The following is a 72089-nucleotide window of genomic DNA, read 5'->3' as shown; positions in this document are numbered from 1 at the left end:
GCTAAGAGTATTACTTTTTATTGTAAATATGGGTAGGGTTGACCCGTCTTACAGATTAGGATCCATGAGACGGTCTCACATGAGACCCACTCTAATTATGGATTGAGAATCCATAATATTGATTGAGAATCAATATTCACAAAATTCCTTCCCTTTCCTTAAAGCAAACCCACGGCCATGTTGAGTTAAAGCAAATCAAAATCATGCAATTAATTTTGGTTAATGATTTGATTAGACTAAATAATAATTGATTGAGAATCAATTAAGATTGAAAAAAATAAAAACATTCTTTCCAATTCTCCAATAAAAACTCTCGGCCAACACAAGGTTTATAAGAAAAACATTCGGACATTTTGCAAAGGTCGTGAAGAAAAATTTGGTTGCGCTACACCGTCTCTGGATTTTGGAAATTTGGAGGCTACAGTCTCAACGCAAAATTGCTTGTGATTTCTAGTGCAATCCACACGAGGAACATAGCTTTTGAAGGGAAATAATATTGTCGAGTTTGAATTATAGAATTAAATTATTTTCCCAACTATATCCTTCCGAATCGATTTAAATTAAGTGTGATGATATCATATGATTTTTCCTTTCTTAAGATTATGAAATAATTGTGCAAATATATTGATGACTATTGAGATATTATATTTATGATTTGATAAGATATTATATCAATGTTTAAATAGAGTTTATTTCTAATTAAACTCTTACTTTCTTTGCTTAATAGGTTTCCTTATGAGATAAGACTCTCATCTATAAAAAGAAAAACCTAAGACTTTGATGGCGGCCGTTTTCTACTCGAAGTAATACGCACACTTTGCACGTTCTGAATCTTAGAGTAAATTGCTGTTAATGTTGCTGCTTTGAAGACTGCCGATAACAAGTGTTGCCTTGAATGTTGGGAACATCTGAAGACAACATCTGTGCAGAAGTTGGCTGAAGACTGTTTTTTTGGATTCCCTTTTGGCATCACTTTTTAGCTTTCTTGATTAAGTTTTTATTCTGGTTATTTGTTTTCTCAACTTGTTGAGGAAATTGATTTTAGTTTTGATCACTAGTGATAGGTTTTTGTGTAAACGGTTACGTTTTCTATTGATTAATTTTTGCCATAAGACACCGCACAAGTATTTATACTTGTGCATATTTAATCTTGTCCATTTATTTATGTCAAGTCAATTTGTGTTATAAATGTTAATTTTCCACTGCATTAAGATGTTGTCCGAGATGTTTTAACATCTGGCACAATATCTAATTCTGATAAAACACGAATTTACTATTTTACATCATATTCTGATTTTTTTTATTTTCGATATATGTCGGACAAAATAATCCTTACAAGTGGTATCAGAGCCAACTCTTGATATACTAAGTGCTGATTCTGGTTTTTGTTTTGTTTGACATAAAAATAACTACAATGCATCTCTAAGCGATGAGGAATCAGATCTTGAGGAGAAGTCCACTGATGAAGACAATCAAACCTCCCTGACTGCACTACTGACAGAAACCCGCTGGTTACAAGTGAATCCTTTAGGTGTTGCCCTAGGTGTTGCTACACCTGGCCGCAACATTTGTGAAAAATCAGTCTGCTTCAACTCTACAGTTTCTGGAAACTTGAGTGAAGAAGATCTGGAGGTTGATGGTGAAGAACTTACTCTTGAAAGTGTCCAGGAGCTTTATGAAGAACTGTTTGAAGATTGGACCAAAAGAAACAAGCTTAATGCAAATCTCATGAAAGAAAATGCTGAACAGAAATCGATGATGAAAGAAAATGCTGATCTAAAAGCAGTGTTGCTAAACTCGAGGTAATTTTGATCAAAAAGGATTTAGAACTTGGTCATATCAAAGAAGAACTTCAAAAGGCAACTGAAACCTTGTCCAAGTTTAATTCGAGCACATCAAAGCTTGAAACCATTCTTTCAATGGGAAGAGATGACAAGAAGGGTCTGGGATTCAAAGGCAGTGTGTTTGAAATAGGTGAATCTTCCAAGTCTACTGTTTTTGTGAAAGAAAAAGCTTATACATCTCCATCTCCACAACCACAAATCAACTCTCCAAGCAAAAGATCTTCACCAAGAAGACAACCTGCTGCTCCAATTGCTAAGAAACGAAAACGCAGGTATGTGTGTCACTTCTGCTTTAAGCCTGGTCATATCAAGCCCTAATGTTTTAAACTCAAGGATGATCGCGTGAATCAAAAATCAAGTCGGATGTTGCCCAGAATGTTGTCGAACACTTTCCGCAAAACCTCCTACCATAGACCTACAGTAAGACAAATTTGGGTCCCAAAGGTAAAAACTCACTGTAAAGTTGTATATACTTCGTTGAAAACTAATACTGCAGGTCATTGGTACTTTGATAGTGGAAGCTCACGCCACATGACGGGTTCTAAAGAACATCTAATCGAATATGTTGAACAAAAGTGTGTTAGAGTGACCTATGGAGGGGGAGCAAAAGGAAGATTTGTAGGAAAGGGTACACTGAATGTTGAAGGACTGCCAAGGCTTCACAATGTGTTTTATGTTGAAGGATTGAATTCAAATTTGATAAGCATAAGCCAATTATGTGATGATAATCTGTTCGTTAAATTTGATAAACATAACTGTGAAGTTTTTGATGAATCGAATGTGTGTATTATGACAAGTACAAGGTCCTCAGACAATTGCTACCAAATAGGAGAAGACCTTTCATGCAAACATGTGCAAATCACCGAACTTGACCTTTGGCATCAAAAACTCGGACATGCAAATTTCAAAACCCTGAGAAACTTGAGTAAGTACGATGCAGTAAGAGGTATGCCTAATCTCTCTTCTGGTGTACCATATGTGTGCGGTGACTGTCAAAAGGGTAAACAGACTCACGTGTCGCATCCAGTGTTGCCAACACCTGGGACAACACGGTGTCTGGAATTACTACACATGGATCTTATGGGTCCTATGGAAGTTTAAAGCCTCGGAGGTAAGAAATACTCCTTCGTGTGTGTTGATGACTTCTCCCGTTTTTCATGGGTTAATTTTATTAAAGAGAAGTCAGATACGTTCGATGTATTCAAAAATTTGATCACAATAATCACTAACCTCCACAGTCTGAAGATGAGAAGGATTAGAACTGATCACGGTAAAGAATTTGAAAATCGCTCATTCTCATCCTTTTGTGACAGGAAAGGTATTTCTCATGAATTTTCAGCAAAAAAAACACCACAACAAAATGGCATTGCCGAACGTAAGAATAGGACTTTGCAAGAAATGACAAGAGTAATGCTAACTTCAAAGAACCTTGCAAAGCGTTTTTGGGCAGAAGCCCTTAACACAGCATGTCATATTTCAAATAGGGTGTATCTAAGGAGTAGATCAACCATGACCTCTTATGAAATAATTATGGGAAAGAAGCCTAACCTTAGATATTTTCATGTTTTTGGCTGTGTATGTTACACTTTGAATGACATGGATCAACTGGCTAAGTTTGATTCCAAGAGTGATAAGTGTTTGTTTCTCGGTTATGCCACTAATAGTCGTGCTTATCGTATGTTTAATCTTAGAACAAGAACTATTATGGAATCAATTAATGTTGTTTTTGATGACTGTGCAGATCTTAAGAAGAAAACTGCAGAAGATGATGTTGAAGAACTTTTGGAGACTCAAATACCGCTGGAAAAGACAGATGTTGCTCCAGACGTTGCAACATCCGGCACAACATGTGACATTGATGTCAACGGATCACAGGAAAATGCTCACAACGATAATGAGGTAGTCGATGATGGACCGTGTATTCCAAGCAAAATCCAAAAGAACCACCCGTCATCTCAAATCATCGGAGGAATGAGTGAAGATTTCCAGACCAGGAAAAAGGATAAAATTGACTACAAAAAAATAGTCGGACTTGTGTGCATGAGTACCATGTACTCGTAGGTTAGATTCTCATGCTTTGTGTCTCAAATTGAGCCTAAAAATGTTATGGAAGCATTAAAAGATGAATTTTGGACTAATGCTATGCATGATGAGCTTGAAGAGTTTGTTCGAAATGATGTGTGGACTCTAGTTCCACCCCCTGACCATGGCAATGTTATTGGATCAAGATGGGTTTTTAAAAATAAAACTGATGAGTCAGGAAACATCATTCGAAATAAAGCACGGCTGGTTGCTCAGGGGTACACACAGGTTGAAGGGGTTGATTTCGATGAGACCTTTGCTCCTGTTGCCCGCATTGAGTCAATTCGGCTCTTGCTTGCCATTGCATGCTACATGAAAATAAAACTGTTTCAAATGGACGTCAAAAGTGCCTTCTTGAACGGGTTCTTGAGGGAAGAAGTACATGTGAGACAGCCTAAAGGATTCGAGTATCCACATAATCCAAATCATGTGTACAAACTGAAAAAGGCTCTCTATGGCTTGAAGCAAGCACCCTGTGCATGGTATGGGAGGTTGACTGACTATCTTCTTGACATTGGATTTACACGAGGTGAGGTAGATAAAACGCTTTTCATTCAAACGACCCATGGTGAGATTCTTATCTGTCAGATCTATGTCGATGATATGATATTTGGTTCTTCATCACAAAATCATGCCAATGACTTTGTTGAGTGCATGTCATCTACGTTTGAAATGAGCATGGTTGGTGAGCTAAATTTCTTTCTGGGTTTGCAAATAAAACAAATTCATGACGGCATCTTTTTATGCCAAAGCAAGTACGCTAAAAATTTGATTAAGAAATTTGCAAATGAAAACACTAAGCACATGAAAACTCCTATGGGATCAAATGAGAAATTATCCAAAGATGTTGCGGGCAACGATGTTGACAACACCCTTTACCGTAGTATCATAGGAAGCCTCCTATACTTGACGGCTAGCCGCCCTGACATCATGTTTAGTGTGTGCTTATGTGCTAGGTATCAATCCAATCCTAAAACTTCTCATTTGAAAGCTGTTAAACGTATTTTACGTTACATAGCAGCAACAATTGAATTAGGATTATGGTATTCACACGAAACCAACTCAAACCTGGTAGGATTTTCCGATGCTGATTGGGCTGGGGATCTAGATGATAGAAAAAGTACTTCTGGGGGGTGTTTCTATCTTGGCGATAACTTGATTTCCTGGCATAGTCGAAAACAGAATTGTGTATCTTTATCCACTGCTGAATCCGAATATGTGGCAGTTGGAAATGCTTGTACCCAACTTTTGTGGATGAATCAAATGATAGAAGATTATGGACTTAAAAGTGAATCTTTAGTGGTGTACTGTGATAACTCTAGTGCAATTAACATTTCAAAAAATCCAGTACAACACTCTCGAACAAAGCACATTGACATAAGGCATCATTTTATTCGAGACTTAGTAGAAAAAAGATTGATTAGAATTGATTTTGTTGATACAAATAACCAATTTGGACTTTGAGAGATTCTCCAATCTTAGGAAATCTCTCAGCATGTGTTCTGTTTGATCATTGATAGATGTTGTCTCAGATGTTACAACATCTCGGACAACACTTAACTTGCATGTGCATTTTTAGGACTTAGGCATACCACATTGCATTCATACTGTGATATGTTGTCTTGGAACTATGTAGCATAGTTTTCTGATGCACTTACAATTCCTTGTTATCTTTTAAACCTTCACACCTATACATTTGAACTTAGTCACAAAGAACTTGACGATTGATCACTTGACTCTAACCAATGTGACAAGTCACCTTAGAAAAAATTGAAAAGTAAAGAGATAGGTCTGTGGTTAGAAGGAAAGATGGAAAAAGCTACCTAAAAGAGCCCCATGAAGGCTGTGCTTTTAGTGTGGGAGCTACCCCTTCTAAAATTACCACAGAAATAAGAGAAAATGGAAAAGGCTACCTAGGGGAGTCCAATGAAGACCGTTATCCTAGTGTGGGAGCTACCACTCCTATGTTCAGAAAATTGTTAAGTCACCAAGTGTGAAGATAATCAAATTTTTTCGGGAATTGTGCGTGTTGTCAGAAGATGTTGCCAAAATTTGTGACAACACCTCATCTGTAAGCATATCTCATATATGCCCTCATGTTTCTATTTCTGTTACATTCTGTTTTAGGCATAATTAGTTCATGCATAAACATATTTCCGTGAATATTGGTGTGCCACAAGGATATTGATAATTCGATAAAAGAAAATTCGATGAAAATCCAGATTGTGCGAAAATCTCGAATTTACGTGATGCTCGATGTGTAATGGAGCGAAAATCGATGTGGGTTACTGCTGGTAATGTTGAATCCGTTGTGTGCGAAATTTAACTGAGTAATTAATCGATGGGGTTAACGGCTAATTTTTGTTGGGTTTCATTTTTGTTACCGTTAGACTTAAGGGGAGTTACGCTGCGCCTATTTGTGATGATTATTTTCTTCACTTCCCACTTATTTCACACGCATTCTAACTGTTCTAGAAACCCTAAGCAATTGCACCAACATTTTCTCATTTCTCTCTGAAATTTTCCCCTTTCTCGACCTAACTAGCAATTTCCCATCAATGGCAGGCAAAGGTTTTGATCCCCTTGATATTCGGAGTGAAATGGGGCACACAGAAAATGTTGCCCCTAGTGAGACAACATCTGCTACGACACCCGCTGTCGAATCGTCTCTACCATTGGTGCTTACGACTGAAGAACCAGTCCCTTTGGAGGTAATTGCACCAGGCGAACCCGGAAATGCTTTCGATGTTGAGAATCCACCAATTATCCAAGTATTCAATCCTCCTCGTCAACCTGTTCGTCGATCCAAGATACAGGCTGGGTATAATCCTGACCTCACACCAGGGAAACGGTTTCGGTACAATGGGCAATCATCCACTCGCCCATCGTTGATTGACCCTGCAGAGACTTCGGGAGATGATTCTTCTGATGGGGACTACGAATTGGTTGCTCGCAAAAAGCCTGCACCTCGGGTTACTGTTGTCTCGTCATCCTCTTCCTCCGGCCAGGATGATGATGATGCTCTTTCTGAGCCTGCACCTTCTCCAACACAACCCTCTCAGAATCCTGTTGACAAAAGTGAGGATGAAGTTTCGTTGGCCCAATTTATGGCCAACTTGAAAAATCAGAAGGGTAAGGCTCCATCTACCTCTACTGCTCCCCAAATCTCTACAATTCCAACTCCATCAAATCAGTCTAATGGTGAATCTGCTGACGAAGCGGTTGTTGGTGGTGCCGGACAAGCCAATAACCCTGAACCTATGGATGTCGCCCCAGATGTTGAGGACACTGAGGACAACACTGATATATCTACCTATGATCTGGCCAATAGCTAAAACAACATGTTTTACTCTGAGACGGCATTTTCCAACTGGCATCTCTATGAAAATCGAGAGTTTGTTGCGGAGCGCAATGTGGATTTGACAGCATTTTCTCGGTACAATTTAATCGAGTTTCTGAAGTCTCGGGGTCTGTTTTCCACATTCTCATCTGCTCTCCCCTAATGTCGTAAGGCTGTCCTCGAATTTTATGGAAATCTTTCTTTGAGTGTTGGCGATCTGAGATCAGAAAAATTTGGACAAGTGTTTGTCCGCAACAGGGTGTACAACTTCACAGCCGATGTAATCAATGCACACTATGGTACACCTGCTGTTGCCCACGGGCCTCCTCCGGATTTAAGCGAGGTAATTTTTGTCCTAATTGGTGGTATGTTCAGCAAGTTTTCTCTCCATCCCACAAGGTCTCAGCTGCTACAATTACATCACTCTATTCGGTACTGCACAAGATTGCCATCCACAATTAGACTTCGACTACTAATACCACGGTTGTCACCAAGGCTCAGGCACTGACTCTCTTTGCGGTTGGGAACTCAACCTTAAATTTTGGACGCCTGGTGTTCAACACAGTTTTGCAGTATGCCAATGGCGGTTTGAAGTCATCCAAGCTCCCATTTCCATCTCTCATTTATGGAATCTTGGAGTCACAAGGGTTTATTAAGGACATCGCAGAACCTTTATCCTTGGTCAGTGACTCCCTCAAGATTGCTCCTGTTCTTCTGCAAGGCAAGAGGAAGGTTGATCTTCCTTGGAATGCCTCTGCCTCAGTACCCATGCTACTGGTCCTTCTCAGCCTACCGCCTCTACCACGTCACCTCCTGCTACTGGTCCTTCTCCACATACCACCTTTTCTACATCCAACTCTGGGTATTTGAAGATTCCAGTCGCCGCTGCTCATGCTCATCTTGATCACCCCCGTAAAAAGATTGCTCAGGCCAAGGCTGATTTGGCTTACTATGAAATTTTAGCCTCTACTATCGAGGCTTTGTTGATCGTAGGTGTCTTTCATGGACAAAAAGGGGGAGATGATGCTGGTCCCTCCGACACTAAGGATGATGATAGTGATGATAGTGATGATGATGAGGATGATGAATGAGGGTTATTCTGTTACTGTGACAGCTCTTACCTTGTTACTGTTTCTGTAATTATAGTGCTACTGCCAGTGTTGTGTATGCTCTTATAGTGTGTATGCTTTTACTATGGTTGTAAGTTTGTTTCTCATGCATTACTGAACAATCAAAGAGTTTGTGCAGGTGTTGCTCTGAATGTTACCATCAATATTAACAACACCTCTGCTAACAGTATCGTATTCAGAGGGAGACAAACGTTCTTGAATTCAGAGGGAGATGATTTGATCTAACAAGGATAAATGGGGTTGATCTCATTTTGTCCAAGAAAGACAAAAAGGGGGAGATTGAAGGTAAATAATATTGTCGAGTTTGAATTATAGAATTAAATTATTTTCCCAACTATATCCTTCCGAATCGATTTAAATTAAGTGTGATGATATTATATGATTTTGCCTTTCTTAAGATTATGAGATAATTGTGCAAATATATTGTTGACTATTGAGATATTATATTTATGATTTGATAAGATATGATATCAATGTTTAAATAGAGTTTATTTCTAATTAAACTCTTACTTTCCTTGCTTAATAGGTTTCCTTATGAGATAAGACTCTCATCTATAAAAAGGAAAACCTAGGACTTTGATGGCGGCCGTTTTCTACTCGAAGTAATACGCACACTTTGCACGTTCTGAATCTCAGAGTAAATTGTTGTCAACGTTGCTGCTTTGAAGACTGCCGATAACAAGTGTTGCCTTGAATGTTGGGAACATCTGAAGACAACATCTGTGCAGAAGTTGGCTGAAGACTGTTTTCTTGGATTCCCTTTTGGCATCAATTTTTAGCTTTCTTGATTAAGTTTTTATTCTGGTTATTTGTTTTAGAAAGCATTTGTTTTTTCAACTTGTTGAGGAAATTAATTTTAGTTTTGATCACTAGTGATAGGTTTCTGTGTAAATGGTTACGTTTTCTAGTGATTAATTTTTGCCATAAGGCACCGCACAAGTATTTATACTTGTGCATATTTAATCTTGTCCATTTATTTATGTCAAGTCAATTTGTTTTATAAAAGTTAATTTTTCGCTGCATTAAGATGTTGTCCGAGATGTTGTAACATCTGGCACAACATTTAATTCTGATAAAACACGAATTTACTATTTTACATCATATTCTGATTTTTTTTTATTTTCTATATCTGTCGGACAAAATAATCCTTACAGCTTTCAATCGTGGACCTAATTAGGCGATCAAGGTTGAAGAGCCGTCCGTAGGGATTTACAAGAAGGACTATCTCCGAGTAAAAATCGGAATAGTTTGGAGTCCAGCGTTAAGAACGAAAATGTATAATTCTAAACGTCCGATGAATGTTTCTAAACACACGACGCCCAAGAAAAAAAATTTTAAACTTTCGTTGCCTCTTGGGTGCGAGAATACAATGTCCCAACAGTGGTATCAAAGCTGGTTATTTTAAATCGTGTGTTTTAAATTAAATTGTGTTGAGTTTATTATTTCTAACTGCGTAAGAATTTTTAAGAAAAATGTCACTCAAATTTTTTTTTTTCAAAAACCAAAGTTAAAAAAAAAATTTGGGGTCTGCCCGTAACTGTTCCGGGTAGACGCGCGCAATGCCGCGCGGCGTGCTCACAGCGCGCGCACGGCCTACGCGCACAGCCGCGCCCGCCAGAGCCCGATCGGATCAAGCACCAGACAGGGCAATTTTCTGATTTTTCAAAATTTTGAGTTAAATTGATATTTTATGAAAATATAGACGGTTTTATCCCTACAACAATTTTGATAAAAATGTATTTCTTAAAAAATAAATAATTAAAATATGATTTTAATTATTTATAGTAAAAAATGTTTTACAAGAAATTTAATTATTTGAAATTAAATAAAAGTGTTTATTTAATTTGATAATTATGGCAGTTAGTGATAATTTACGAGATACACGATTTATTGATAATATGTGATATTATCGGATTTATATAATATATGATATTATATGTTAAAAGAATGATCGAGAGCCATGACCAATGTGCTAGGTGTATGTTAGGATATTTTACGTGTTGTAATTTTTGATTATTTGATAATTAATCATTTATCTAATGTTTGGTTGAGTGGATTAAAAAAAGATAGATGAATAGTCAAACAGTTATATAATGTTTGGTTAAAATTTTAAGATATTTTAATAATAATCTTGACCCGATTTAAGACTCAATTTTGTGAATAACTATTTGATTATTAATCTAACAAATCAAATGTGATAAGCTATCAAAATTCAACAAATTACATTTATCTACTCTTATTGCTTTCAAAACTCTACTCACTTTGCGACGTCAAGCGGTAGCTGAATCTCAATTGCAGGTACTCTTGCTCTCACCTCAATCGATTCTCCATCTTGGTTCACCTCAAACGATTCTTCAATTAATGGTAATAATCATAAGTTTGTTGACAAAAACTGAGGTTTGTTCTTGTTTCCCACCTGTTACTGAAATCTTGTGTTTTATGGAAACCATTGATAATAGTGTGGGTTCATATATAGTGTTGTCTTCATTTTCGGCATTGCTTGATTTTGCTTTTGCTTTTGTTTTTGTTTTTTTTCTTCAGTTTCATCTGTAAAATCTAACATGATTCATGACAAATTATAATTCAAACACATATAATTTGACATATATATATATATATATATATGTATATATATATATATATATATATATATATATATATAGATCTTAAAACTTCGTAATAATCACATTCCATTAGTTACAAAAATAATTAATTACTAACCTTTGTTTATCATAGATTCTTCTGCTGCGCAATTGAAGAAAACGATTTCCCTCTCTTTCCTAATTCTCGAGTTACAGAGCTTTCTCTTGAGTGATAGATTATGATATATGTGCTCCTCTCTTATAGGGAGATAGAGGACCGTTTCACATAAATCGGATAAAATGACACGTTCTATCAATGTGTGTTAGTAGTATAAAACCACTCTGACCAATTCAACTTCCAGTGAGTTGAAAGGAAGGTCCTAGAATATCATTCTTATTCGTTTAATAATAAGAATTATCTATTAAATCATAAATTAGATATTAAAATATTAATTAAATATCTAATAATAATGTGGCACATGGGCCACAAAACTAACATTCTCTCACTTGGCCCATGTGATAGAACTAATTATTATGGTTTAAATAAATAACAACTTAATGCTTAGAGCATAAACTTAAAGATATTTATTTATTGGTCACATCATAACATCATAAAATAAGTATACATTAATATGAGTCATGGTGGTTCTACATCATTAATTCGACATAGTTTATTCCATGTGCCACAATATTAATGTTTACATAATATGACTCATAAACGAAAAATTAGTGTCTTTGTTAAGACTAAAACAGTCAACTTCATACACATAATAATAACAAACATAATGTTGTTAGATATCAGAAACAATATATTAATAAGCTCACATTGATATGTCAAATCAATGAAATTCATCAGAATCTTTTTATAATGCTCATTCGTTCAACATGTTCAATAAATGTCTTGGGAGGTAACCCTTTTGTCAACGGATCCGCAATCATGAGGTTTGTACTAATATGCTCAGTTGACACCTTTTGTTTTTGAACTTCTTCTTTAACGACAATATATTTTAATTCCATGTGCTTTTCACCTTTAGAATACTTGTTGTTTCTTGAAAAGAAGACTGCTACAGAATTATCACAATAAATTTTCAGTGGCCTGGAAATACTGTCGACTATTCCAAGTCCTGAAATAAAGTTTCGCAGCCAATTCCCTTGAATTGTGGTTTCAAAACATGCCATAAATTCATCTTCCATACTGGATGTTGCAATTACAGACTGTTTCACACTTTTCCATGAGATTGCTCCTCCAGCTAAAAGAAACAAATAGCCAGATGTAGACTTTCTTGTATCAACACATCCGGAAAAATTTGAATCTGAATATCCAATCACTTCTAGATGATCGGATCTTCGATAAGTAAGCATATGATCTTTTGTTCCTTGAAAGTACCTCAATACTTTCTTTGCTGCTTTACAGTGTTTTAAACTTGGATTACTCTTAAAACGACCAAGCATTCCAACAGCAAAACTGATGTCTGGCCTCGTACAAGTTTGTGCATACATCAAGCTCCCAATAATGGATGCATAAGGAATGTCATTCATTTGTTTTTGTTCCAATTCATTCTTTGGACATGATCGAGCAAAACTTGCACTGTGAATTCCCCAATAAAATATGATTTTGTATGCTCAAAAAGTAATCGCAAGTGCACGATGTCAAGTAATAATATAGTGTATGTGAATACGAGTATCGTTCCGCTGAAGACTGTATTTAACAATTATTATTTTAGTTATTAAACTTTAGCTACGAAAAGTGATTGGTTGTGTTATAACTAATAAAATGCAAGAAAATTAACTAAACAAGTTCAAAGATTAAATGATAAAATATGATTGCTAAATCGATTGATTAAATTTCAAATGATAAAAGAATTTGTTGGGAATTCTGGTTCACCTACCCCTTATTAATTAATTAATTCGTTCGATTGTGTTCTACGCTTCCGACAGGATTTCCTATTCAATTGAACACACTCTCTCGAGCTATGCCAAACTAATTCACTCAATGAAGTAATTAAATGTCTTTAATTATTTATCAAGAATGAATCGCATTTCGATTGATGAAATCCCCTAGTTTTCGACCCTAAGGACTATGACTATCGGCACGTATCCAATTTCATATATCTATGCAAATTGTATATCCGCGAATTATACTACTAGTTCTTATCACAAGTTATTCTCTCGAACTCACTCGCGATATAAAAACGGTGTTAAAGTTAGCTACGCTCTAACAACACAATAAAACAATAGTATAACCAAGAACAAATCACAAATCGAAATATGAATTAACTAGATCAAAGTTTTGGGGTAGGATCCCCTTTAATCCCAACAAATATGAAAGTTTAGCTACTAGAATTCATAATTAAAATAAGCAAAACAATATTTAAATAAAGGAAAATAAACTAGAAATACGAGACGTGACGAAATCTGCGAAGAACGATGCCCGGAAACCGTCGAATCTTCAGTCCAAGTGCCCAAGCTCTCTCCAAACTCGATCACCGCTGCCAAAATCCCTGAATGATCCTCAAAAGTCGACCAATAATCTTTCCATAGCAGCCACACTCCCAAATTAAGGTAAGAAATCGCGCACAATAATCTTCCAAAAATAGGCGGCGCTCGGGCGGTAGAAAACCTCGAGCGCCACACTCTCTGTAACTTCCCTCGGCTGGTGCGGCATTCGCGCTCGGGCGGTAGAAAAGCACCGCCCGAGCGCCAACTTCCTGTCTTGGCACTTCAACTTCTCGCGCTTGAGCGGTATAAAAGTACCGCTCGGGCGCCAACTTTCTGTAAGGATGACTTCGGAGGCATTTTCTCGCGCTCGGGCGGTAGAAAAGCACCGCCCGAGCGCCAACTTTCTTTTCTTGGTCCTTCAGTTATTCACTTCTCGCGCCCGGGCGGTAGAAATGTACCGCTCGGGCGCCGCTTGTTCTGTCCAAATTCTTGAGTCTTCCACCTTTCGCTCTGATTTTCGTTCTCCGACCATTTTTCCTGCAGATTCATCACACACAAGTGAGACATGATAAAATGCAAATAATTACTATAAAATGAACAAAATGTATATGAAATGCTTGCATGCACAATGTAAACACAACTAAAACTAATGCAATAAACACGTAAAAACACCACCTATCAACCCCCTCATACTAACCTTTTGCTTGCCCTAAAGCAAAATAGGTTACAAACCATAACCAATCATTACGAAACAGACTCAAAACGAAGGTATGAAGATAACGAAAGTGATGGTGAAGTAGCAAACTGACATCCAGCCTCAGCTGGTTTGTGAACCACATACAATTAGTCAAATCACAACATTCATCAACGCCCCTTTCAAAGCACCTTATAGCAATTTGATTTTGACCAGAAAGTGTGGTCGTGTATGTGCTGTGGGTCTCACTAGCTCGTGCTTCAGACAGTTTCATTTGCAAATCATGCGAGCCACCAAATCAACAGTTCAATGCAAGTTTCCCTATCCCGAGTTCTGTTTCTAGTCCTGACCAACAAGTGAACACAAAGCGGCTGATTTTCAAGGTTGTGCATCAGGAATTGGGAAGTCAATTTCATGAGGTTTCGAATGGCTAAAGAAGATGGGACGTACACTGATCATTTTCATTATGCACTTGTCAGAATTTTTATCTGACATTCCTCAACGCCTTACTTCTCCATCTATTTAGCCTTGGGATAGGATTTCATCCCTTTTTGGCTCCCCCACACCTTACATCCCATTTTTTCATTTACAACACTCTTGTTGTAATATTTCTCAATTTTTTTTTTTTGTTTTTGTTTTTTTTTTTTTGGTGCATAATTTTCTCAAGTGTGCTCCCTAACTTTTGAGTATATGGAATGCTTGTTTAGTTGGCTTAGGGATAACTCTTGAGGTAGTATGAACAATTGGGACGGAAGTTATTCCGGTGGGTTCAAATGATCTACGCTATTTCATGTTACTGGTCGGTCGCTACTGTCAACACAATTCATTCAAGTTCGACTTGCATCTCATGTTATTTCAGTTCCTCCCACAGATTCTTAAACTCGACTATCGTGTATACTACTAATAATACCCACAATGTACGCATATAAAATAAACATTTCATTTCACTGGGTATTCATAACGTGTGATACGACTAAGTAACATGCAGTTCATTCATCCCACAATCATCATCGGCTACCAATTTACTAATGTCACCATCACTGCTACTCATGCAAGACACAGACGAATGCAAACAACGAAGAAGACGTATAACGACCCCCTCATACTAGTCGTGTGCAATGTCCCCATTGCACAAAAGACTAAAACATAGACATGCAAACACAAATGCAGACTAATAAACATGAAAGCGAATAAACATGCTAGACGGAAACAACGAAAAAGAAAGAAAAAACAGGAAACAGCTAAAAGGAAAAAAATAAATGTGCAAAAGAGGGGATACAGTAAACTTCCCTGATCAAGTGTCATCCTCATCGTGCTCCGGCGGTGGCACTCCTGCGGCCTCCCCATGTTGAGAATAATCATACTGGAACTAGAATTGGGGGGGAGGTAGCAGAGTCGGTGGAATGGTGGACGGGTCAACGCCCCCGTGCACAAGCATCGAGCGCATCATGTAGTCCAGGTGAGACAAATGGTCTGCGACGTACGAATTGAACTGGCCCTGATGAGCTTGGAAGGCTAGATTTTCATCCATTTTATCATTCGTCGTTCGCCTGCGGGGTTGTGGTGGGCGGCGGCGTGGAGCGGCGGCGCTAGAGCCACCTAAATTTTCCTCCTCAGTGGGGAAGTCAATCTGTCGCTTGGCATGCTTTCGCTTATCGTCTTCGATGGAAATCGGCTTCATGGGTTGAATCCACTCCTCGTCGTCCCGGAATAGAACTCCCGCACGAGCACAAAACTCGGATATAATTGTCGGGAAGAACAGACCGACGTGACTGTTGTGAGCACACAACATGATTTGAGAGTGGATAAGTGTGCCCACATTCACGTCGTAGCCGTGAGTTAACGCAAAAAGGAGAACCGCTCGTTCCTTTTGGACCTCGCTCTTATGCGAGACCGGCATCATCCGTCGGGCCACAAATAAGTACCACATGGCAGCGTCAACGGTCAAGAATTTCTCGTCGAAACAGCTCGGCGGTCCGCCCACTGGTTTCCACATCGCACCCGCACCCGGATGGCATACCGCGGTGATAATCAAGTCATAGTTCGGGTCAGCAGCTAAAGCCTCAAAACGAGAGTTGTCGACCTCCGCCGTTTCCAACAGTGCATTGATAGTTGCCGAGTCACACGGGACATGTACACCCCGAACAAACACCGTCCCATTTCTCCCCTCCATAGCATTCGCGTAAAATTCATGTACCACCGAAACTACCGCCGCCTTAGGTTGATTGGAAAAATTTTTCCATCCGCGCCGTTCCAATTCTATCCGAGTTCCTATGTGCCTATCGGCAGATTCTTTTCGGAATCCCCTCTCTACTATCGGATTTCTATTTATCTTGGCATGCTCATACCTAGCCCGAGCTCCCTCACTAACAAAGTGATGCCTATCAAAAGTCGAAGAAGAGGAAGAAGCGGAAGTACCTCTTTGTTTCTTCTTTGGAGCCATGGTAGTGGATGAGAGAGATTTTGGGGGAATCGGAGAAGATGACGCTTGAATTCCGAAGGAGGAGCTTGCCCACGATGCTTGAGTCTTGATGGTAGGAGAGATTGCCTGCAAAAATTTGAGAGTAGAGTGGAAGAGGGTTAGGGATTTGGGGAGAAATTGGGGGAGATGTGCGCGCAGAATGAAGAAAAGGAAAGGAAATCGCGCATATAAAGTAATCTCGCTCGAGCGGTAAAAATTACCGCTCGAGCGCCAACCTCTCTGGACATAAAAGTCAGAGGTAAGCGGGCGCGCTCGAGCGGTAGGAAATCACCGCCCGAGCGCCAACTTTCTGTAAGCCAAGGGAAGTTTCGCGCTCGAGCGGTATAAAAATGCCGCCCGAGCGCCAACATTCTGCCAGAATCGAGAATTTTTTTTTTTTGAAACAAAATTGAAGAACAAGAAACGAGATTAACAATAAATACGAATAAAGATGACAATAATCGAAATTGAATTAAATGCAAGATAAGGGAAAAAGAAGAGTTCTCAATTTATAGTCGAGAGCTTGACTGTCGGTCCGTCTCAGTTCGGATTCTCTTGGAACCGTGTGATTCCAAGTTGTGGCTCAACTGTGCCACCCATGTAGTGCTTTAGGCGCTGGGCATTGACCGTAAATGTCCCATCTTTTCCATCTTTCAATTCCACAGCTCCCGATGGATAAACTTTTGAGATCACGAATGGACCGGACCATCGCGACTTCAATTTACCGGGAAACAAGCGCAACCGGGAGTTGTAGAGCAGAACACTTTCACCCTCCTTAAATTCTCTCTCGATGATTCTTTTGTCATGAGCCTTTTTGGTTTTCTCCTTGTAAGACAGTGCAAGATCGTAAGCCAAATTGCGGAACTCCTCCAACTGGTCCAATTGAAGCAAACGCTGTTCACCTGCATCAGTAAAATTAAAGTTCAGCGCATTTGTTGCCCAATATGCCCGATGCTCCAACTCGATAGGTAAATGACATGCTTTACCAAATAACAACCTATACGGTGTAGTGCCTATAGGTGTTTTAAAAGCAGTCATATATGCCCATAGAGCATCATCTAACCTCACCGACCAGTCTTTCCTACTGACGCCTACCACTTTCTCCAGAATTCTCTTTATCTCTCGGTTCGACACTTCCACTTGACCACTCGTCTGGGGGTGATAAGGGGTAGAGATCTTATGTGTGACACCATATTTGCTTAAAAGTTTTTCAAAGAGTTTGTTGCAAAAATGAGTGCCACCATCACTAATGATTGCTCGTGGTGTTCCAAAGCGGTTAAAAATGTTTTTCTTCAAAAATTTTAGAACCACTTGAACATCATTAGTGGCGTATGCTTCCGCCTCTACCCACTTAGACACATAATCCACCGCCACCAAAATGTATTTTTTCGTGAGAGAACTGGGAAACGGTCCCATGAAATCTATTCCCCACACATCAAAAACCTCACACTCAATGATATTATTTAAAGGCATTTCGTGACGGTTAGAGATGTTACCTGTCCGTTGGCATTTATCACATGCTAGCACATAAGAACGAGCATCTTTAAAGAGGGTTGGCCAATAAAAGCCACGTTCGAGTACCTTAGATGCCGTCCTCGTTGGTCCAAAGTGACCATCTACCTCACGGTCATGGCAATGAGTAAGAATCGATCCCATCTCTTCATCTGCCACACATCTCCGAATCATAGAATCTGCACAAATCTTAAACAAGAAAGGATCCTCCCAAAAATAATATTTCACGTCCGAAAAGAATTTCTTTCTTTGGTGAAATGTTAGATTTGGGGGAGGTGAGCCTGTAACAAGAAAATTCGCAAGATTTTCATACCATGGACAATTTTTTACCTCAAACAACTGCTCATCCGGAAACCAATCATTAATCGCATCAGTCACACAATCATTACTGATAAATTCTAATCTAGACAAATGATCTGCAACCACATTCTCAACACCCTTCTTATCTTTTATTTCCACATCAAATTCTTGCAATAATAAAATCCATCGAAGTAAGCGTGGCTTTGCATCTTTCTTTGCAAGTAAATATTTAAGGGCAGAGTGATCAGTAAACACAATTACTTTCGACAAAACAAGATAAGCATGAAACTTGTCAAGTGCAAACACCACTGCAAGTAACTCTTTTTCGGTGGTGGCATAATTCAATTGTGCTTCATCTAGAGTCCTACTTGCATAGTATATGGTGTGAAATACCTTGTTTTGTCATTGTCCGAGGACAGCACCTACCGCAGTATCGCTGGCATCACACATGATCTCAAAGGGTAGATCCCAATCTGGTGCCACCAAGACAGGAGCCGTCACTAAGCGCTCTTTCAACTTCTCGTATGCCTGCAAACAATCAGAATTGAAATCAAAAGGTACATCTTTCATGAGTAAAGAAGATAAAGGTTTTGCAATTTTAGAAAAATCTTTGATGAAACGTCGATAAAAACCGGCGTGGCCTAGAAAACTTCTAACTCCCTTTATGGACGCCGGAGGTGATAAGTTCTTGATAACTTCAACTTTTGCCTTATCCACCTCTATTCCGTGCCCCGAAACCTTGTGCCCTAGGACAATTCCCTCTTGTACCATAAAGTGGCATTTTTCCCAATTAAGCACCAAGTTTGTCTCCTCACATCTCCTCAACACTACCTGCAAGTTCTGCAAACAATCATTAAAAGACGAGCCAAAAATCGAGAAGTCATCCATAAATATCTCAAGAAAAGTTTCAATCATATCATGGAATATAGCAGTCATGCATCGCTGAAAAGTGGCAGGGGCGTTACACAAACCAAATGGCATCCGTCTAAAAGCAAAAGTGCCATAAGGACAAGTGAAAGTGGTTTTCTCTTGGTCCTCGGGCGCAATCATGATTTGGTTATACCCAGAATACCCATCTAAAAAACAATAGAACTCATGACCCGCTAACCTCTCAAGCATTTGATCAATAAAGGGAAGGGGAAAGTGATCTTTACGGGTAGCATCATTCAATTTCCTATAATCAATGCACACACGCCATCCCGTAACAGTCCTAGTGGGTATTAATTCATTATTTTCATTTGTGATAACAGTAATCCCACCTTTCTTTGGCACACACTGAACAGGACTTACCCATGCACTATCAGATATAGGATAGATAATACCTGCGTCGAGAAGCTTAATTGTTTCAGCCTTTACTACCTCTTGCATCTTTGGATTTAATCGTCTTTGAGGTTGCACAAGAGGTGAGTACTTCTCTTCCATCAAGATCTTGTGCATGCAGACGGATGGATTTATTCCTTTGATATCTGCCACCTTCCACGCAAATGCACCCTTGTGCGCTTTCAAAACTTCCAACAGCTTGTCCTCCATCACATCTGTCAAAGCAGCAGAAATAATGACAGGTAAAGTGTTATTCTCACCTAAGTATACGTACTTGAGGTGTAGTGGCAACGGCTTTAGCTCAAGCGTTGGTGGATCCTCGATGCTTGACCTTTGAGGGGTCAAATCTCTTCGTTCTCCTAGATCCTCCAGTCGCATCCTCATTGGCCTTCTCCATGGTTGGTTGGCATTAAAGTGTGCCACAATTTCAGCTCTTTCTTCGTCTAACTCCTCTTCTCCCAATTCAGTATTGATAGTGGCCTCCAAAAGGTCCCTAAGAGCATCCTGCACATAGTTGGATACAAGAGAGTCAAACGCATCAATTCTAAAACAACTATCAGAATGCAGTGTGTGCCTAAGTTCATTAAAAACATCAAATGTAATCTCTTCTTCGCCCACTCTCAATCTCAACTTTCCCTCTTGCACATCAATAAGTGCCTTGCCAGTTGCAAGGAATGTTCTCCCCAAAATTAGAGGCATCTCTGTATCCTCCTCCATGTCGAGCACCACGAAGTCTGCAGGAAAAATGAATTTGTCCACTTTTACTAGCACATCCTCAATCACTCCGCGGGGGTACTTGACAGACCTGTCAGCCAGTTGCAAGGACATCCTCTTCGGCTTAGGCTCTCCTAATCCGAGTTTCCTGAAAACAGATAGAGGCATAAGATTAATACTTGCACCAAGGTCACACAATGCTTTACGAAAAACTACATCACCAATCATGCAAGGGATAGAAAAACTCCCTGGGTCTTTTAGTTTTGGTGGGATTTTGTTTTGCACCAAAGCAGAGCAACTTTCGGTCAAATTTACCGTCATGTGATCCTCCAATTTTCTCTTGTTGGCTAAGATGTCCTTCAAAAATTTAGCATAACTAGGCATTTGCATCAAAGCATCGGCAAAAGGAATATTAATATGAAATTTTTTAAATACCTCTAAAAACTTACCGAATTGTGCATCTAGTTTTGCCTTTTTTAATGCTGCAGGAAAAGGCGAAGGGATAACAATCTTAGGTTGTGCAGTGAGTGCTGGTATAGAGTTAGATGACTTACCTTGAGATGTCACAGCATGTTCATCCGACACTTGGCTTTTCTCTTTTTCTCTAGGCTCCAAAACTTTTCCGCTCTTCAACTCAATGGCCTTCACTTGCTCTTTTGGATTAGTCTCTGTGTTACTTGGCAAGGTGCCCGGCTCTCGATTTGCTATCATCTTGGCCAACTGTCCAATATGAGTCTCTAGTCCCTTTATTGATGCGTCTTGGTTTTGGAGTCGAGTTTCAGTGGACAAAATAAATTTAGACATCATCTTTTCCAAGTTAGACTTTTCTTCTTTGGGAGGATCGGATCTGTACATCGGCTGTTTTCCAAATTGTTGTCCTCCCTGTGGTCGATTCTGACTGTTTTGGCCACCCCATGAGAAGTTGGGATGTTGCCTCCATCCAGGATTGTATGAATTCGAATACGGATCATTCCTTGGACGGTGGTTGACTCCCACTTGATTGACCAATACCCCGTTTTGCACATAGAAGGGGTTGTCAGCTTGACAGTCCGGCGCATCGTGTTCACCTCCACATTTCTCACAGAATATCTCTTGAAGACGCATAGCCGTGCCACCCATGTTCAAGCCATCCAGTTTCCTGTTTAAGACATCAAGTTGTGCAATAATAGCAGATAGATCAGTTACCTAGTGAACCCCTGCACTTTTCCGCTGATTTTTCCTGTCAGATTGAGGGTGATAACTGCTAGCAGCCATCTCCTCCAGTAGCTCATATCCTTCCTCAGCAGTTTTTCTCAATAGATTTCCACAAGCAGCAGCATCTATCATAGTACGATTAGGAGTAAGTAAGCCATAATAGAAGGTTTGAACGACTAACCCAAGTGGCAACTCGTGATGTGGGCATCTTCGTAATAGATCTTTGAAACGCTCCCACGCCTCATATAGTGACTCTTGATCGAACTGAGCAAATGTTGTGATGTCTGTCCGCAGCTTCATGGTCTTCGATGGAGGAAAGTATTTGATGAGAAACGCCTTCGCCATGTCCTCCCATGTAGCGATCGAACCTACAGGTAAACAATTCAACCAAGCTTTAGCTTTATCACGCAAAGAGAAAGGAAATAAATACAGTCTAACAGCATCATCAGAAACTCCATTAAATTTAAAAGTATCGCAAATCTCAAGAAAATCCGCGATGTGTGTGTTTGGATCGTCCACAGCAGTTCCTCCAAATTGGACGGTGTTCTGAATCATCTGGATAATGGCTGGTTTGATTTCGAATTGGTTTGCTCGCACAATCGGCCTCACAATGCTGGGGCGTGCACCATCCAAAGAAGGCTGGGCATATTCTAACATGGGTATGCGGCGTGGCATCTCAATTCGTCTCTCGTTTTGGCGCTCCGCCTCCTGCTCTTGTTCGTGCCTCTCCATCAGTTCCTTAAGTCTTTGCTGTTGTCTTCGCCTGCGGAAAGTCTTTTCAATTTCAGGGTCACACTCAAGCTCCAAGTCAAGTAACTTTGGCATGCACCGGAAGAGATATCTGAATTAAAATATGGAGTGTTAGTTCAATAAAAATAAAATACACTAAAGAAAATAACTAGAAATATAATTGTAGATTAACAGTCCCCGGCAACGGCGCCAAAAACTTGATCGAGCAAAACTTGCACTGTGAATTCCCCAATAAAATATGATTTTGTATGCTCAAAAAGTAATCGCAAGTGCACGATGTCAAGTAATAATATAGTGTATGTGAATACGAGTATCGTTCCGCTGAAGACTGTATTTAACAATTATTATTTTAGTTATTAAACTTTAGCTACGAAAAGTGATTGGTTGTGTTATAACTAATAAAATGCAAGAAAATTAACTAAACAAGTTCAAAGATTAAATGATAAAATATGATTGCTAAATCGATTGATTAAATTTCAAATGATAAAAGAATTTGTTGGGAATTCTGGTTCACCTACCCCTTATTAATTAATTAATTCGTTCGATTGTGTTCTACGCTTCCGACAGGATTTCCTATTCAATTGAACACACTCTCTCGAGCTATGCCAAACTAATTCACTCAATGAAGTAATTAAATGTCTTTAATTATTTATCAAGAATGAATCGCATTTCGATTGATGAAATCCCCTAGTTTTCGACCCTAAGGACTATGACTATCGGCACGTATCCAATTTCATATATCTATGCAAATTGTAGATCCGCGAATTATACTACTAGTTCTTATCACAAGTTATTCTCTCGAACTCACTCGCGATATAAAAACGGTGTTAAAGTTAGCTACGCTCTAACAACACAATAAAACAATAGTATAACCAAGAACAAATCACAAATCGAAATATGAATTAACTAGATCAAAGTTTTGGGGTAGGATCCCCTTTAATCCCAACAAATATGAAAGTTTAGCTACTAGAATTCATAATTAAAATAAGCAAAACAATATTTAAATAAAGGAAAATAAACTAGAAATACGAGACGTGACGAAATCTGCGAAGAACGATGCCCGGAAACCGTCGAATCTTCAATCCAAGTGCCAAAGCTCTCTCCAAACTCGATCCCCGCTGCCAAAATCCCTGAATGATCCTCAAAAGTCGACCAATAATCTTTCCATAGCAGCCACACTCCCAAATTAAGGTAAGAAATCGCGCACAATAATCTTCCAAAAATAGGCGGCGCTCGGGCGGTAGAAAAGTACCGCTCGAGCACCACACTCTCTGTAACTTCCCTCGGCTGGTGCGGCATTCGCGCTCGGGCGGTAGAAAAGCACCGCCCGAGCGCCAACTTCCTGTCTTGGCACTTCAACTTCTCGCGCTCGAGCGGTATAAAAGTACCGCTCGGGCGCCAACTTTCTGTAAGGATGACTTCGGAGGCATTTTCTCGTGCTCGGGCGGTAGAAAAGCACCGCCCGAGCGCCAACTTTCTGTCTTGGTCCTTCAGTTATTCACTTCTCGCGCCCGGGCGGTAGAAATGTATCGCTCGGGCGCCGCTTGTTCTATCCAAATTCTTGAGTCTTCCACCTTTCGCTCTGATTTTCGTTCTCCGACCATTTTTTCCTGCAGATTCATCACACACAAGTGAGACATGATAAAATGCAAATAATTACTATAAAATGAACAAAATGTAAATGAAATGCATGCATGCACAATGTAAACACAACTAAAACTAATGAAATAAACACGTAAAAACACCACCTATCAGGACATTGCATAAGACCAAATTTATCTCCTTTTTGAATTGGAACTATACTTGATGAGAATTTTTCCATCTTAAATCTCTCCAGAACTTTGTTAATGTTTGCTTTTTGAGACAACCCTAGCATTTCTTGTGATCTATCTCGAAATATTTCAATTCCGGTCAAATAGTTTGCTTCACCCATATTTTCCATTTCAAATTTATTAGAGAGAAATTTCTTGGTCTCATGTAATAAACCAAGATTATTCGTTGCAAGCAAGATATCATCTACATACAGAATAAGAAAAATAAACTTGCTCCCATTGATTTTCAGATATACACGCCGATCAGTAGTGTTTTCCTTAAATCCAAAAGAAGTGATGGTATCATTGAACTTAAAATACCATTGGCGAGAAGCTTTTTTAAGTCCGTATATTGATTTCTTAAGTTTACAAACCATGTGTTCCATTCCATCTATGGAAAACCTTCAGGTTGATCCATATAAACTTCTTCCTCTAAATTCCTATTCAAAAAGGCAGTTTTCACATCCATTTGGTGAAGCTCTAAGTCATAATGAGCCACCAAAGCCATTATAATTCTAAATGAATCTTTCTTAGAGACGGGTGAAAAGTTTTCTTTGTAATCAATACGACTTTTCTGAGTGAATCCTTTGGTGACAAGTCTGGCCTTGTATCTTTCAATATTTTCATTAGAGTTGTATTTGGTCTTAAAAACCCATTTACATCCGACTTTCTTACGACCTTCTGGTAATTCAACAAGATCCCAGACTTCATTATGAGCCATTGATTCCAACTCTTCTTTCATGGCATCTAACCATTTATTAGAGTTATTGCCCTTTATGGCTTGTGAAAAAGAAGCTGGATCATCATCGATTCCTATATCAAATTCATATTCTTGAAGATAAACCACATAATCATAAGAAATAGCATGCTTTTTTTTGTCTTTCAGACCTTCTTAATGACATTTCATGTGTTTCATCCACGGTAGGTTCATTGATATTGATTTAATTTATAGGAGTTTGATCATTTACATGTCCTTGCAAGTTGTATGGGTTCAACAATGTAGGAACAAAAACATGAGAAAAAGTTTTAGGTAAATGAATATCTACCCTTACTTCTTCAGTGTCCACTTTACGTCGCTCGTTACTCCTACTAATGTCATCATTTTCAACAAAGCTGGCATTTCCAGATTCAAAAATTCTTGTACTATGGTTAGAACAATAAAATTTATATCCTTTCGGTTTTTCTGGATAACCAATAACAAAACCACTGATTGTTCTTGCATCCAGTTTCTTTTCATGTGGATTATAAATTCTTATTTATGCTGGGCAACCCCAAACATGTAGGTGCCTTAAAATAGGTTTCTTACTAGTCCATAACTCAAAAGGAGTTTTAGGAACTGCCTTACTAGGAATCCTATTCAATAAATACACCTCAGTTTTGAATGCATGCATCCACAAGGACATATGTAATGATGATTTACTTATCATACTCCTAACCATTTCTAATAAAGTACGGTTACGCCTTTCTGCTACACCATTTTGTTTTGGTGTACCTGGCAAAGTGTATTGCAAACAAATGCCATGTTTCTCAAGGAACTTAGCAAATGGACCTAGACATTGTCCTGATTCATCATATTTTCCATAATACTCACCACCTCTATCAGATCGAACAATTTTCTATCTAATTGTCTTTCAACCTCGTTTATAAATATCTCTAAGGCATTTACTGACTGAGATATTTCATGTAACAGATAGACATGACCATAACGTGAAAAGTCGTCAATAAAGGTGATGAAATATTTTTCATTTCCTATAGATGAAATATCAAAAGGCCCACAAGGAGTTGTGTGTTAGTTCAAGGAGTTGTGTGCTTCTTGTGGCTCTTTTCTTTGTGTGTTTTGTTTGTTTTCCTTTAATACAATCCACACAAATGCCAAGATCGGTAAAATCCAAATCTGGTAGGATTTCATTCTTTATCAGTCTCTCTAATCTTTCTTTGGAGATATGCCCCAAATGTTTATGCCATAAGTTAGCAGACCTTTCATTTACTAAACCACGTTTAGTTCCAATATTATGATGCAAGGTTAAAAGAGTCTCAGCAAAGAGATTATCAAGCCTAAATTTATATAAGCCATCACTGATAATACCAGAACCAATGAAGGGATTTTGTTTGAACAAACTGAAACATCCATTTCCAAATTTAAAACAATATACAATAGAATCAAGTCTTGACAAGGAAACTAAATTGTGAGAAACATTAGGTACATAAAGAGTTTCAAACAAATCTAAATGATGCCCAATATCTAGAATTAAAGATAGGTTCCAATGGCTTCAACTGGAGCTTTGACTCGATTTCCCATACAAACATACTTTTAATTTGGATTTGTGATTCAAGTCATAAGGAATCCCTGCATCGAATTTGAAACATGAGTGGTACAGCCAAAATCAGTCCACATGTGTTATTAGGAACTTCAACTAAATTTGATTCAAAACATATGAAAGCATGAACATACGTTTTTTTTTTTGAACCACGCCTTACGTTTCAGGCAATCTTTCTGAAAGTGTGCTTGTTTTCCACAAAAGCGACACTTAAAATTGTTGTGTTCCTTTTCCTAGATTTGGGAAGATGTCTCATTCACCTTATGTAGTCTTTGTTTGCCCTTTCCATTATTTTTTCCAGCTTTCTTTCTAGCTCCTTGATTGGTTACGAGAATAATAGAATGAGTTCCTTGATTCATAAGTCTTGTTTCCTCCTGAACTAGCATACTGTGAAGTTCATTCACATTCCATTTGTCTTTCATGGGGTTATAGTTCATTTGGAATGTACCATACTCAGATGGTAATGAGTTTAAGATAAACTGAACTAGGAAATTCTCATCCACATTCATCCCCAAGGACTTAAGTCTTGCTGCAATGTTCGTCATTTCAATAACATGCTCATGCATGGTACGAGAACCACCAAATTTCATAGTGGTTAAAGTAGCCATTAACGTCCCAGCAAGAGACTTATCAGCAGTTCGGTAACGTTCTCCCACAAATTTCATAAATTCCTTAGCAATTTCAGTATGAGGAAGAGCAAACTTGATGTTGTTTGCCACACTCATTCGCATAAACATTAAGTTCAGTCTATTTGATCTTTCCCAAGCTTCAAGAATGATCTTTTCATCATCACTACTAATATCAGTAATAGCAGCAGGTTTCTCAAGTTGAAGTTACAAATCAAGACCCAAAACACCAAGGTGAAATTGGATTTTTTCGCACCAATCAGAGAAGTTGAGACCATTAAACATGGAAATAGATGAAGCATGCGATTGAAGTGAAACAGGAACAGATACTGCAAGAATAATATAATGATCATGTGTTAAATTCTTTGAATACAATGTAATTACAGATTCAGTACTGATAAATATTAATTTATATTGATGTCCACCTCTGGGTAACACAACAATATATAAACATTATGATGCTTAATAGTTTACTGTAGATTGGTAATCAAGATATTTAAGGAAACTTATTTTGTTATCTTTGGATATAAAAATATCTAGCATAATATGTTAATTACCACATTTTATATCATAAATTATAAGAACAAATTATCAACCTTTGGGTGATCCGTAAATGCCTTATAGTTATGAATTTTTAATTACCTACAACTCTAGTTTTATTTCCAAGCATCACATACTTACAGGTAATTAAAGTTTGATTATATAATTTAGAACTTATTACCCTTATGGTAAGATCACTTTAGTGATTAACAAACCAACATGAAATAAATTCAAATTATATAACTTGAGCAACGTCCAAGTGTGCATGAAAAGGTCTTGATTTGCCATCATATTTTCAGTAATATAGGCAACATAAGGCAGCAAATATATTTGTGACAAATATATATAATCATTAACGCAAAGGTGATTATCTTTGCAGCGGAATATAATCTCATTTGAATTCTCAGTTCATGAATTATAATATAAACGAATGAAAAATCACGAATTCTTAAACCTGGCCCTGATACCACATGTAAAATCTAATATGATTCATGACAAATTATAATTCAAACACGTACATATAATTTGACATATATATAGATCTTAGAACTTCATAATAATCACATTCCATTAGTTACACTTTCGACAGAAATATTTCCCTTAATCATAGTAGGCGAGCATGTAAACTATATTGCTCCCAGAGGCATGGAATCTATTCCAAACATATATGCCATGGTTCCTTACTTCGACAGGGTACAAATATCTAAATTTTAAAATAATTAATTACTAACCTTTGTTTGCCATAGATTCCTTCTGTTGCGCAATTGAAGAAAACGATTTCCCTCTCTTTCCTAATTCTCGAGTCACAGAGCTTTCTCTTGAGTGATAGATTATGATATCTGTGCTCCTCTCTTATAGGGAGAGAGGATCATTTCACGTAAATCGGATAAAATGACACGCTCTATCAACGCGTGTTAGTAATATAAAATCACTCTGATCAATTAAACTTCCAGTGAGTTGAAAGAAAGGTCCTAGAATATCCTTCTTATTCATTTAATAATAAGCATTATCTATTAAATCATAAATTAGATATTAAAATATTATTTAAATATCTAATAATAATGTGGCACGTGGGTCACAAAACTAACATTATCATACTATATCGAATGGCATCAAGATTTCTTGTTTGATGACAATGTCACAAAATCGTTTGTTGTTCTATCTTTTTTTAGTTAATAAAAACAAAAATAAATAGAGAGCCATTTATGACCTTTTTAGCTAGATATCGTGGTTATTCCGCATCTTTTCCTCACCGCTCAAGTAGAATTTAGACGCATTGTTATTGTCTGAGACAGGTTCATTCCTGCTAAAATGTACTTATGTTCAAGCTTCCATGAAGCATTCAAGCTTATGTAGGTTTAGTACAACATTAAACTTGTAAAAATGATTATTTTATTATACCAAATCAATTAATAATTGCACAGTAACACATAAACACAGAAATTTTAAGAGTTAAAGAAAGGGTAGAGTTCAAAGGGACTCGAAGATTTGTGTTCTGTTTGGTTGAGTTTCTTTTCTTTCACTTGTTAGGACCAATGGAATCCGGATATCTCCACACTGGTATATATTGTCCACTTTGAGTTTTAACCCTCATGGTTTTGCTTTTGGAACCACCCAAAAGGCCTCATATCAATGGAGATATCATTCCATCTTTATTAACCCATGATATTTCTCTAGATCTTCCAATGTGGGACTTTGATTGCATCCCAACAATTATATTAGGTGTTCTTTGTTTCCACATGTAAATGTGATATAGATAGAGTCTTTACCTTTTAGGAAGTGTTAGTAGTGAAAATGGACATTGAAGACTTGAAATTAAGCCTTTTCAGATTGTATTTTGATGCTAGCTGATTATCAGAGTGCTGGTAGTTCAGATTTTAGATATGCTTATTTTTACGAAGGAACCATCAAGGAATCACAAAATTCCACTCTTTGTTGAAGGCCTGTCTTAGTATGATTTGCATCCATGTGTGTGCTCTATGTTAAAAGAGCTTGTTTATATGTGTTTAAAAGTCTGTAATAACACTCTTTACCAGAAAATATTTGAACTCAGCTCACCAATGTGTGTCAAAAATTGAAAATGGTATATGTGATCTCTTTTTTCTTTCCATTTTGAATTTTTGTTCATTTCCAATTCATGCTCCACTCTGCACCATAGATAGAGCAGCTCGTTCTATCAACAGTCTTAACTTTTAGTTTACGGATGTAATCACGGTTTGAATAAGATCGTTCTGTCAACTCTTTTAGTTTACCGTTCTTTGGCCTATGGAACAAGCTGTTAGAAATATGTCTTATGGGTTGGATCGTGCAGAGAGTTTTGTTTAGGTCTTCAATTTTGGATTTTTTGTCCTTTCTCCCCTCTTAATTACCTAGATTAAGATAAAAAAAAACAATAATATGAAAAAACAAAACTTGCCTCTATTAATGATATATGATTTTTAGTTGAGATTTAACATTTGGGGTTCTCAATCCGACTGAACCTGAACTTTCCGAATCAACGTGTATTATCAGAGAAAATTATTAAGGTAAAATTGGATACGTATCTCTCCATAGAAGTTTTTCCTTCTGGCTTGTTCCATACGATACTCCAATAGCTATTAATTTAACCAGCTGCTCTATAAGATTAAAAAAGATAACTCCAACGTACTAAATTTCAAGTTTTTTGGTACATGTGAACCACTGGTATATATTTGATTCTTTTGTATTCGTGCTTCCTTATTCAAGCGGGCAGCACCTCCTCTAGTATGCTTTTACAAATTTGTTATTTGAATAAGGATATAAACTATGACAAATTTTTTTTAAAAAAAAATTTCATACACTCAACGAAATTGTCATGTACACATCAAAAAATGAAGTTGCCCTTTATTATGCACTGGATGAATTCATTACGGACTGCATGATATTTTTAACTATGCTTATGCTTGTGTATAAAGATATTGTAAAACGAGTTAATCGAAGAATTCGTTGAAGGACAATCAGGTATAACATGGGTGAGCTAATACCAGCACAAATTTCTCATTTACGTAGAATTGTTGAATTTGGAGATGTACAATGCATAATTAACTTAAGAATGTCAAGATATGTATTTGCTCGACTTTGTTACTTGTCAGAAAACGTAGGGGGGCTTGCTCATTCTAGGTATTCAAGGATTGATGAGAAGGTGGCAATGTTTTTATCAATTTTAGCTCACCACAAGAAGAACCGCATAATTGGACATGATTATATTAGATTAGGATACACGGTTAGCAAACATTTTCCATGATGTATTGAGATGTGTACTTAGACTTCATCCAATTCTTATTCCACCTCCTTCACTTGTAACGGAAGATTTCTCAAGTGAGAAGTGAAAATTTTTCAAGGTAATGTTTTATTATTTATTTAAATTTGTCAATAAAGTATATTTTTATCACTATATTTCTTTTATATGAATATGGTTGTTTGGGTGCACTTGATGGTACGTACATTGGTGTCCAAGTACCAAATTGGGATAATCAAAAAATAGAAATAGAAAAGGTGAAACATCAGTGAATGTTTTAGGAGCATGTGATAGCAACATGAAATATACTTGTGTTTTAACTGGTTGGGAAGGTTCTGCAGCTGATAGTAGAGTTTTGTGTGGTGCTATTAGTCGTCCTAATGGTTTGAAGGTTCCTAGAGGTACTTTTTAATAGATATCAGATGATAAAATGATAAATTTATATTTATCAGTTATTTCTTCATTTTACAGGTTGTTATTATCTATGTGACCGTGGATCTGCAAATGCTGAAGGTTTTTTGGCATCATATAGAAAAGTCCGTTATCATTTGAATGAATGGGGACAAAGATCAATGGCACCACAAAATTACAAAGAGTATTTTAACTTTAAGCATGCTTCAGCTCGTAATGTTATAGAAAGAGATTTTGTGTTATGAAAAAGCGATGAGCAGTCCTTAGAAGCCCTTCATTTTATGGTATCAAGACTCATAATCTAATGATCATGGCATGCTTTTTACTTCACCACTTTATACGAGGTGAGATGGCCATGGATCCACTTGAGGATGAATTTGAAGAAACAATGGAAAATGATGAAGTAGGACTCGAGGAAACGTTCGATAATGTTGAAACTTCGACATATTGGGATAATTGGAAGGAAAATTTAGCAATGAAAATGTACCAATCATTAGGATTTCCTTGAATTTTCTTGCTTCCATTATATTTGAATTTGAATATTTCGAGTTGTTAGTCAACTCCATGTTTAAGACGTTTATAAGTTACTATTTGAATTGTATCTTTGAAATTTGTTGAATAGTTTGTATTTATAATTGTTATGCTTGTCTTATAGTTATGTTGGTAAATTCAAGTGTTATGAATGTATGATGTCAAGAAAACTTCATCATATATCCGCTGTGAATCTCTTGTTGCTGAAATTTGCTGAGTGTTCACGTATTTGAAGTGCATTTGTGCCATAATATTTTATTCATTTGCTGAGTTAAATGTGATATTTCTCTTTCATTATTATTCATGTGTGAAAAGTTATGAAACCGCTAAGCATCCAATCTGATAGTGTGAAAAGTAACAAACAGACAAGACACGGCGAATATGGTCGGTTAAAGAAGAAGAAACATTGATCGACGCATTGAAAGTTGTTGTTAGAACTGGATGGAAATCAGAGAATGTATTTCGTAGTGGTTACATAACTATTCTTGAAAATGAAATGCAGAAATCATTCCCAGAAACAGATATACGTGGAATTCCTCATATCAACTCAAAAGTCCAGGTATGGAAAAAAAACCATGGATCATTGGTTACCATGCTTACTCGAAGTGGGATAGGGTGGAATGATACTGACAAAATGATTGATGTAAAAGATGTTGATTGGAATGAATACGTGAAGATAAGTTTTTACATTATATATATTATTTTTGCATTATTTTAACTTCTTTACATGTCATAAGTGTACATATCTCTTCTTTTCTTTTTTGTTTTTGGTTTTATAGGCTGATCCAAATGCAAGGCTGATGAGACATAAGTCTTGGCCATTTTATCATGATTGGTGTGAAATTTTTGGAAAGGATAGAGCTACTGATGAGCATGCACGAGGATTTTCTGACATGGTAGAGGATTTAAATGATAAGGAAAAGAAAAATGAAAATGATGTTGATATTGGTATTGTCAAATTACTACATGATTCGTATGATGAAACAACATTGATGTTTAGAAGTAGTGTGGGTCGTAATGAGAATGAGAAAAAGACAGCTTCTAAAAAACGTAAATCTTTTGATGTCGATCTTGATATTATTGTTGAGATGATGAATAAATTTATAGATAAGGCTGATGCTAGATTGGAGAAAATTCCACAAAGGATTGGTTATGCACATGATGCATCAAACACAATAAAAATGGTTTTTGAAGCTTTGGAGAACATTCCAGGATTCATTTTGGAGGAAAGAGTTGATGTAGCAAAGCTATTGGTGAACAATAATCATGAATTGGAGCTTTTATTTAGCTTGCATGATGAGGCACGAGTTGTAATTTTGAAGAAAATGTTGGGTTGATTTCATATTCTGAAAAAACTAGTGTCGCATATTTCAGGTTTTTAGTTTCATTTTATTTCAGATTTTGAAGAAATCATTTAACTTTTCTTTACATTGCATGGTGAGGTACGATATTGTTCTTAATATTTTATTTTAAGAGTAGACTATGGAATATTGTGGCAAGCAGACCTCTGCTTCCATCTAAGATTTACACGTTTGTGATATCTAAACACCTATGAGAACCAACTTCTCCTGGTTGGTTCCAAGATCTGTCAAGTCTAAGTGGAAGCTTGTTTCCAATATTTCGAAAATGGTGTTCCACTTGAGGTAATTGCATTTACTCAACAAATATCGCGCTTTAGATTGGCATAATGTGGTCCCTGAAAGTCTAAAAGTTTTGACGATCTTCTGGGTAACAGGTGTCACGCCCCGAAACTCGGAGTTGACACCGGCGTCGTTTGCAATCACACAATTTAAAACGACAAGCCTTTCGTAGCACAGTTTACACCGAATCTAGTTTATAAATCATAATCTCAATAAAAATTGTCTTTAAAATAATCGAATAACTTAAAAGACAGAATTCAATGCGGAAGCGTAAACTGCATAATAACAATAATAAACTTAAACTCTATCTAGACTCTTGAATCATCACCATCCCCAGAATTGTTCGGACTCCTCGTCCTCGACCTGTTCTTCGGGCTTATCTGGGAAGGGTTGTAAGGGGGTGAGTACTTGGGAATACTCAGTAAATGGGGGAAAATCGAGCACAATAGAGACAACATGCATAAATTTCGAAATCATAAATCATGACTCGCATACCTATTTCATAAACATGCATAACATTGACACAGCACTGCGACTCATCTACCTTCTACGGTTTACTGACGTCAGTCCCTAATTTTTTACTTCTCTAAGGGGGCGAGGCCGTATAGCGGTTATGTCCCCCACCGCATAAGGGTACGTCGTGGTTGGGATTCCCTCCCGTATACAGTCGACTCCTCACAGTGCTTTTAAAATCGTATGACGAAAAGAGTAGAAAGAAGATTGTACTCGACTACTTGTTTTTCTTGTAAAATCGAAAACATGCATACATAGATTCGAGATTTCAAAGTTTAAAAAAATAGCCCACTTACAGTATTTGATTGCTAAAGAAACGTGACTGCTTGGCTTAGAAAAGTGGGTCGCTTCGTGCTCCTCACTCGGGCAGCGCTTCGGCTTGGTTCCTTGGACGGTTTTCGTGCACTACTTCGGCTAGGGAGGAGTGCTGGAATTTTGAGATTGGTGGTGGTAGAATGGCTAGGGTTGAGGCACTATTTATAGGTGGAGGGAGAAGGGTTAATTATGGCACTCAATCATACTCAAAATTAGCAGAAATCTCTCAATATTTGACTCTCATTTCCTTGCCATAGATGTTGATTCATCTTCCAATTTCGAAAATTTATCTACCTAAGTTAGGAGATTCATATTCTAATCCAATGCTGTAGATTAATTCGAAAATTAGGTTGCTAGATCTAATGGTTTTGGTGCAAGGTTGAGGATTTCCTTCCAACTTGCATGGTATGCTTCCCTTGTAACCATGCCTTACAATACTTAGGCAAGAATCATGTAAGAATTTCGAAAATAGGCAATAGGTCTAGCATAAAATCTCCAATCTTTGGCTCAATCTTGCATGATATCAAATATCTAGGCACCATCATATTTAGGCAAAATAATATAGGAGGATTTTCGAATTTACTAGTAATAATTATATGATATCTAAATCTCCTACATTCTCTTCCCAAATTTCGAATTTAAGCATGCCTTCAATAAAATATTGTTGACTTGATCAAAATATATCTAACAATTAATCTCCAAGGTGCACAACTTAATATCTTATTTATTCTTTATACACAAAATCAAATCTTAAAATTCCCTTGATTACATGGCCTGAAGAAAATCTCAAAATCTCGGCTCTCACAACAGGACCTTCTGTAAGTTGCCTCATCTACTTGTGCTTATTCTGTGCTTAGTAGGGAGTTTATCGCGTTCCATTTCAAGATTTTGAAGAAACCATTAAACCACAAGATTTATTTCAAATTCATAAGAAGAATGTTGTGTTGACAGCTTCATGTTTAATTGTTGGGTGTTATTGTTTTCCTCTATGATCCCATATTCACAAAAATTAGGGAAAACTCTTGGATCTTTGCAGTTTATTAGTGAAACTCATATTATCAATTAGTGTTTGGTTTCTTTGGCATGTACTTGATTGAAGATGCAAACCAACGAGTTACTCAACCTCTGTAATTCTAATGAGTTGTCATGTTTGAACCATATCATTATATGCTTTAGTATTATCAATTAATGTTTGGTTCCTTTGACATTCTTGTTTTGATTTGACAAATAGCTCATCTGTAGTGTACCCTTTTGCAACAGCCACCATTAAAGAAGGACCATTAAAAACAATCTGCCACAAATGTTACCGACACAAAAAATTGCTCTCAATTCATACGTCGCCGCCACTAATTTATGTGTGTACTATTTTTACATTTATTTGCTATATTTTGTCAATATTTTTGAATTGAATTTGAAAACAAGCATCCAACTACATTCTCCAATGGAAAAAAGTCCCATAAATTTTTATGCAACTTCTTTTTCTACTTTATGACATTTCAATTATCCCAAATATAAATATATATATATATATATATATATATATATATATATATATATATATATATATATATATATATATAATGAATTTGAAATTCGGAACTCATTTTATACCATGTCAAATATTATTTTGTCGTTTATTAAAATATACGCAATCTAAATATATAATAATAATAATAATATTCACACACCAAGTTTATAAAATTATAACAGAATCTTCTTAATTATGTAGAAATGAAAGAAACCTTTTGTATTGCTTCCAAGGGTGTACAACAAATAAGTAAACTTAGCAAAAGGTATAATAGTAAATTTTTTAATATTTAGAAACTAATCACATATTCAAAATGTTTAACCAAACAATATTATTAATATCATATAATGTTTTATTAATAATATATCAACCTTGTTATCTATAGTATAATCAATCATTTATTTATCTCGCCACTTATATCAAACACACCCTTCGGGTATTCTAAATCTAGATTTTAGTATTTAATTACAAGTTTATAATCTATATATTCGGATTATTCTAAATCATATCAAATTCACGCTGTTAGGTATGAGTCATACAGATATCATGATGTCAATTAATAAATAGAAACTATTATATTTTAAAACTTTTGAACCTTATAGACATACATTTACGTCACTTATATATAATTTCAGAAGCCATAGTTCGACTGAATATTTTTATGAGTTCGAATACTAGTAAAACTATATTTTGGTTAGAACGTTCAATTGTATGTAGTATTGTTAAATTAAGGCAGCTTATTATTTAAAGATATCGAGTCTTAGATATTATCGATACTTTGTAATATTAGAAATAATATTTTAGGATATGTTAGCTAAGGCATAACTTATGTAGTGCCCAAATTCAGTACACATAAAACACATGCATTATTTAAATTTAAAATGAATTTTTATCAATGCATGATTTATTTCTTTGCATTATTTTAAATTATTTATGTTTATGTGATGCACGTTAAAATATTTTCTCGCGTTTCATGTTTCAGACGATTATTCGATGCGGGATCGAGGAAAAGAGACCGGTGACGATTTTGGCAATTTTTAAATGTGATATTTTATTTTTAAGTTAAGGTCGGGGCATATTAATTAATTTAATAAGTTTCAGCATTTTAAAGCCTAAATTATGAATTTAGTGAGTTTAGAATTTTGAAACTTTTAAAGTTGGCTTGGTGCATTTTATTTTGTTAAAAATGATAATTTTATAAAATTAGAGTGTATTCATTTTAATTGAGGAGTTTGTTTAAAATTAGTGTGAGTTAACCTTTTATTAGCATTTTAATTAGTTAATTTGGCAAAAATTTCTACTAATTAAAAAACATACACACACTTACACGTTTTTTTACACACACCAAAACACACAACACACACCTACACATTTTATTTTCAAAATTTGTGAGCGAAACCTAGGGTTCTTGGTCTAGAACAGCAGCCACCCCTTCCTCTATCTTTTCCAGCAAGTTTTCGTTGATTTTGTTGCAAGGAAATCGAGCCACAATCGGCCCAGATCAAGCCTCGCTTCCTTCCCGCTTTGGTATCGTCGTTTCTTTAACGTTAAAGATTTAAAGGCATGTATATTCTATTTTTCCTGCGTTGATCTAGTCATATTATGTGTTGTGATGTTTTTATGCGAGAAAAATCCATGTGTGATGTGCAAAATTTGAGCAGAAACTTGTTAGATTGATTATGAAATGTTTTTAGATCTAAAACTCAAAATTTACTGTTCTTTTAAATACTGCGATTTTTCGGTCACTTTTCTGGAAAAACTTTCACCATAAAAAACATAAAACTTTCGATACCTTCGATTTGACTGTAAATTCGAAATATTTGGATGAGAAATAATTGAGTTATGATCATTTTCATGGGACTGCTCAACAGCAACTTTTATGAAAATGTGTTCTTGACATATTCTTGAAGTTATTTGTTGCAGGCTTCGTTGGGCATCGTCGGGCTTGTGCTATTGCATTTAGATATGTTATGGGATGTATTTAGGTGTTATTTGGTGGTTCGTTTCAGTCGGGAATGACTTGGGATCTAATAGAAGTCGTAGGAAGCGAAACAATGTCGAATTACGGGTTATTGTTGTATTGAAGTTGCTTGTCGATGCTTGGGGACGTTTGGGGTGTTTGTTCGGGTTTGAATCAATGTAATAGCATCCTAGGATGAGTCTCGAGGTGTCGGTTCATGGTCCTTAGGCTTGAATTGAAAGAGTGAATGAATAAGATAGCGAGATTTTCCATGTCCCGAGGCTACCCGGACCCCTAGACGGAGTCCGTGTCCATTTTTCCTTCAAAATGCGATTTTCCATCATCTACACAGACCCCGACATGGACCCTTCCATTTTAAATAAAAATTTTAAATTTTTTATTTTAGGGATTGTTTTGGGGTTTGATGTTATGATTTAGTACAATGATTAAACGAGGTCAAGTCCCGAGAGATTTAGAATTTTTTGTCATTTTTGGGTGTCAGCATGACTATACGTCTAAGTTATGTAAGATAAGGATTCGAATTCATGTTAGTATGTGCAATAGTGGCCCCAAGCAAGATCTAGGGATGTAAATGAGCCGAGCCGAGCCGAGCAGTAGCTTGCTCGGGCTCGGCTCGTTCGGAATTTATGAAGCTCGTGCTCGGCTCGAGCTCGGCTCGTTAATGGCTCGTTTACCTTGTTTAATGAGCCTGGCTCGAGTTCGCTAATAGCGAGGGGTTTTGATTAAAAGCGTCACTAATAGCGACGGGTATTGACACAAACGTCGCTAATAGCGACAGGTATTTACAAAAACGTCGCCGATCTGGATCTGTGACATTTTTCTTAAACCGTCGCCGATCTGATCGGCGACGTTTTTCTACAACTGTCACAAATAGCGCTAGTTACAGACATCGTCGCCAAAAAGCGACGGTTATTTTAGACCGTCGCTATTATAGCGACAGTATGTCAAACCTGTCGCCATTAACGACGGGTTTTATAAAAAACGTCGCTAATGTCACGACGGTTTGAACAAAAAACCGCCGCTAAATGTTTTTTTTAAATGTTATAATTATTTGAATCTGAAATAAAAATATATTGTGCTGTATAATTGAAAAAAATTAAATAAATTTGAGAAATGTAATCATATTATTAATCTGCAAATAATAATACAAGTGTTTCATACAAAATGAATCAGCCATGTAGCGCTACATCTCCTCCTGTGATGTTGATTTAAAATGAATCAAATTGAATTTTCTTAATGTAACGTTGATGAGAATAACGAAATTTAATAAACTTACGTGGAGCAGGCGAATCGCGTGTCAACGAAAGATCCATCTGCATGTCGATGTGTGTGAACGTATAGCTCCCATGACGTTGGATCTCTGCCATGTCGTGCTCGCTAAAATAAATTCAATAATTGAAAAAAATTATTTATAATTAATGGAATATATATTTTTTCCAAAGTAAAATTCAATAAATGTCACGAACATCATCGCTCGAATATTGAACCTCTTCTATTTCACTTTCAGTTCAAATCAATTTCGTTGTCGTACATAACATTAACATCGACTAGATTTTGAGACGATAAAAGAAATTGAGTTGAGATGTCATGAGGTCCACTTTCGTTGTTTTGAAATGCATCGTTCGCATCAATTTGATTATGCTCAGTATTTGGCTCAACATCAGTGACATAAGCTCGCCTACGTAGAGTACTTACATGCATCTAATCTGATTCTGCTCTCTTCGTTGTTGGATAAGTCAAATACACAACTTGCGAGGCTTGCGTAGGAAACACAAATGGTTCGTAGTATCCAAGACTTTTTTTTCGATTGACATCCACAATTTTGTACTTTTTATTAGAAAACACAAATGGTTTGTAATTTCGTCCAAATATGGTTTGTTCTGAAATTTTTTTCGATTGTAAGGACAACGGATATATCCATTTAATAAACAATCAAGATGACTAAGTGCAAATGTTACAAACGACTCTAAACGCGACAATTTATAGACAGTTTGCTAAAACCCTAAACCCTAAACCCCAAAACCGTGGCTATGAGCGACGGTTTGCTAAAACCGTCGCTGATATTAATCGGCGATGGTTTATTCATAACAGTCGCTATTATAGCGACGGTTTTATGTAAACCGTCGCTATAATAGCGACGGGTTTTAAGAAACCGTTGCTTAATTTACTATGCGACGGTTTTAATTAAACCCGTCGCTATATAGCGACGGTTTAGTAAAAACCGTCCCTGATATCCCTTTTTTTTTACACTAGCAACTCCCATGAACCACTTAAACGAGCCGAGCTCGAGCTCACGAGCCAGCATAATGAGTCGAGCTCAATTTTGAGCTCACGAACCTATTATCGAACATGTTCACGAGCTAACGAGCCGAACATCATTAATCTCAAGCTCGGCTCCACAAAATTGTCAAGCCCAAAATAAGGCTCGAGCTCGGCTCGATAAGCTTAACGAACGAGCCCGAACGAGCTTTTTAACGAGCCGAGATCCGAAAAACTCGCGAACAGTTCGGCTCATTTACATCCCTAGCGAGATCCAACGAATCCCTCAACGCCAAGTAAGTATTTTCGACGTGCAAAAGAAAATGCTTTTAAGTTTTTGAGGTATGCTAAATGTCTTGTGACCAAATTATGTATGATATTGGAAAGCGGTAAATTATGACTAGGGACCAATCCACCCCGTTAAATTATGAACGGGTTTATATCAGGATTGGAAAGCGGTAAAGAATGACCAGAGACCAATCCACCTGTTAAATTATGAACGGGGATCTCATGTATGTGGCAGTGGATATTCCCTGTTAGTCCAGTACTGTGGTTTAGTCAGATCATGCGTATTTATGTATGGGTCACTTGCTTTGGAACATGTCTCTATGCAAAATTATGTTATGTATGCTCAAGTATGTATGAAGTAAGCATGTTTACGAAAAGTTTATGTTGATGGCACGTCTAAGTATGCATGTACGTATGCTCAAGCTTTTATATCCGCGTTCAAGTTTCAGTATGTATGCTCTATTTTAAAATTGCATGTGATTTTATTACATATTACTCGTTACTACCAGTTTATACATGTTGAGTCTTTAGACTCACTAGACTTGATCGATGCAGGTGAGGATGACTTGGAGGAGATGAGGGGTGTGGACCAGTGAGCTGGCTTGGACTGAGCGGGAGGCTAAACCCGAGGGCCTCCATGTTTTAAGAATTTATGAAAGTTTCAAATACTTTGATTTCATGTTTGTTTACGATGTTCTAAAACAAGTATTTTTGTTAGCAAAATTTCTATGGTGATCTTTTATTGAAAATACTTTTAGATGGTTGGCAAACTTGAGTGTGGTTGGTTTATGGCAAATGTTCTTAGACGAACGAGACATTTTAATGCAAATTTGAAACTTTATTTTATATTTAAGAAAAATTTTATTTTTCTGTAAATTTTAAGCAGTTAAAAGTACGGTACGTTACAACTTATGTTTATAGATTTTGGTGTTTCACGAGGCTTATGCTTAAGTTATTACATTTTATATAAGGATATCAGGTGCATACACTCCTATTCCGACATTATTTCGCAAATGCTCCACAATAATGAATTTGGATGCATATCGTTGTTATCGATGCTTTATTGTTCCTTATTTGTTGGAATTCTGTATTTGGTTATATTCTGGTGATATTCTGGATGATACTTATTTCATGTGAGCCACCTCCTGGTTCCTGCAGGTCAAAGTGCTGCATGTGAGCCACCTCTTGGTAGGGGTGAGCATTCGGTCGATTCGGTTACCGACCAAACCGAATCGAATTATCTATAACCGAACCGAAATATTTATCCATAATCAAACCTACCGAATTGATTTTCATAACCGATGAAAACCGAACAAAATTAAAATCGGCCGAACTAACCGATTAGCTTTAAAAAAAATTTGATTTAACTTTAATTATAAATTTAATTTTTCTTGAACACTACAGTCTACACAAATGCATAAAAACATTAAACACACACATCACAAATGTATAAGTTTTTTTTAACACAATTAATACATGTTTTTTATAAAATAACATAACATGCGCGAACGACGTCTCGACCGGTGACGAGAGATGGATGGGCGGTGGATGAAGTCAAGAGTGGAGAATAGAGAAGTGAGAACGAGAAAGCCAATGCATTTAGAATTATATTATAATTATGGCTGATTTTAAAATTAAAAATTTAAATATATATAAAAATTGATAAATAATAAAAATTTATTAAATAATAGTATTTATTATATCTGTTAATTCGGTTAACCGATTTCAAAATTTTGAAAGCGTAATCGAACAAAATTAACCGATATAACCGATTTTTTTTAATTTGAAAACCGAATTTCTGAAATAACCGAACCGAATTTCCGAATTGGCTCGGTTCGGTCGATTAATTCGGTTGAACCAAAATCTTGCTCACCCACACGTCTTGGTTCCTGCGGATCAAAGTGCTGCATGTGGGGAAGCATGTGAGCCACCTCTTGTTTCCCTATGGTGAAAGTGTTGCATGATAGAAATTCTGATCTGGATTATGTTATTATATTATTCTTGTATTCTGTCATCCTATCTACATATGTATTTATTATTTATTTTTGTGAAAGATTTTGTTGTTATCTTTGAGATCAAATTAGTGGCTGGATAAATAAGTGTGCTGAATAATTTAGTTTTCAGGTAATAATCTGAATGTGGAAGAAAAATATGTAAAATATATAGAAGAGGTCATTGAGGATGATGATGACATAGATGATGTTCGGTAGAGTTTGGAAACTTGAATTCTTTTATTTGAGTTCTTATAGGATTCGTGGATTATTTTCTTTTAAATATTTGGGCTAGTCCTTTGAAAGATTGATTTATTTACTCATTGATATGATTGAGAGATTGACTCATTGTTTTCTTTTAATAAATAAGTTATGATTCTTTATAAATTTTAGGCATTGTGTTGATTAAATGGGATATCAATACTTTAAATAAGGCTCAACCTCTACAAATATTGTGTGTGTTTGGGCATGCGAAATCCGAGCCTTACTTATACTATGGTAAATTTCCATCGCGTATCAGAATCAAGCAAAGGAAAAATGCGAAGGTGTCAGAGATGATTGAAGAGATTCAGGACTTCTTTAATTAAGATATTATTAAGCTTCCATCTCATTTTTAATGGATTGTGAATGACACTCCACCAACCACTAAGCCATCAATTGATTATGTATCTCTATTACACTCACAAGGTAGGAACTAAAAAATACGCAAGTTTGAAGAAATATGTTAGATCAATGAATTTTCATGTCTAATTAAGCATCCAAATGAGTTTAAAACATGTGATTTTTTTTAACCTTTGTTCCACCGTACATCTTTATTGTAATATTATATCTACAACAAAAACGGTTTTCCGCAGCGCGCATATGGGCTTTCCGCAGCGTGCAATGTTCCAAGCCGTTAAAAGTTCAGGATTATCCGCGGTGTACACGTGCACGCTGTTCATACTATTATCAACAGCGTGCATGTGTACGCTGTTCATACAACTTTCCGCAGCGTGCAATGTACGCCGCTAATAGTCATAAAAAAATTCGAAAACCGTCGCTCATTGGCGACAAATCAAATCCGCCAATTAGCGACGGTCTTTAAATTTAGCGACCGTTGCATAATTTTGCAACGGTTACTAAACCGTCGCTAAATTTTGCGTAAAAATAAAAAAAATTTACTTTTACAATTTAATAATTTTTTATAAAAAGTACCATACAAATAATAATAATACTAATAATACTCATGATTATAATTAACAATTAAAAATTAACAAAAAATTGAAACAAAAACATGTATCTAAATCGTATAAGTAGAGAAAATTTTAAGTGTTTGAGGTGGTGTGGAGGAAAATGGAACGAAGATCAGATATATATAGTAAATTTGGGATTTTTTTACTGACGTTTTTGAATAAATCGTCGCCGATGTATGTTTATTAGCGAAGGTTTTTAGAAACCGTCGCCGATTTTAAATCGGCGACGAATATTTGTTAACCGTCGCTAAATGTGGCATAAATCGTTGCACTTTTTAAATTAGCGACGGGTTTACTCAAACACCGTCGCTAATTTAAAAAATTCGACCTCTTTTTCCGCAGCGTGCTAATAATATGCATGCCGTGAATAATATTATTGACGGCGTGCGATTAATGTACGCCGTTAATATCTGAACACAAATTTTTTTTAAAAATGATTTACTATCTGCAGCGTGCATTTAATCCACGCCATCCATTGTAATATCCGCAGCGTGCTTTGAATGCACGCCGTTAATAGTATCAAGTTAGTATCCGCATCGTGCTTTTAATGCACGCCGTTAATAGTATCAAGTTAGTATCCGCAGCGTTCTTTGAATGCACGCCGTCGATAGTAATAACCGCAGCGTGCTTTTAAAATAGCAGTCACTCGTACGTATGCAAAGAAAATAAAGTTCAAAATTTGAGATTTTCCACAATATTAGCAGCTTGAGCCTTGAAGTAGCATTCGGTCCAATATGGATGTTGTTGGAAACTAAATTTGGGTTGTTTGACAAACTGAATGATTAATCGATTGGATTAACTGATCAAGAAACTGAACAAATAATCAAACTGACAGTTGCCGTAACTGAAGATTAATGCGCAAGTTAACAAAGGCAATTGAACCAACTCAACTGAACCTATGCAGACAATTGACTGATCAGTTGGAAACTGATCAGTTACTACAATCAGTTGTGAGCTAATCAGTTATTGACTATCAGCTGATCCTTCATCTGTGAACATCAAGAAAAGGACATTCAACCGACAACAGTACAAAAAGCAGACTGCAACTAAGAATGGAACACTGCATTACAAAAGCTGCAGTGTACGAATATCAGAAGAATATTGATGTGGCAAACAACGGATATAAAGATTCAAATTACATTGATTATTACCATTGAAGGGAAGCCTATAAATAGCATAGAAGATCAGCTAAAAACATACTCGGTCATTTTGAACAATTTACTATTCTATTAAGCTTGTTGTTACTCTGCTGAAATACTCGCTCATATTCGAAAATCAAAAGCTCACATTTATCAGATATATTCGTAGCATTCTAGGCTACTTTTCGAGCTTACTAGCACAAATCAGTTTGTTGTATATTCGATCTTGAAAGAGATCAATTGTGCTAAGTCCAGTTGAATACTGTGAAATAATTTTTAAACTAAGAGTTTCAGTTTTGGCATTGTTAAGTCCAAACTGAAGTGGGTCTATACAAGTGTTTGTATCGATCAAAGTCTTTTAGTGGATATACTATCCTTGTGATAAAAAGGGTGACGTAGGAGTGATTGAAATCTCCAAACATCCATAAAATTTCGTGTGTTATTATTTCAGTTTTTATTCTATCTATTAATCAGTTTATTTCGGCACTTTACAGTTAACTGATTAATATCGACTTACAAGATTCCGAGTTTCAGTTTGTCACAAAACTGAACTCAACTTTCGAAAAGATTGTGAAAATCGAGAAGTGTTTATTCAACCCCCCTTCTAAACACTTTTCACCAGTTAAACGATTCTATCAAGTGGTATCAGAGCAGTTGAATCTTGTATCTGAATATTCTTATTCTCAAAACTGATTAACATGACTTCATTCAATAAAATACCGATGTTTTCGAGATAAGATTTTGATGATTGGAAAATAAAAATGCAGGCTCATCTAGCTACACAGGACGATGACATGTAGTACGTTATTATTGACGGACCCATGAAAATATTGAAAGAAAATACAGCAGTTGCTATAACTGAAGGGACACCACATCGAGTTGAAAAGCCAAGAGAGGAATGGACAACTGAAGATAAGAGGAAATCCAATCTTGACAATGTGGCCAAGGACATCTTATATAAACGCTCGATAAAGTCACTTTCAGCAAAATCAAAATGTGCAAAACTGCTAAAGAGATATGGGAGAAACTGATTCAACTTTGAGAAGGAAACGAGTAAACCAAGTAGAACATGCTATCAGTTGCTGTTCAGAAATTTGACAACATCAAAATGAATGTTGGAGAATCTATGCATGAATACGATGAGAGGGTCAGTAGCATTATCAACGAGCTGAATGCACTTGGAAAGGTGCATTCTAACAAAGAAATAGCACTGAAGGTGATAAGGGGTCTTCCCAAAGAGTGGGATGTCAAGAACATGGATATGCGTGAATCAAAGGACCTTAACAAGGTTGAACTTCATGATTTGTTTGCTGATCTAAAGGCATACGAGTTTGAACCACAAACTAGAGAAGGGGAACCTTCTACATCAAATGTCACAACTGCTTTAACTGCTATCAAGCTAGAACCAACTAGTTCAGTTGACAAATCTGCTGGTCAGCTGAGCAATGATGCAATATCATTGTTTGTCAAAAAATTTGGAAAGTTTATGAGCAGAAATCAAGGAAATTTCCAGAAACAATATCAGAAGAGTCACTCCAAAGAAGAACCTTATACTTGCTACAACTGTGGCAAAACTGGTCATTTCATTGCTGACTGTCCCAAGCCAAAGAAGGACAGTCGAGGATCAACTGAAAAGGGAAAGAATCCATATGAGCACAGAAGGAGAACCAAGGATGACAAGAAGTCTCTCAGAAAGAAACATGAGGCGCTTTTAGCTGAGGAGAGTAAGGCAAAGTGGGCAGAAAATGACAGTGAAGAGTCAGAACCTGAAAGCCCAATCAGTTCAAGTGATGATGAGGAAGAAGTCAAGTTCTTAATGACAGATGATGCTGAACAGGAGTCAACAAATGAACATGTTGACTTCAGCTCTACTGATTTCACTCGTGAGGAACTCATTACCACATTGCATGACATGGTAAATGAGTATCACAAACTTGCTCGATCATTTGAGAAGGTCGGAACTGAGCAAAATGATCCCAATGATAACAACACTGAAACTAATGAGTCAGTTGAAGGGTTGAGTCTAAAAAAGGAGATTGCAAAGCAAAAAACTGAAATGATTGAGAACCAAGCTTTGATATATCAATTAAAAACTGAAATTTCAAAACATAGTGAACTGGCTCAAGCTTGGAACAAGTCCTCAGTTACATTAACTGAAATGCAGAATTCACACAAATCAGTTGATGATAAAACTGGTTTAGGCTTTAACAGTCATGTTGAAAATTCTACAAGTGATACACGGCCAAGGTTGGTTGAAAACAAATGAAAGTACATTACATTTGTAAAATCAACTATGGTAAATGAATTCTCAGAATCAAGTAAACCAACTGTTCAATCGACTGAGAGTAAGAACAAAGGCAAACGACATGGAATTGGATATAGCTCTGAGAGTTCAACTGATTCAAGAAACTGGTCATCTAAACGATTCAGTTACAAAAATCAGTACTCAAAGAATGACTATATTACAATTACTACAACTGTAAGCCAGTTTAGAAACGGTATCAAAAGAACAGTCAGTTAAAAAAGGGTACAAATCATATTGTTTCTTCCTTAAACCACACACTTAATACTCAAAAGGCAATAAAAACTATTTGGAATACAGCAACTGGAAATTCAGTTATACTGATCCAAGTCTGGGTTCCTAAAAGACTAATCAGTTTAGGACCCAAATGAATATGGGTAACAAGATCATATACTGTGTGTGATTGCAGGTAACAGGTACAAACAAGGAATCCACCTAGTACCTAAACAGTGGCTGTTCGCGGCATATGACAGGGGATGCAAGTCTGTTATCCTAACTGATCAAATACACTGGACCAAACATAAGTTTTGGAGACAACTCCAAAGGTAAAACTGTGGGTAAGGGTAAGCTTATCCATGGTAATTTTACTGTCAAAGGTGTTTTACTAGTTGCAAATTTGAAATATAAATTGATTAGCATAAGTCAGTTATGTGACAATAATTTCTCAGTTTAGTTTGACAGACACACTTGTTCAGTTAGAGACTCAACTGATGAGATCATCCTAACTGGCAATTGTTGTGGAAATACTTACAAAGTCAGTTGTATAGATCAACCATATGCACCAGTTTGTTTCATTGCTTCCAAATCTTCTAGATACCACAACTCTAGAAACTGGTTGTGGCATAAGAGATTGAACCACCTAAACTTTAAATCTATTGTCTATCTGAGTAACCATGATCTTGTAACTGGTTTTCCCAAAATAGATTTTTCAAAAGACAAAATTTGTTCAGCATGTCAGTTTGGTAAGCAAGTAAGATCTTCATTAAAAAACAAGGGTTGTAAATCATCCTCCCGATGCTTAGAAATGTTACATATGGATCTTTTTGGTCCAATACTAGTAATGAGCTTAGGGGGAATGAAATACAACTTAGTAGTAGTAAATGATATTTTAAGATTTACTTGGGGTTATATTTCTCAAATCCAAAGACCAAACTGCTGCAAAACTGATCAAACTCTTCAAAATATTATTAAATGAAAAATCAGTTGGGATTGATCGAATAAAGTCTGATCGAGGGACTGAATTCATCAATTAAAATCTTTCAATATTTTTAGAAAATATTGGGATCAATCATGAGCTCTCAGCAGCTAGAACCCCTCAGCAAAATGGTGTCGCTGAGAGAAGAAATCGGACCCTTAAAGAAGCTGCTAGAACAATGATTTCGTATTCTGGTATTTCTCAAAGGTTTTGGGCAGAAGCAGTAAACACTGCATGTTACACTCAAAACAGAAATGATTAATAAGAATCATTTGAAAACACCTTAGGAGATCTGGCATTGACGAAAAAATGTGGTTACCTATTTCAAAATATTTGGCTGCAGATGCTTTATTCTTGATAATGACAAAAATTATTTAAAAGCTTTTGATGCTAAATATGTAGAGGGAATATTTCTCGGATATTCATCAGTCAATAAAGCTTAAAGAGTCTTCAATAAAAGCTATTTAAATGTTGAAGAATCAATACATGTTGTATTTGATGAATCTGTTCTAACTGTTAAGACAACTGATCCATATGAGCTAGTTGATCGATTTACAGATATCAGTTTCGAAGATGATACTGAAGAAGAGAATCATATCAATCGAAACATATTTCAAACACCTGAACCAGAAGTACTAGATCAATCAGTTGAACAAGAAGATGTTCCTAATAATCAGTTGGTGGAGCATATTGATGATATTCAGTTACCAACTGATACATCTCCAACTGAAACTGAAGAAACTACTCAGTTGCCAACTGAAGCAGTTGCTGATATAGATGCAACAAATAATGAGCTGAGATGGAAGAAATCACATCCTTTAGAACTAGTAATAGGTGATCCATTTGATCCGGTAAGAAATATAAATCAAATGCTTAATTTATTTATTCTGCTTTTGTTTCACAACTGAAACCGAAGAAAAATGGTGAAGATCTTGCTGATCTTAATTGGATCAATGCTATGCATGAAGAACTAAATCGTTCACCCATAACAATGTCTGGAACTTAGTTCCAAGACCAGTTTGTAAAACTATTATAGGTACAAAATAGGTATTCATAAACAAACTGAACGAAAATGGTTCAGTTGCACGCAAAAAAGCAAGACTTTTAGCACAAGGATACATGCAAGAAGAAGGAATTGACTATGATAAAATGTATGCACCAGTTGCAAGACTGGAAGCAATCAGAACTTTCTGCAGAAATCATGCAGCGTTCCAGTGGCCAAATTTTGTGCAGCAGCTTAGCAAATCTTCTTCCTCCAGTTTATTAGAGTATTTCTTGCCTTGAATCGGAAGGTTGCAAGCTCGATTGGTCTTGTTTTTCCAGCAACAGTACGTGTAAGCTTCGATTCGGTTTAGGTAAGCTTTTGGCTTCGAATTTTGGTTGTTCTTGGTGTATTAGTTTATATAAGTGAAGAATTGAGCTTTTCCCCTAATTTCCAGCTAGGTTTCCGGCGTGAACAGTGTTTCCGGTGACTTTTTCCGGCGAGCCATTTTCGCAAAATTACCGTTGTGCATTCTAGCTTCGTTTCTTGAGGTATTAAGCTTGGAATTTCAGAATTTGTATGAGTTTATTAGGCTGCCTGGAATTCGACTTTTAACCGAGACGATTTATTTTGGTTTAGTCGTTTGGTATGAGTTGTATTGAAGTGTATAGTGAATTTATATTGTAGGTTATATCGTTGGACGAGTTCATTCGATATTCCTTAAGATTTTCTGTGGTATTGTAAGTTGCAATTGAGGTACGCTCAAACCTATATCATTATGACGGTTATATTGGCGTGTAAGAATATTTGGTGAATGTTATTTGCTATTATGTGCATTGAATGTTTATTCTGTTGCATTCATGCATAAATTGTATTGGAATAACATATTGAGCCTTGACTCCTTTGACGGCTATTTATGCTGATTTGTTGAGATATATTGAGTCATCAGAGGGACGAGTGGGTTAGGATTAGCCACATTCCCAGATGACAGCTAGGGACGAGCGACTTAGCTACTCGCATTCCCGATGCTACGTGCATGGACGAGCAGCGATTTGATGCTGCATTCCTGGCACGGGTGGCCACTGTTACTGTTGATGATTATATTCGTTTGGACTCCTATTGGTATCCATTGTTCCGTTGTTACCATTCATGCATCTCATAGCATTGCATTTACTTGGTATTATTACATGTCTTTTATATACGTCGTGATTTTACTGGTTTGTCGTACTGGGGTCCGACCCCTGTTTTCTTTTGATGTTGTGGTTGTTTTTGATGCCATAGCAGGTCATTCCAGGGGTTTTGACGCGTCTGGTGGAGCGTCAGCAAGTGGTACCCAGTAGTCGGTTTGTCGTGTCAGAGTTCCCAGATATTTATATATATTATGCTGGTTTGATACATTTGCCAGGGAGATGCCCTGTGTAGCTGTATGGTGTTGTTTTTATATTGTGTGGGATTTTATTTGTGGTATGTTGTGTCTAGTCCTGGCCAGTGCGGCTGTAGGATGGTTGTGTGGTTGATTGTGAACTTGATGTTATTTTCGAGCGTATATTATTATTGTTGTGTCTTGAGATTTTTGGGATGTCTTACTTACGGGGAGGTCATGCCGAAATTTCTGTAGGCCCAAATGAACATTTTAAACTCGTTTTCGCTGTTTACACCATTAAATCATTGTTGTTTGGTAATTAAATATTAACTAAGTGCACGGGCCCTGACACTTTGGTTTTGTTTTATTGACTCTAGTTGGAGTATATTTTGATATAAAATGCTGCTTGAGTTTTCGGGATGTCCTACTTACGGGGAAGTCATGCCGAAATTTTTCTAGGCCCTGAGGTCCGTTTTAATGTATTTTAAACCTTCTTCCGCTGCAGCTTTAAGTAAAACCATTATTGTTTGAACATTAATTGTCGTTAGAGTAAATTTCCTTGCCTATGCATCATTCAAAAACTTTAAAGCATATCAGATGGACGTGAAGAGTGCCTTTTTGAATGGTCAGTTACAGGAAGAAGTTTATGTTGAATAACCACCAGATTTTATCAATCACTTTTTTTCTGATCATGTCTATCATTTGAACAAAGCTCTATATGGTCTTAAACAAGCTCCAAGAGCTTGGTATAAAACACTTTCAAATTCTCTAACTGATCATGATTTTACTGTTGGATCAGTTGACAAGACTTTGTTCAAATTTTATAAAAATGATCATATTTTACTTGTGCAAATATATGTTGATGATATTATATTTGGGTCAAATAATCCCAAATTATGTGAAAAATTTCCAAGTTAATGCAGGACAAATTTGAGATGAGTATGATGGATGAACTGACATTATTCCTCGGTCTGTAAGTGAAGCAACTGGAAACTAGTATTTTTATCAGTCAGACCAAATATACGAAGGAACTGCTCAAGAAATTAGGCATGGAAACATGTTCAGCTGCAAGGACTCCCATGAGTTCATCAGTCAAACTAGACAATGATCAAGGGGGAATATCAGTTGAGACGACAATTTACAGAGGTTTAATAGGTTTTTTATTGTACCTAACTGCTAGTCGCCCTGATATTGTATTTGTTGTTTGCATGTGTGCTAGATTTCAGACAAATCCTAAACAATCACATTTTTCTGCTACCAAACGAATTTTAAAATGTCTTAAAGGCACGCAAAATGTTGGTTTATGGCATGCTAAAAAAGCTCTTCTTTCAATTTAGTTGGATATTCAGATGCAGATTATGCAGGATGTAAGCTAGACAGTAAAAGCACCAGTGGATCATGTCAGTTTCTAGGAGACAGACTGATCTCTTGGTTCAGCAAGAAGCATACATCCATAGCTACTTCCACAACTGAAGCAGAATACCTTGCTGCTGGAAGCTGCTCTGCCCAACTGCTCTGGATGCAGTAACAACTGAAAGATTATGGAGTTGATGCTAAAGAATCGCCAATATTTTGTGACAATACAAGCACAATTGTGATCACTTACAATCCAGTTCTTCACTCAGAGACTAAGCAAATTGTTGTCAGGCATCATTTCATCAGAGATCATGCTCTGAAGAAAGCTATCAGACTGGAGTATGTTCCAACTGAACAACAAGCTGCTGACATCTTCACCAAACCACTACCATAGACTAAGTTTTATCATTTTCGAAATATACTTGGTTTAATTGACTTAACTTGATTATATAATTTTTTTGGCATTTTATTGATTATCAGTTATAACTGATCAGTTAGTCTTTTATCAAGCGGTTCTGCTCAGTTAGTCAGTTGTAAGTTAATAACATTTCAATTAGCTATTATCAGTTATTGTTATTCGACTGACATCAGTTTTTTTGCAGAAATGTAAAAGAGACAACAATGAATCGAAACTGAAATTTTATTTCGAGTAAAATTGAAACCATGTTACACGATTCATTTCAGTTCTAAGAGTATCTTGCCAAGCGGAGATCCAATTATTCAATTCATGGCTTCAAATCCTTGTGAAGGATTCTGCACTGGAAATATTTCAGGCTGATGCCACTCCTTCCACAACATCACATGTAGCAGAACTTGATCAGTGGCAAGCTCTGAAACATGGTCGACATCAAAACGCTGTTTGTATTTTTTTTTTGTTGCTCTTTGAACGACAGTAAGAGCAGAACCATTACAATGCATATTCTGGAGATCTTGCACCTTGAACCATAAAGACATGACTTTTATCCAGACATATTCTTCAATAGTTTTCTTCAAGGTTTCCAAGTGATAAACTGTTGCTTCTGTAACAGGGACATGGGTTCTACTGCAGGCATCAGAATTTCTTGAACTAGACATCTTAATGAATTGTTGTTATCTAACATTTTTGCTCTTATTTATAGACAGGCTGAAACTGATGACGTAGAAGATGAAGAGACATAAGTCAACTGAAAGCTTTTGACTTATTCAGACTGCGTTTCTCTTACCCTTTCTTTTATTTTTATGCATATATTAAAAGGTAATATCGTTTTTAAGAAGTTAACTGAAAAGACAACAGTTAGTTGGTCTTCAACTGAACTGACTCAGCTTTCAACAACTTTCAACTGGTCATTCAGCTGCTGACCTAACTGATCTTTTCAATAAGTTAACTGATTAATTGGATAATATTCTATATTAAATGATGTGACTGATTATCTACGCATTTATTGCTGTCTTTCAATGAATAGTATTTTGGAACGTGGACCCACGTAATCCATATATATTCTACGCACGTTTTCATCACACATGCACAAGTTTTATTCAAATTTTCCTGGACTGACACGTGTCAAAAATTTGAACCATCACATACATATGTACTAACCCGCTCCATTTCAGTCTCCCTTTACGCTTATTTCGATTTACAGAGCAAACTAAATCTCAAAGTTTTTTTTATCTCGCAGAAAAACAATTCAGCAATGGAAAATCAAATTCTAGCTCGCTTTCTGAATGCAATGGCAATCGATTTTGCCTCAAACATGTCTGTTCCAGATGAAAATGTGAAGAATGTATTCAAAAAACTGGAAACAACTGAACTCAGAACGTTTTTGGGATTATCTTCCCAAGAAATCTATCCTAAAGAGATCCAAGATCTGTCTATGTCACTACTACCGGCACAATCGCAACTACTGTCAATAGTCAGTTGCTGATCATTGATGAGGACTCATTCAGCAATCTATTTCAGCTGCCTACTGATGGGTTAGCTAAATTTTCTGAAATAAAAATTGCTGATGTTGAAGAGATGCAAACCCTACTCTCTGCTGATGGACGGAAGATCAAAGTCTCTGATCCAAAGAAGGAACTCAAGCCAGAAGTTAAGTTGCTGGCTGATATTGTAGCCAAAGGGCTATTAGCAAATGCAGGATCTTTTGCTACTCTTACTCAAGAAAATTTTCAAGCTATTACTGCTATCATGGCTGATAGGAGAGTGAACTGGAAGAATATCATATTAAACATTCTGAAAATCATGTTTCAATCGTCCAAGCAATCAAAGGGATTTGCAGTGCACCTTAGCTATTTGCTGAAAGTCAAGGGGTTGGTGAGTGATGAGTCTGAAAGATCATCCAAGCTCAAAATATTCAATGCCAAGAATTTCCAGCTGCCAAAACTTAAACTGGACATGTCACCTGAGTAGTTCGTGAAGGTGAAGAAGGAGATTCTTATGTAGGAGGCTCCCAAATCAGTTCAGAAAACAAAGAAGACAACTCAGAAAAAGACAATCAAGCGCAAACTGATTGTCAGCGAGTCTGATTTTGAGAAGACTCTTTCACCAAAACTGACCAAGAAACCCAGGACTCTGAAAACAAAACCTGCTGCTGCTGTTGGAACCATCCCAACCGAAAGGATGATTCAGCCAGGAGCTCAACAACCTATTCTGGCTACACCTCTGCAAGCTGTACCAGCTGAACCATAAGTTGAGGATCAGTTAACTCTTTTGGCTATTCAGTCGAAGAAGATCACCGAATCTGGAGATAAAAAGAAGAAATCGACTGGAGTCAAGGCTTCATTAATCTCTATTCCTGGCTTCACAACTCTACCATTTGCCAGACCCAAAGGGGTAGTGATAACTAAAAGAATCGATGCAACCACATCAGGGCTGATTATTCCTCATGTCCTGACTAACACCAAAGGCAAGGGCAAGTTACAAGAAGAGCCCTAGCCAACCAACACAGTACAGACACACATTGATCTCATTTGGAAAGAGATCAATGAATTTTCCACGAACAAGCTCAAAGTCTACAAGGAATGGATCAGGTTCAGAACTGAAGTTTTTTCAAAGCAACTTCAGAAGAATCAGTTATGAAGAAATTTATTTAACTTGAAAAAGATGTTCTGTATGTGCTCAAAGATGCTTCTGTTGCACATGCTTTGCAACGTGAGAAGTATTTCTTCGATCAAATTCGAGCCAAGCAGTTATCAAAAATGGTTGCCAGTTACGCATGAACTATGATCCTACCAGTCCGACTACCTACAATGACAGAGCTGTCTATACTCAACTGCAAATGGATCTTATCAGACTACAGACGAAGATCAAACACTGGAAAATGGACCAAGAACTGATTTTTCTGGCAGGTTCCCAAGATCTCTCACTAGAAGAGCAAGAACAATCAGCTCAAGAGCCAACCAAGGACACAGTTGCTGAATCTTCTCAGTAAGATACTGCTTCTTCTACAACTGATTCACAACCATCTTCTTCTGCTCCTCCATCCTCAACTACAGAACTTGTGCTTTATTCTGCTGTTGAGTTATCACTGGCAAGCCTTGATGAGTTTATCAAATCAGTGACCACTGATATCCAGCTAGATACTACAAAAGCAATTGAAGAAATTTTTGAAGAGACTTTTGAAGAACCAGCAAATCAGGCTGTTTTTACTGATGAACCAGTCATTCAGACTGAAGAGTAGCCGAACAGGCTATTCTTGAAGAAACTGAAGAGCCAGTTCAGTCAGCTTCCTTGACTGAACATGTGGTTTTTGCAAAAATTGAAGAAGCTCAGCTGCACTCAGTTGAAACTGAAGAAGTGCCAGCTGAAGAGCTAGTTGGAACTTCCGTCGTTCAACCAACTGAAGAACTGATTTGTGAATCAGCTGCGCAAAAAATTGAACTACCATCAACTATTTTAGCTGATCAAAAAACTGAAGAGCCATCAATTACTTTTGTTGATCCAAATCCTTCTTCTCCTCAATTTCAACAAGAAGTCTCACATGAAGATGTTTCAGAAATCGTAACATTGGAAACAGACACAACTGACTGAGCTCTGGTTTTATTCCAACAAGTAAACAGGGAGGAAATACCAGAAACCTCTGGAGCCATGTCTCCCAGAATATCAAATACTGAAGCCTTGTTTGAAGAAATCTAAACTGTTCAAGACAATCTAGTCAGTATGATGAAAGCCATTTCTGACATCCAGTCTACCCAGCTTGCGCATACCTTGAAGCTCAACTCTTCAAATGAATTTACCACGAGAAGACTTCAGAAAATTCAAACAGATGTAAATTCATTATATTTCCAAATGGAAGAAATTAGAAAGGACAGAGTGTCGACTGAAGCTCACTTCCAAACACAAGCCTTAGTCGGAAGATGCTTTGATTTTCTGCAGTCGACTGTCACTAAAAGAATAGATTTGCTTCAAGATATTTTGATGAATGACGTGTCAAACATCGCCGCGGATGTTCACACATTGACCAAAAAGGTTGAGGTGCTTGAAAAAAAGGGGTGAAAAGAAGAAGGTAAAGATCAACCGAAGAAAGATCAGCAGAAGAAGAAGTAATCAACTGACTTCAGTTAGAGGTTGAAGATTATGGCAGATTTCCTTGAAGATTATTTTTTCATTTCATTCTTTGCACGAATCTGTACATTAAGAAAATTATTTTATCTATAAGAAATTCGACGATTATTTTTGAGTGCAGTTGATCAGTTCTTATATTACAAGTTTTGTCAAACATCAAAAAGGGAGAAATTGTTGGAAACTAAATTTCAGCTGTTTTACAAACTGAATGATTAATATATTGGATTATCTGATCAAGAAACTGAACAAATACTCAAACTGACAGTTGTCGTAACTGAAGAATAATGCGCAAGTTAACGAAGGCAACTGAACCAACTCAACTGAACATACGCAGAAAACTGACTGATCAGTTGGAAACGAATCAATTTTTACAATCAGTTGTGAGCTAATCAGTTATTGACTATCAGCTGATCCTTCAGCTGTACACATCAAGAAAAGGACATTCAACCGACAACAGTACAAAAAGCAGAATGCAACTAAGAGTGGAACACGGCATTACAAAAGCTGCAGTGCACAAATGTCAGAAGAATATTGACGTGACAAACAACGGATATAAAGATTAAAATTACATTTATTATTACCGTTGAGTGGAAGCCTATAAATAGCAGAGAAGATCAGCTGAAAACATATTTGGTCATTTTGAACCATTTACTGTTCTATTAAGCTTACTGTTACTCTGTTGAAATACTCGCTCATATTCAAAAATCAGAAGCTCACACTTATCAGATATATTCGTAGTATTCTAGGATAATTTTTGAGCTTACCAGAACAAATTAGTTTGTTGTATATTCGATCTTGAAAGACATCAGTTGTACTAAGTCCAGTTGAATACTGTGAAATATTTTGTAAACTAAGAGTTTCAGTTTTGGTATTGTTAATTCCAAACTGAAGTGGGTCTGTATAAGTGTTTATATCGATCAAATTCTTTTAGTGGATATCATATCCTTGTGATAGAAGGGGTGACGTAGGAGTGATTGAAATCACCGAACATCCATAAAATTTCGTTTGTTAGTATTTCAGTTTTTATTCTATTTAATAATTAGTTTATTTCCGCACTTTACTGTTAACTGATTAATATCAACTTACAAGATTCTGAGTTTAGTTTTTCACAAAACTGAACTCAACTTTCGAAAAGTTTGTGAAAATCGAGAAGTGTTTATTCAACCCCCCTTCTAAACACTTTTTCACTGGTTAAATGATCCTATCATATGTCTAGCTAATAAAAAGCTGCGAAGACCATAAGGGGGATGGAAAATATGAATCTATACAAGCCTGTCTACAAAATTACTAGGAATTTTGGGATAAGATTCTCAAATTTAGGAAAGACTGATGTTTTTGTAAAAAAAATTGAGATCCCTACTTTCTTCTACTTAAACGAAGTAGCGTCTGAGTGTCTATTAATCCCAAGATTGCTGATTATTATTCTTGAAACACCCAGCATGAATTGAGAAATTTGATGCTTTTTAAAAGGTATCAGGGATTTGTTTGCTCTTAAAGTTCTATATTCACTTGGTAAATTGAATATGGTACTTCACCCAATAATTCATGATTATTTCCAAAACAATTTATCTCTCAAAAGTCGTTACAAAAGAATCAATAAATTTTGAAGCTCGCCGGGGTGCATCCAAGCCGCACAAATGAATATTAAACCGTTGTCAAAGCAAGTCTGTGTAGGATCATACCATTCCAAACCTTAACCGAAAATATATTTAATTTAAAAAATTTACTGACTGACTGAATGACCACATGCAAGTCTTTTAAAACAAGAATCAAACAATATATTAAAAAAATATTAATCTATTTGGACAATTTCAAGCTTCAAATAGCTTTAGGAACAATCACCCATCATGGGAAATGGCGTTGATGAATTTCCTACTGACGGTGGCCGGAGTAAGCGTCGTGATTTTGCTAATGAGAAGTGACGTAAACAGTCTGCTTCCATCTTCCACCGCAATGTCCGCACATCCGTAACTGGCTCGAAGAAGAGTCTACAGCAGCCGCCAAGTATGTTCCTTTAAAAATTATTGCGTTTTTTTTTGGCATGTTTTTCGTTGTTTTCCTTTCACTTTCGTTATGTTTCAAGTGGGCATGATTCCTTTACTCGTCCGTTGTGCGTGACGTTAATGCAGGGAAATGGAGAAGTCAGAACCTAAGGAGATACTGTAGTACCCAAATTCAGTACACGTATAACCCATGCATTTATTTAATTATTAAAGTATTCATTTAATTTTAAAATGAGTCTTAGTGGTGCATGATTTTTTTAAATGCATTATCTTAAATTATTTACGTTTATGTGATGTACGTTAAAATGGTTTTCGAGTTTCATGTTTCAGACGATTATTCGAGGCGGGATCGAGGAAGAGAGACCGACGATGATGTTGGCAATATTTTAAAAGACGGTATTTTATCTTAAGTTGAGAATGAGGCGTTTTAAATAATTTATCTAGTTTCAGCATTTTTAAAGCCTAAATTATTTATTTAAGCTATTTTAGAATTTTAAAACTTTTAAAGTATTGCACATGTACATTTTATTTTAAATTATAGATTTTATTAAAGTTAAGGGAGAGTTAGTATTTTTAAATTAGTTTTAATTAATAATTAAGCAAATTTTACTTTCTCTAATTTACTAATCACATGCACACACACTTTTACACACACTAAAAATCGCATAAACACACACACATACTTTCAGATTTTTATTATTTGAGAGGAGAGAAAAGTTAGGGTTCTTAGGCCTAGTAGCAGCCGCCCCTCCCTCTTCAAGAATTTCAAGGTTTTTCGTCCCTTTTCTTCAAGGAAAATAGTGCCACGTTCGTCCCGGATCGTATCTTGCATCCTTCCCGCTTCGGTGTCGTCGTTCGATAACGTTAAAGATTTAAAGGCACGTATATTCTGTTATTTTTGCAACGATCTCATTATATTATGCGTTGTGTTGTTATTTATGCTTAAAAAAATACATGTGTGATGTGTAGAAGTTTGAGCAATGATGTTTGGATCAATATTGAAACAGTTTTTGGATCACAAATCACGTTTTTACTATCTTTTCAAAAACTGCGATTTTGCAGTCGTGATTTTGAGAAAACTTTCAACATGAAAATTGTAGAACTTTTTGATATCTTTGATTTGACAGTAATTCGAATTATTTGGATAAGCAATGAGTGAGTTATGGCATTTTTCATGGGACTGCTCAAACTGTGTTTTCTGAAAATATGTGTATTTATGCGTTCTTGAGTTTTATTGTTGCAGGCTTCGTTGGGGAACGACGGGTGATCGTTGCTGAATTTAGTTATGATTAGTATGATGTTAGGTTGGTATTTTTATTCCGGTTAGTGTTGATAGGCAATTGAATTCATTATAAGCCGTAAGAAATGATTGGTGTTAATTTCCGTGTTTATGAGATTGTATTGTGTTAATATGGGCGTCGTTGTTTCGGGGTGTTTGTACAGGTTGTATCAATGTGTTAGCACCTTAGGATGGGTCTCGAGGTGTCGGTTCATAGTCCATACGAGCGAGTTTAGAAAGTTAAGCAATACATGTATTAAATTTTCGTGGATTTCCAATTAGCGCAGGTACCTGGACCCTGGGACAGACCCTTACACGGGGTCCTTGCCTTTGTTTCTTCTTGGTGCCGATTTAGCGAGCCCACACGGACTGTGGGGACCCGGACGCTAATTCCAATTTTAATCATTCTTAGGAATTAATCAATCTATTATTAGAAACAGGGTATAAATTTTTTTTAAAAATACAAAGCGGAAACGTAATGTAAATTACTTCAAATTACATATTAAACATAAACATACAAATCTTGTATTATCTACAAGAACTCAACTAGGTTCAACTATGTATTAGTGCTGAATCCTAAGTTGCTTTGGAGCCCGGATCTCCACGCTATCTAGTCCAGCCTCGTTCTCTTCGTGACCCTGATCCCATCCCACCTGTTGTCATGCACACATACAAACAAGACAACAGCCGGATAACTCCGGTGAGAATTACATTCTCAGTATAAATCATGTATACATGCAATAATATAATCAATATAAACTCATATAACAGACATTCATAAAATATATCCAAATCAGATTATAAATCCATATCAAGAATAAATCCTATTCTAACCATGTAATCATCAGGAACATAAATCAACATGTACCATATTCAGGAAAATAACCCACATAATTCAATATAAACTATCAATCGTACTCGTGACTCCACGACTAAGACTAGACTCAATCCTAGTCTAGGGATCCCGGTTTCCAGATGTGGGTATTCCTATATCGACCAACAGTAATAGAAAAGACTCCGGTTCTATCCACGTCGATATAACCAAACATCCAGTGTCATGACCTAACCGTCATGGACTGTGGCCCTATCGCCAATATCCTATCTTGTGACATCGTGCAATGTGCCTGTGGGGATCCCGCCACTATCAGGCACATCTGTCCCAAGATTCCTATACTATCTTGTGACATCGTGCAATGTGCCCGTGGAAATCCCGCCACTATCAGGCACTTATGTCACAAGATTACTCGTCGAGACTCGTCTAGCACATGCTCTCTACAAATCCATAGAACAAGCATATCAAATCAAGTCAACGCAAATAATAACAAATAGTATGTGATTTAGGGAAACTCAAGTCCAAACCTCACTTGAGTTGTGCAATCCCAAATCAACATTAATTTATACCTTTATCTTCACGGTCTGGCGAAGTCGAAGTATCGAAGTCAAGTTTGACCATATCAAATCTGAAATAATAGTATCAAATAGACCGTGTCAATATACCGCTTAACTCAAATCCTGTTCTGATCAATACACAAATCAAAACATAATTTGATCAATATCGAATCAAGACATAATCTAATCCATATCGACGATAATACGATGTAATCGAAGTCATTACTGAATCTAATCAATATTAACCCATAGATGTTTCGACGGCCTAACAATACAGTCTCGATAACCCCGTCAATTTCAACATCACAGATATAATACCAGAACTTATAATCAATAAAAATACAATTCTGATATCGAATCTCAATCAAATCAACTCCGAAGATCATAACAATTACATAACCAGTCTGTTCTTCAATCTGATTTCAGATATACGATGTCTACTGTATCAAAAACATCATATATGATTAATATTAAATTCTGAAAATATCATAATTTCAAATAATATCAGAACTTAATGAAACTTACGTCCCGCTGTAGCTGTCGTCGCTAGGAACACGGTGCTGTGCTCGGATTCAAAATCTGATGGACTGATTTCTCGCAAATCACAATTTAAAATCAAGAACTTACGGTTTGCTCTGAAGCTTTCGTTTTCTTCTTTTCCTTTTCTGAAATACAAGCTTTGTTATATTTATATATATATATATATATATATATATATATATATATATATATATATATGTACACGTTGTATGTAAGAGGCAAGTGGCTTGTTGCATGTTCTGCACGTCTCGCGCATATGCGCGACACTACTTGGCGCATATGCGCGAGACACAAAGTCTCGACGCGTAGCTTCACGGGGACTCGCGCATATGCGCGCCTCTACTCGGCGCATATGCGCGAGGTCTTTTGGAAATTTTACCTTGGCTACTGGACTGCTCGCGCATATGCGCGAATCCAAGTCGCGCATATGCGGGAGACCTACTGGTCACGCACCACACACCTCGTGCATATGCGCGCCTACTCCTCGCGCAAAGGCGCGAGGCCCTCTAACCATTTCGCGCTTGTGCGCGCATCAGTGACGCGCACATGCGCGAGGGCTACTGTTCCTCGCACACATTCATGTATTATCTTGTCTTTCTCGGTCCGATATTTTCTGTCTATAAGCATATCAATTAATCAATAAATCATTTCAGATTAATCTCGGATTACGGTAATAAAATCTCGGGCCTTACATTTCTCCCCCTCTAAGATTTGATTTCGTCCTCGAAATCACAGAAAATCAATTCTGAAATCATAGACAATCAAATCAGATAGCAAGTCCGACAAGGAAAGAAATGTATAACCGAGTCAATCATAAAACCCATCTCCGCGTAATGACTCTGCATATCGCTACCTCATATCAGACTCAATCTTCTAGGTAGCTTCTTCGATATCTGGATGACTATACAGTACTTTCAACAGCGGAATAGTCTTTATTCTGGATTTTCATTCTTTCACGCATCCCTGATTTCAATCTGAAGAAGAATTCAATAAGTATAATATCATCATACTACTTAAGATCATTCTTATAAAATCAATTGCAAATACTGGCTATACAACATCCGTATATACCAATCAATAGCTCCTAACAACTCAATCTCGGCCTTAAATACCAACAGTCATCGCCCGACGTTGGCATACATATCAATTTCCGAGCTATCTTCCTTTCCTTCTGAATCAGCTTCAAGTTCTTTGTCACATCTCTGATCTCATCAGATTCAATTTCAGGCATCACCGCAATATCATCCCCATACGAAGGAAATCCATAGTTCTCACTGTACAATACCTCGACTAAAGCTATTTCGATATTTATCTAATAGCTATTATTGTACAATATTTCATAAAGTGACAAGACATCAGGTCACTAGTGCTAAAATCCAGCACTATAGTTCCTGGATATCCTCCAGTATCTAGATAGTTCGCTCCGACTATCCGTCAATCTATAAATCATAGATGAAAAATCATGCTATACATTCTGCCAAAAGTACAAAATCAATCAAAAATCACAATATGATATAATAAACTTTGACATTCAATATAATCTGACCCCTTTTCTGACATACCTCTTAGCCGTCTAGTCATATCAGTACGTCATCCTGTACAATATAACATATACAGATTTGAACAATCGTTCAATCATAACCACATCCTGGTACAGTCTTGGCAAGATTTTTGGTAAGTCTATCACCAGCTCCATAGAATTGTACTCTTATTTCTATTCAGGAATCGATAATCTATATAACCAATCTCCTGGTTTCTATCTTCCTGTCTTCATCTGTCAGTGATTTAGACATTTCAATACAAATTCTGACATAACTGATTTCATTTGTTTACATCAAAACTGTCTGTTCGAATTATCACACATTTTCTGTTACCAAAATAATACTGAATCTACTCCTGTGTGTATCGGACAATACATGTCATTTCAAATTCGAAATATCTGGCTCAAGCAAATCAGCTAATTATATAAAATAAAGGATTACCTACCTGGTATTCTGATTGACACACTGTTCTGGCTATCGAAATCAAGTTCTGAACAATCTAATCAAACTTCTAAACTGCTATAATTTTCAAATCAGCTCTGAGTCGGCTTGAACTGTATATAATTCCAACGGTTCATAATAATCGGTATCAAATACGGATTCATAATAACAGCAATATCGGATCGGATTCAAAACACCAATCATTTATACCGATTTAGTAAACTCATAAAACACAATTTCTGACATTTCTGAATTCCTGAAATTTTCCATATCGTTTTCAGCCACTGATCACGGTCTTAACTGTGCTACAATCAATCATATGCTACGAATATATCCAAATATCATAGATAAAACGAGCATAAAGTCATCAGACCACTTCTGAAAACAGGATTTATCAACTCATACACAGAACTGAAGTATTTTACAGAGAAACACATAATCAGATATAACTCTAACTCTTGGGCAGTAAATCTTCTAACTGACATTTCAATTCTTTCAATTCAATTAATATTATTCTGTACAAAGTTCTGAAAATACCCACAATACCTGATATCGAGTCAAGACTGAAATCAATCTTCCTGGCTAGAATCAAACCCGAAATCTCATCTGGGACAACCGTAGCAACGCTCCTGTCCCTAGCAACTCAGTCAATGATCCATTCCATCTCAGTAAATCAACTGATTACCTAAGGAGTTACTCCATTCCTTTCGATAATTCTCGAGTCATAAATAATATGGATATCAAAGGAGTTTTAAATCAAAATCCTTATCGCATATTATTTATTATTCGGCCATTTCAGGTTCGAATCTTTCCATCTTCTGGAAAGAATCTACAATACTTCCGTACTTTCTAACACATCAATATAAGTAATGTGGTCAGAATCGGACAACACAAGTACCACCTAATATAACTCAATCTTATTCTCATTTTACTGCAGTATACGATATTTACAAAATCACTGATAACAATCTTTTCCCACAAAAGATAAAGGACTCAATACTACAGTACACACAGACCCAACAGGTACAACATATGTCAATGCCATTCATACAAAATCATGTATAGGATGTATGAGTACTTCACAATACATATTCAAAATAATCATAAAAGAACAGTTACCTGTTACAATTTCATCAATTACATCCTGGGTCTGTCTCTTGGTTCTTGCACCCCGATGATTCAGCTCCATGAGATCTCTGGGAGCCTTTCTGTGGACAAACTCTAGCAAAATGTCCTTGCTGTATACAGAAATTGCATCTACTAGTCACTCCATGACATTGCTCTGTGAGATGTCTCTCTCCGCAAGTTCTGCAATAAATTCCCGTATAACTCGGGCTAGAACCGCTAGAGCTAGATGAACCGCTTCCTAACTTCTTGAACTGCTTCTTTTGAACTTTCAACTTCTCTTTCTTTCCACCATTGCTGCTGCCAATCTCGATTCTGGACGGTAGTTGTTGTGGTATCGGTGTTGGAAGAACATATGAAGCTTCATTTTGCCTCATCAGAACGGTTTCTGCTCTCCTGGCTTGATTCAGAGTATCAGCAAAGTTACTTGGTTGTTTCACATTCACCAATGTGCGTATCTCTGGATTCAATCCCTGGATAAACTAATCAGATACATCTGTATCATTTCTAGCCACTTGAGGGGAAAAATGTAGCAAGGTGAAAAACTGGGCCAAATACTCATCGATATTCAACTGACCCCGTCTCAGATTTGCAAACTCTGAACTTTTATCCTGTCGGTATGATAGAGGTACAAATCTTTGATAAAATTCCAATTTAAAAATTTTCCACGTAATTGTTGAACCACTATGGATTCCCTGGTTACCAGCCACCAACTCCTAGCGACATCCCGTAGTTGATTTCCAACCAGTTTAACTCTACAATCATCTGTAAAACCAAGAAATTCAAATAACATTTCTATATCCTCCAACCAATTCTCACAATCGATTGGCGCCTCAATACCCCTCAGAATTGGCGGTTGAAATTACTGAAATCTCATCAACTGTGTTTCCATCAGAGTTTCTGACACATCCATCGGATCAGTCGAAGTACTACCTCGTTCTGGAATTTTTCTAGGAGGAATATCTGATAATCACAAGCATTAGTAGTAATAGGAGACAAATCCGTCTCAATCCCAATCCTGATCATCTTATCTCTGATCAAGAATTTGTTCTGGTCCCGTTTCAAATAATACATATGATAGGATCGATTGAAGTGTCAAGAGTGTTTAGAGGGGGGGTTGAATAAACACTCTCAATTAATATTGGTCTTTTCGAATTTTTGAGTTCAGTTTGGTGACAAACTGATTCTCGGAATCTTGTTGGTCAATATCAATCAGTTAAACTGAGGTAGTTGCTGTAATAGCCGAGCCTGGTGAACGGTACGGTTTAAGTTTTCGTATGTTATGGATTTATTGATTAAGTTTAAGTTTAGTTGTGATGTTAAGAGTTGTGATTATGGGCCATAGTATTGTTGGTTATTATTATCTTGAGGTGTGGTTGTTATTGTTAGTTGATGGTAGTTGCGTCGTTTCAGCGTTTCGGTTCGATTTCAGTTGCATTATATTTTGTTTTGGCCGTGACTAGACCGCACCCGCGCTCATTGCAAGGACCGCACCCGCGGTCGTAATTCATGAATTTTATTGGTTTTGCCGTGGATACACCGCACCCGCGGTAGAGTTGGCACCGCACCCGCGGTGATTGCAGGACCGCACCCGCGGTCGTCGATTTAAGAATTCTTGGTGGAGTGCCGTGAGCTTACCGCACCCGCGGTACAAGAGTAACGCACCCGCGGTCGCGCATGTTCGAGATTTTAAGTGGGTAGTTGGCTTACTTTTCCTCATTCTTTCCTCCCCATCTTCGATATTTCTCTCCTTAGGCTAGGGTTTCTCTCATTTCTTTGACTTCCTATCTTCGATTCAAGCTTCTAGTTGGTGATTTGAGTTGAGATCGAAGTTCTTCTTGGTGCTAGGAAGCTAAGGTAAGCTTTTGGTATAGTTATTTCTTGGTTTTGGAGGAGAGATGATATGGATTTGTTGTATTTGTTGGATTTATGGATTAATTGGCATGGGTTCTTGATTATTGAGTTGATGATGGTGTTATTTGTGGAATATTGTTGTAGGTGGTGTGCCAAGGAGTTAGATTCAAGGTTTCTAGTGGTTGTAAGTGGAATTTCATCCTTTGTGCTCACATGATAATATATGTATGGTATTCCAAAGGTTTTAATATGCTATTCCCTTCATTTGATTCTTGAGTATGTATTGATTTCATTGTTATGTATATTGGAGACAATTTAATGTCTCAATTATGAAAAGGGAATACAAGAGAAAAGATAGAGTATGCAAAGTGTTTGTTTAAATGCCATAGAGAGAGTTTCAAATGTTTTATTGGATTGATAGATACATAGTCAGAGATTGCATGCAATTAGTTGATCAACGACCATAGGCTTATATCCCTCAGAGTTGTCGATTTATATTGATGGGATACGAGCAACCACAGACAGAGTTACTATTGATATCAATCCAACCAGAGTAAAGAGAAATATCATCCTATTGCTATGCTATTGCTATGATATTTATTTCAGAGTTGATGGTATTTATGTTTTTAAAGCTATGATTTTCAGAGTATGATATGTTCATTGCTATGTAAGAGTTCCACTTGCTGAGTTTTATACTCATTTCAGTTATTTCATGTGATGCAGATAAGAGCGACGGACCAGGACGTTGACTGTGGATTGGAGTCATATGCATACGAAGATTGGAAGGAAGAAATTTGTTTTGCAAGCAATATTTTTGGACATGATCATTAAAATGATGTTTTGTATTTTGATGTATCATTTAGTTGATCATGTTGATACTTTTGATGATATTTGGAAATGTATTTTGAAACTCCTTCCAGTTGTAAGAAAATTTTAAATTCCGCTGTATTTTATTGTTAACGGATCGAGGTGTCACAGTTGCGGAAGGTAACTGACTGACAGATAGAATACAGAACTGAAAAAAAATACACAAGGATTGTTTCTGGATGTTTGGAGAATTCAATTACTCCTACGCCACCCCTTCGATCACAAGGATAGGATTTCCACTAAAAGAATTTGATCCAATACAACACTTGTACAGACCCACTTCAGTTAGGACTTACCCACTGCCTAAACTGAAACTCTTAGTATTACAAAATGATCTCTGTGCGTAACTGATCTTATCACTATTGAATTAACAAATATTACAGAGTGCTAGTTTGCTCAACTTGTAGCCTTGATTGCTAGGAATAAATCAAGTAAGAGTGAGCTGATATTTTGACAGAGTAATAGCAAGTTTTGAATGGTGTATCGTTGATTCTTCTTTTTCTTCTGCCATATTTATACTCTTCTTTTCCAACGGTAATCTTGAGATAAATTTGAATTTTTGTATCCGTTGGTTTCCACTTGATTATTCCTTCGATATTGTTTGCTTCATTTATTGTAATTCGGCGTCTTAATTGTTTTGTCCGGAATGCGTTGTTTTAAGTAGTCTTGGTTGTTGTGCGGCGCTCTTGTAATCTGTTATGTCTTCTTTGTTCTTTTCCGAGACATCTTTAGTTGAGAGACTTTAAGGCATTCGGCTAAATGTTTTAACTCATCAGTTCCAACTGATCAGTTTACTCTGTATCATTGTATCAGCTGATTTCAGTTGATAAGTTCAGTTGTCGAATTTGCTTGCGCGTATCAGTTGATTCATATTTTGTTAATCGATTGATTCATGTTTTGTCAAACTCCAGAATCTAGTTTCCAACAATTTCCCCCTTTATGGTGTTTGAAAAAACCAAGTGATTTAAGATCGAATAACTGAGCTCTTTGTAGATAATAGATTACGCAACTGAATCATAAAATAACTGGATTCCTTGTAGATAACATAAAATCTGAGAATATAATATCAGTTGATTCTAATAATCTGATTAATTCTTCTTCAGATTCTAATAATCTTATTAATTCTTCTTCAGCTGCTGTTCTTCCCCCTTTTTGTCAAACAACTCCATTTTGTCTGATAACTTTCGAACGTCAATGGAAAGAAGTTTTACATCTGATGAGATACTTGTGGCAACAGTTGTGAGGGAGGTCTGTAGCAATTCTATTTGATTTGAAACAGAGGTTTCCAGTCGCTCAACTCTCTGACTGATTGCATCCTGAGTTCTAAAGAGTGAGTTAACTAGCCCCTTCTTTATTTCATGCATAGTTCTGCTAAGAGAGTCCATGTTGGCTTGAAGAGCGTTTAGTTTTGCCGAGTCAAATTCAGTCGAAGAATCTAATTTGACAATATGAGACAGTTGTTCTAATTGAATTTTCTTGATTTCAGCGAGCATCTGCTGCATATTGTACTGTATGTTCTGGATTTCTTCAAGAACAACATCCATTTCTGTGGATTGAATTGGAGGTCGCTGAATGGGCGTTTCTGAATGCTTCGATGTTTGTCCAAAAAGAACTAATGCTTGATTAGTTACCATTGTTCCAACCATAGGCTGAGCTGGAATGTTTTCTTGAATTTGAGATGATGAACGTTGGTTTTGATCAAGAAATGGACTGTTCGGCTGAATGATGGAGATGGTAGTTCATACATAGCGGCCTCCTGTGGAGAATTAACTGAACTTTGTTCTTGCTCCTTTGATTCAGTGAGCAACTGACCTTCTACATGTTCAGTAGTTTCTTGTTCTGAGGGTTTTGCTTGTTCATCAGTTTGAATATCTTGTTCAGCAGAACTTTCTGGCTGAACTGGTGCTTCAGTTTGAGCTTTTTCCGATTCAGTTATTTCTTTTTCTGAAGTTTGGTTTGGCACTTCAGTTTGAGCAAATATAAATTTTTCAGCAATAAGTGACTTAGCTGGTGCTTCAGATGATATCTTAATGTCTTGCTCTGGTTGTTCAGCTGAATGTGTAACTGAGTCATACTGTGCTTCCTCTAGCTGAGCTTCCAAGGTAACAGCTTGAATGATTTCATCAATGTTTGCCAAGGATAGTTCTGCTTCAGAATATAGCTGATGTTCTGTCTGAGAGGATTGAGGTATTCCCTGAACTGGCTTTTCCGTTGCCTGTTGTGGAGATGGTTCTTTTTGTGGAGAGGAGGATAAATCTTTTTCAGTATTTGAGTTGGGGGGTTTTTCATGAAGAACTAGTTCCTGATTTTCTTCCCAAAATTTGATTTCACTCTGCAGACTACTAAGATCTGTGTCCAGTTGAGTGAACACAGCTCTATCATTGTATGCAGTTGGACTTGTGGGATTGTAGTTGGACTTCAGCTTTGCTACCATTATTGTTAGCTTTTTGACGCGAATCTGATCAAAGAAATATTTCTGCCTTTCTAATGCCTGTGGAATTGTAGCAGCTTTGACTACTTTCATCACAATCGCTTCTAGCTTGATGAACTTTTTCAATTGAGATCTATGCTTCAGTTCTTTTGGAAAGAATTCTGTTCTGAAGCTTTTCCAACAATCAAAAGATTTTAATTGTGATGTGGCAAATGCATTGATCTGTTCCCAAACTAGGTCAATGTGTGTTTGAATGACATTGGATGGCCGGGGTTCTTCAATCAGCTTGCCTTTTCCTTTGTCAGTTGAGAGAATGTGAGGAAGATCCATTCCAGAATGTGTGGAGTGCACTGGTTCCCTTAATATTACACCTTTAGATCTGGCTCTAGGCAAGATGGTAGGGCGATTTACAAGAGTCAAGGGAGCTCTTACCTTAGCTGGTGTCTTTGCTTTGGTAACTGAATCATCAGGTGAGACTACTTGCAAAGGGATAGCCTGAATGGGCTGTTGAGCAGCTGATTGAATAATTTTCTCAGGTGGAATGACTTCCACTGTTGTTATTGATTTGGTTCTTTGAGTCTTGGTCTCTTGACAAGCTTAGGGGAAGGAGTTTTCTCTGAATCTGATTCACTGAGAATCAGTTTCCTTTTTGCTGTTTTGGCCTTCTTGACTGGTGATGGCTCAACCTCTAGCTTGGTTTTTTATGGCAAGGTGTTTTTGGCAGTAAAGACCTTGAATTTTGATGATGTTTCAGCATTTTCAGCTACCAAACCCTTCAGTTTTAACAGATAACTGATTTGGATGACAAAGCCACATGACTGTTTGGATGACTTGAGCATATTCTTCAAGATGTTAAAAAGAATATATCTCCAATTTGCTTTCTTTTCACCCATGATTATGGTCATTACCTGGAATTTTTCGAGTGTAAGAGCAGCATAAGAACCGGCTTTTGCTAATATTCCCTTTGCCCCGATATCAGCTAACAACTGAATTTCTGGTTTCAGTTCCTTCTTTGGATCGGAAACCTTGATTTTCCGTCCATCAGCAGATAATCGAGACTGCATTTCTTCAATGTCCTGAGTTTTTACTTCAGAAATGCTGACATAACCATCAGTTGGCAAAGAGAAGATTTCTCCGAAAGCTTCTTCAGAAAGGAGTAGCAACTGATCATTGATAGTCACAGAGATAGTGTCATTAGCAGTGATAAATCCCCTTCCGATAGAATTCATTGACCTCCTTGAGGTATATCTTCTGAGAAGATTGTCCTAAGAACATCCTGAGACCTCCCGACTCAAGCTTTAGAAATACATTCTTAACATCTGCTTCTTGAATCGAGAGAACCGAGTTAAAATCGATGACCATCACATTCAAAATATGGGCTGGGATCGGGTTTGACATTTCGGAAAGTGTAGTGATCTGCAAATTGAAGAGAATAAGTTCTGAAATTTGTATACTCTTAGAAACTGATTGTAATTGTGAAGAATAGAACTGAAGTGAAGCGGGCAAAATGCTTTTGTTCGTGACTGTTCAAATTCTGGACACGTGTCAGCCCGGGTAAAATTTTGAATAAAAATGTGTGCACGTGTGCTGTAATCGTGTGTATATAATAATGAGCGATTTTAAAATATGCCACGTCATAAAAATTTAGTCACGTCATTTGTGGGGACCCGGGCTCTAACTCTTTCCTTTGGGATTAAATGGATCATTAATATAAAAAGTGGGTCAAATTTTTCGCTTTTCAACATTTATTCTAATGTTGTATAAACAAGCATAAAGTCTTTATTTATTTTACAAACATAAAGTACAAACATGTCTTGTTCCATCTATTCTCAATAACTAGTAATTAAATACAATACATATCAAAAGTACAACTACTAGTTCTTCTGCTATGCCCGAGATCACCACGCTATGTCCATTTCTCATCCTCTGCGTGACCCAGATCCTGCCCCACCTGTTGTTATGCACACATACAAACATAACAACAGCCGGAAACTCCGGTGAGAACAAATCCCAGTATAAACATGTATACATGCATATAATCAATCTAAACATGCTATCATGAATGACATTCATATAAACATGCAATGCGAATCAAACCATGTCTGGACTCGACTCGACTAAAACTCTAGGGATCCCAGTG

General features: G+C 36.8%; 1 long non-coding RNA gene and 1 other non-coding gene across 2 annotated transcripts; both read left to right on the top strand.

The window, feature by feature from the left end:
* Positions 1-21802: 21802 nt before the first annotated feature.
* On the top strand, positions 21803-21908 carry LOC140837516 (small nucleolar RNA R71). Its single transcript, XR_012119348.1, has one exon. It is a non-coding gene; the product is annotated as a small nucleolar RNA R71 (small nucleolar RNA).
* A 9216-nt stretch (positions 21909-31124) lies between these two features.
* On the top strand, positions 31125-31743 carry LOC140836186 (uncharacterized). The gene is made up of 2 exons (XR_012119012.1): positions 31125-31314; positions 31385-31743. It is a non-coding gene; the product is annotated as an uncharacterized lncRNA (long non-coding RNA).
* The last annotated feature ends 40346 nt before the right edge of the window (positions 31744-72089 follow it).

Source organism: Primulina eburnea, chromosome 7 (genome assembly GCF_022965805.1).
Source record: "Primulina eburnea isolate SZY01 chromosome 7, ASM2296580v1, whole genome shotgun sequence".
In the NCBI taxonomy this organism is placed as follows: Eukaryota; Viridiplantae; Streptophyta; class Magnoliopsida; order Lamiales; family Gesneriaceae; genus Primulina; species Primulina eburnea.
The sequence above is the reverse complement of the archived record's forward strand: the minus strand, read 5'-3'. Positions and strand labels throughout refer to the sequence as shown.